Genomic DNA, 72,089 nt, shown 5'->3' on the forward strand with positions numbered 1-72,089 from the left:
AGTTTAGATGGAGTACTAGTGTGAATGAAGCCTAAAGTAGTGTAAATTGTGGTAAAATGCCATGTATAGTACAGGTAAGATGCAATAAGATTTTAGAAGCATATAGCTATGCCTTCAGTCTTTCTAATCTATCTCATTTCAATACATTGAAAAAAAATCACTCCTACCCACTTTTTATAGTACTGTAAACAAACTACTATACAGAGTTTTTGACTGTATGCACATCAAACTTTGAAATGACCAAATATCTGAAGATGTATAAAAAAATAGTACCTACCGATTTTTTCCACTGAGCAGAGCTTTTATTTCTTTCAGGTCAGAACTGACACATTTTGTAGCACCGGTGCTTTTTACTGTGACACTGGGGAAGAACAAAATTAAGAAAGCCATTAATATATTTGGACGCTTCCTAAAATAGAAGTATATGTTCAAGGAAAAAAAATATATACTTACCTGTCCCCTGCTGCTTCTAAGACTGAGAACTGAGCAATCAAAAACTGCTGATCGCTCAGTTCTCAGCCTTCACTGAGCAGACCGTCAGTCAACGGTTCTCTGCTTTGCTTTCCTACGCTCACTGGAGTGGGAGCGGCTAGCTCAGTCTCTCAGTGGCTTGCCGAGAGGCTAAGCCAGCTGCCAGTCCAGGCATCTGGGTTGATCCCGATCACATGGGACCGGACCGGCTTTATGATGTCAGCCAACAGCGGGCTTTAGTCGCTATCACCTGAAAACGGGTCACAACAGTGCCGAAGAGAGTGCACTCCTGTGATTCAGAGAAGTAAAGCCAAAAAAGCTTTGGCTATACTTCTCCTTAATCAATGAAACAATGAAACTATTTCATACGATGTCTCTTTTGAGATTTTCTATATCCTGCCTTGTCTACACTATCTTGTCTATTTTATCAGCAGGCCACCATTCTCTAAGAGCTAAACATTGAGCAAGTGCAAGGTGTATGCTTAGTAAAGAGTTCAAAATATCCCCATTTTTATTTTCCTTCAAATCCATTTAGGACCCTCAAGTAAATTTAGAATATGCAACATGATTGTATAGGGTTATTAAAATGGCACAAAATTAAAATAGTGAAAATTTCGATGTTCCTGTTTTTTTATATTGAGATATCCAAAATTGTGAAAAATGAATTTCTAACAAGATTTTAGGTTTGACTCATTCATTTTAGCTTTTTACAAACTGAAATGGCTGCTTATTCCTAATACATACTGCAAAGAATATTAGGTGGGCAGCCACTTTTGGCTACCAATCACTCTATGGGTATACAGGAGCTAATTCACTCTAATTTGAATATTACATGTGATGGTCATAAAAGGCTTTGGGTAAAGGGCAATAACAAGTGCTTTGGACCCATGTAAATGATTGCATTGCACAAAGATTTTTCTAATACTTTTAATGTAGAATGAAAAAAGTTTTAATTGCAAGCATGCTTCTTTAACATATCAACCAAGATGAACATGGGTCCAAACAGATTTAAAGAAAGACAGATGTCTTACCATTTGCAACATCTGCCCACCTTTTTTTCTGTGTATGACCACCCTAAGCTTTTGAAAATGTAGCGGTATGTGCTATGCCTACAATTGGGTGAGTACATATACAATAGATACAGCAATTACATTATATAATTCATAATGTACATTCTACTTACATATATTCTGTGTTTTCACACAGAGAGCTTCTTGGATAAACATCCATTTGAGCCAGGGCCATGACATTCACCTGATTGGATAGCTTGTTACACAGGCAACGCTTCCCACGAGGAACGGCAAACCCTGAATACAAAAATAAAAATAGATCAATTAATGCTTATACAGACAATGGCAAAGACAGTAGAATAGGCAGTCTGTGCTTATAACTAGATTCTAAATACTAGAATTTGTCATTGACTGTACCTTGTATAAAAGGAGTAGAGAGCAGGAGAACGCACGTGATGACAGCACACTTCTTGTTCATAATGATGGTGTTGGATTCTCTCAGACCAATCTAGATTAGATAGCTGTGTGAAGTAGAGCAGCATTGGTCTGTTTATATACATTTGTACTGGATTGCATAATCCCATGATGTCATCAGCGGCTGACACTGAAATTCTCTATTTTCCAATTATATTTCTGTTTTGTAGGAAGGCTTTTAGGAAGTGAAAGTACCGTTGAAGAGCTTTTTCCTGCAAACAAAAAAAACACTCAGTGTCCATTTCTGTTATTGCCAGGCTTTCCCAGAAACCTGTGGCCGATAAAGAAAAGAAAAAAAAAGAGTATTATAGAGTTTCCACTTTTATAAGGCTGCATATTACTGTGGTGTAAAATGACTGAATAAGTCTTCAGTGCACTCTGTGTATTCTGATTCTTTCCTTTGCTCAGGATGATCATTAGGGTATTGTAAAATTCAAAGTATAATGAATATATTTGACCATTACACGCGCTTGTTGTTACCTCTTTGGTGGTCATCAAAATGGCTCACAAATCTCAATAATTGCAAGTAATGTTGAAAATAGGGCCAAATCTGCTTTAGGTTGCCTTACTGTATGTCTGCCAGCTAGAAGAATTAATATAGATTGCTGGTCATAGATGGGCAAATTTTCTCAATGACTACTAAATTTGCTGGTCTTCTAGTTAACTACAAGATCTCCCGAGATGATAGAAGCTCAGTGATGACCCAGGTTTAAATATGTTAACTAGTCAACATTTTTTTAAGAATAGTTCAGCTGTGGCAGTCAAGAAAGAGTCAATCCACCCAAACATATTTCATTTAAATTAAGTCTGGTAGGGTGAGTAACCAATTGGTTTCTCATTGCTTTTGGGAATGGCAGGATAATATTGCAATGCCACAGTTCCTCCCCCTGCTCCTACTCACCTTGGCGTTTTAGGTATTCCTGCATTTATTAGCTCCCAGTTTCCTGTTACACTTTGCAAAATATAAACATGAAAGCAAGAGTTAGACCTGGTAATGCATGCACAGAGATCTGACTACACGAGTCCTGAAAAATGTTTAAAAACATCATTAGTGAATTTAAGTGTTGAAATGTAGGCTTTTGACATCGTGCCTTTATTAGGAGGCAGGTACTGTACATTTGAAACATTATTAGTTAAACTGGTAATAAACCCAAAAGCAAACATTTATATATGGCTGCATTTGGTTTCTTTCTTATACTTTCTTTCTTTTATTTTCCCCTGGTGATCTGGCCAGTAAGTTTGTTGTTTTTCAATAGATCAGCTTTTATTTGTACAAGAAAAACCTTTCGCCCAAAAGAAAAAAAAAAAACTGTTGCTGTAACTGCTTGTGTAACTACAGTGTGGGCTGGAGTTTGGCTTCCATTTGTTATTGTATCTAAATTTGCTTGTCCATCCAACACCAACCAACCACCAACACATCCCAACTCCAAAAGGTGCAATAATATGTTGGTTTTCGGACTTGGTCATATGAAAATATGGATGCATTTAGAAATCTGGCCTGGAGGAAGGGTCTGCTGTCATAAACGCTTCAGCACTCCTACCTCCCACCCCTCAGACCCCTTGATTAGTTGCTTGGTGTAATTTGTGTGACCTCAGGGTCCAAAAAAATAGCTGAAGCTCTTGATTTTCCATCAAAACTATGCACAAATGCAGAGTCGTGTTGGCTAGGACGGCATTGAATTGGACTCTCCTGGAACCAGGAAAACCTTGTTAAGTACTCCCTACTTTTATTCCCATTCAGGTTACCGTTGTTATTGTCTATTTTGTAATATAATTTCTGCAAATATTTTTTATGCACTGTTGTCCTTCCTTTTTTAAACTGATATTTAAAAATCATTAAGCTTCATCTCTAAATCCTCTAAAAAAAAGGACTGAAAAGAGAATTTTTTTTTCAGTTTCATGCTTAGCTAGGTGAATGCAGCATCGGTCCGATGCTGCATATGTCCCCCGGCGCCTCTAAACTGAGAACCGAGGGATTGAACACCGCCGATGGCTCGGTTTTCACAGCTCCCCGAGCAGAGAGCTTCTGACTGTCAATCAGCAGATCTCCGCTCTGCTCCTTCTTGCTCACTGGAGTGCTGAGCTGTGGAGGGATGGGGTTTTGGCCGGCTCAGTCTCTCAGTGGCTTGCTGAGAGTCTGAGATGGGTGTCAGTCCAGGCACCTGGCGGATCCAGTCTCCCATTGTCAGGATGACACGGTGTCTGGACTGATTTCTGTGATATCAGCAGAGAGCAGACCTCAGTCCACTCTCTGCTGAAAACAGGTCACAGGAGTGCAGAACGAATTGTCCTCCTGTGATCCATAGGAGAAGTACAGCCAAACGAGCTCAGGCTGGACTTCTCCTTTAAAGTATCCGTTACCATATGTTAAACTCCAGTATCTCCATGTCTGTGTTGCAATGAGTGTGATAGGCATTTCCTAGATGTCAGAATTGCTATAGTGGATACTGAGAACAATACATTTTTTTCAGTTAAAATGTGTGGTGGCAGCTATTGTGTGTGTGTGTATACACCAGGAACGATCACTTTTATTTGTTGGCACATAGACTGAGAGCTGGAAAATCTCTGTACAGGGTGAGACTGAGAATGCCTTTGTCACAAATTGGTAGTAGTGACAGGATCATCGTCACAGTTTCTAGTATTTACAAATAAATTAGAGCTTCAATCATCTTCCTCAGTTACCAGATCATCAATTATATACAAATATATTCATCTGCTTAGCAGATCCATACAAATGTGATGCTCGCGCTGAAGCTGGAATTTTTAAATGATCATTTTGGGCCTTAAAGCGTATCTATGGTCAAAATGTAAAATCATATTAATTTTCACACTGTATTTCCATTATTTCTAGCCTACTTCTATTATACTGAAGGATCTTGGAATTAGTTTGTAAAGATCCCAACACATTTACTTCCTTGAATTCTGTGATATGTAGTCACTATGCCCTATGAGTATGTGAGTAGGCACTGCTGTGTCACACATTTTACAGAGCTTGCCTTCTGAGCTACAGAGGTATTGAGAGGATGAGTTTCAGGAGGTGGATGGGCATATTTTCTCTTGATTGAATGAGTTGCCTATGTGCTGGGAGATGCTGGGATCTCCATGTGGAAAGAGCAGAGCACATGGAATCCTCTGAACATTTTCTCTGCTGCAGGGAGATTGTTATTGTATTTGAAAATCTTCCTTCGCTATGAGCACATTCGACTGTGAAAGGCATTTAGCACTTTTCTGGTGGTCAAAATGGTTCAATAATTAAAAGCAATACTGAAATTGGGGACATCATTGTCAATAATGACTTTTGGCAATCGTATGTTTTTCACCTTGGTTTAAAATGATTCTTCATTATAGCAGATGGTTATTGACCAGACCTGGTTTCAGAGTTGATTACAGCTCATTCCAACAATCAACCCAATTATCAATATGACCAGTCAGAAATTTCGGAAAACAATCAGCAGTTGTAGTCAGAAAAGAGCCAGTCAAACCAAAATTAGACTCAGTCACCAACTTTATTTTTATTGCTTTTGGGATTGACAGATGAAAAACGGAGAGCAATGCACCTCTATAGACTAAAGGATGTAAACAGATGAGCAGCCGTTTACATTCGCATCACGTCTGTTCACGTCTGTTTTTTCAATGGAACAAGTCTCCATCCTGTTCCATTTAAACAGACCTGAATGGAAGTAAATGGATGTAAATGAACATTGTCAGTTTTTGCATCTGTTTTTGCATCCGCTCTGACTCATCCCTGGTATCAGACATGAGTCATTGATTATTAAGGAGAGAGCACCTGCCGGCATCCTAACAACCATGATTCATCCCGACGGATGACGGCAAACGATGGAGAGGAAGGGTGTCAGCAGGCAGTGGGCTTTTTTCTGTGCTGGTCGGCGGCCACCATTTATTGTGATTGACGTGGACCTATATCGCTGGACAACATGATTAATGATGGATGTACATCGGGGGGGGGGAGGCATTATTATTTTTTAAAAAAAGGACTTGTCTTTGTGTTATTTAATTTACCGTTGACAATTGTTTTGGTGAATGAGTAGGTTGGTACCATGTAGGAGGGGGCTTCCAGCTTTCAATCAGTCACCCCCCACAACCATTGGTTCAAGGCTGTGGGGAAGAGGCCCTTGTTCTCATGAACATGAGACTCCCCCCCCCCCCCCCCCGGCAAAGTACCCTCCATGTTGGGGGCATGTGGTCTGTTATGCTTTGGGGAGAGTGAATTGCATGCTCGTCCTCTCTCTTTGCCTGCCAGGCTTCATGCTCGGATAGGGGTCTGGTATGGATTTTGGCAGGGTTCAATACCATTTTTTCTGTTTTTTGTTGTGAAGTCCCCCCTAATCCAGTTGGGGAGGGGGGCTGCATGTCAATATATGTCAGTTCTTTTGTTTAAATTTTGCTGTCAATGTGAATGTAAGGAATGTAAACATGGATGTAGACTGAATCAGTTTTTCTATGCATAAACATGACTGAATGGATGACGCCCATGAGAAAGTGTTCAAAAAATGTCCCAACAATATACTAAGAATAAAATCTGTACACAATGAATAATCGTCTGTGCTTAAAAAAAAAAAAAAAAAAAAAAAAAAAAGCAAATGTAGAAAGCCTTTTGGAAGTGTCACACCCTGTGTAATTATTTAGAAGAAACAGAAAGTGTATTGTTTTCAAATAGCCAAACCTTGCCTTGCTGCAGTATTAGAGGATAGGCAAACTGAAAAAAATATGGTGCATTAAAAACATTTTCTTGATCTTCTTAGACGTGAGTCCTGAAATTACTTGGAATGGATGGTGCCATTTGTAAGCAGAAGTTTACTGAGGTATTTCTGTGTTGGTTGTGCTCATTATTTTCTGGGTTAAACTTATTTTCTACTGTGTGAGCTGCACTATTTAGTTAATGTTGCCCCACAGAAGTGGTGCTGTTTGGCGGGTAAGGGTTAACTCTGCTAGTCAATTTTTCCCAGGTTTTCTGAAGAATGCTGCTGGACAAAGCATATAAAAAGGGGAACTCTATCTAGGTCAGGGCTTGTTGTTTGTTCTCACATGGAAAAAGGAGAGTGCTGCTTAGAAAGTAGGAGCCACTTTGCTAATTTGCCACCCCTTTTAGAACCCTAGTCGGGGTTCCAGGGGGTATGGACACTTAGAGGATTTTGTACAGGAATGTGTATGGAAGATGTTGCTGAGAACTGTTCATCTGTTATATTTTATCGTTTCTGTAAAGAACTTTATTGTTAAGCCAATTTGTCTGGTTTAAAGTCATTAAAGGGGTGCATGCATGGTGTATTAAAGAACGGGGCTTGGAAGGGGGATAAAGCGAAGTCAGTGTGAACACACTGCAAAAGTATAACCTGCAGTGGAAGGAAAAGAAACTATATGGTAGTTGGTTTGGGCAACCAGAGTAATGTCAGGTGCTTAAAAGAGAAGTAAAGGAATTTTATTTTCCCTATTTATACTTACCTAGGTGGATGCAGCATGGGTCCGATGCTGCATCTATCCACCCGGTGCCTCTGCACTGAGAACCGAGCGATCAAACACCGCCAAACGATCGGCTTTCACAGCTCTGTGAGCAGAGAGCTGTAGACTCTCAGTCACAGCTCTCTGCTCTTCTCCCTCCTTGCTCACTGGAGCGCCGAGCTCTGGAGGGGGCGGAGTGGCTGTCAGTCCAGAACTGGACTGACATTGGTGTCGTCAGCAGAGAGTGGACTTCAGTGACTGAAGGCTCTGGCAGTGAAGCCTTTTGTGAGCTTGGCCTTCCCCCTAGCAACTAGTGCTCCACATACATATAGCATGGCACAGGGTATCCCAGGTACCTAGCCTGAGATATCACAGGAGAGAATAAGTGAGTTAGAGAATAAAGAAGCTTGGGAACAGATGATCCCTTGTGTGAGGGAGGAGTCTCTCGTGATGTCACTGGGAGTGAGGTGACACATAAAGAGGAGCTCCAGCCCCCCCACCAAAAAATTAAAGGTCAGCAGCTACAAATACTGTAGCTGATGACTTTTAATATAAGGACACTTACCTGTCCAGGGATCCAGCGATTTTCAGTCGTCTCTTGGGTGCTGCCGCCGCCATTTCTTGTAACGGTAACCAGCAGTGAAGCCTAGTGGCTTCATAGCCAGTTTCCTACTGGGCATGTGCAAAGCACGCTATGCTTTGTGAATGGCCCAGCGGCGATGGAAAGAGGAGGGGACCACAACAAGGTCTCCCGGAAGTGGGGACGGGTATCTGTCAAAAACAGGTATCAGATTCCCCCCAAAAGGTGCCAAATGTGGCAGCGGAGGGGGGGAGGAAGCAAACAAGTGGAGCTTCCCCTTTTGGGTGGAGATTTGCTATAAGGTGGTGCTGGTGAGAGGGGTACAGGCTCCGCTGTACCCACTCAAAACTGCTTCACCATTGGGAGGTGCTACGAGAAGTGAAACACACACAAAGTGTTAACTGTGCAAAAGGAACCCGCTTGCTTCTAAGTTAGAATGCTGCCATAACACTGATTTCACATGAACGCAGCCTCAGCCTGTAGTGCAGGCATTAGTGAGAGTTGTACTGTGACTGTACTGGGGTCCATATGGTTAACCAAACATGTGGAGCCGAGTTTGCTTGCTTCTAAATTGAAGCACTGCCTTAACAATGATTTCACTTGTGGGCAGCCTCTGCCTGTAGATGCGGGCATTAGCCAGCACTATTTGCGTGTCCACTATTGGGCCCCGTCCACACATTTTACCTATGTCCAAGAATTATGCAAATTACCAGAACATCATATGATCATGTTGGTCCTTTCCATGATTTTTATAGGATAATCAATTAAAAAAATGCATTTGAAAATGCTAATTTGCAGCAATACGAAGCTGGAAGTTGAGCCATCATTTGCAAAGCACAAATATGGCATCTCCTGTGTAAGTAGAAAAGCACCGCCTTTTCACAGAAACAAAGTTTTTAACTCTAACACACATTTATACTATACAGTGATACAGTAAAGAAGTCTTACACAAAAGATTTGGATTCCTCTTTAAGTTTAATATAGTACAGTATATGTGTATTGCCAAGAAAAGAGAGCTGCATAGATTTCTACCATTAGGTCTGTGGTCACCCTGCAGCTGATCTTTTCCATATTTAACTTGAACACTGTCTTGCTTTGCATTTTCTATCTCTGTGTGGACATGGCCATCTTGGTAGAGACAGGACTTTGCTTCCTTATGTAAGAGCTGCCCAATTGACTGTTGGTGATATGATGAGTGATGGGGTAATGACCAAAAAGCAGCAGGAGGTGCAGGAAGCAAAGATACACAAAATTAATCAGAAGCAGGGAGAGCCTTGCATGCAGGTCCTCAGGTATAGCTTCCTCCACAGTGTGAAGAACAGTGAGCAGCTTGGTAGTGCCATCACCAAATCTCACTTAAAATTGCATAATACTAGCAGTCAGACACAGCAGTGACTTAGATAACCTCGCACCAAAGACAGACGGGAGTGTCACATGTCAGGAAATGCACTGCTTTTTTTCAGGAGGAATTTAAGACAAAAGGTAAATTTTCAGAGTAAATTAACATTTCTAGATGTTCACTTTAAGGTAGCAAATATTTACTCTTTCGGTTCAGGTCCACTTTAAGTTAATATAATAGTGTAGCCGTACCTCTAAGGATTATGTATGTGTGCTGTTATTTACTTGTATTTTCTCACTGTTAGAGCAGAAATGTCAGCCCAGTGTGAGGTTCAAGTCCACTTTAAGTTGATATAGTGTAGCCTTACCTCTAAGGATTGTGTGTGCTGTTCACTTGTCAGCCCAGTGTAAGGTGGGCTGACAAATGAAAGGTAATAATGTGGCATTACCTTGGTGTGTGTAGGTGTGTGTGTGTGTGGGGGGGGGGGGTGTTGAGCCTTTCCTCTGAGATTAAAAAGATGATATTGAAATTTGATATGGTACATCCACAAGATTAAGCGCCGTCAAGTACTTCACATCGCCCATGTGCCTTACAAAATTACACTAATGTGTAAAAAAAAACGTTTTTTCCTAAAAATTTGAAAGATCTTGCAGTGATGAATGAGTTTACTCTGAGGGCACTGTTGGCATGGCCTTCCACAGGGCATCTGTGTGGTCGGGGGCCATCACCATTGCCTTCACAGAAACCAGGGAGTGGACACAAAAAAGGTAAGTCAAACCAAAAAAAATTACCTTTTAAAAAATGTTGATTTTGTTGTAAGGGGAGAAAAGTCAACTCTAAACATGCATTACAGTGTCGTAGATGTTTAGTTTTCACAGAAGTTAATGAAATGATGTTGTTTCCTGCAAAATTAAAGGCTGGTTTCATTTTCTTATAACAACTGGGAAATAAAACAAAACCTGTCCATTTCAAGGAAACAGGTTTTTCCGTTTCACTGCTAAGGCAGAAATAGATATCACAGAGCAACTAATGTTGGACACATCTGCTCATACATATATTTAGACACTTCCTATCTTGTGAAACATGTAAATTTTCCCCTTTCTACAGATGTACCAGGAGAGTGGAGACTAGGGATGAGCTTTGTGTTCGAGTCGAACCCGTGTTCGACTCGAACATCGTCTGTTCGCCCGTTCGCCGAATTGCGAACGATATGGGCCGTTCGCGCCAAATTCGTGTGGCGCGTCACGGCCCATAATTCACTGCGGCATCGCAGTGCATTGCTGGCTGATGGTTGACCAAGCATGCACTATGACCCGCATGCTTGGCCAATCACAGCGCCGCCTGAACAGAGAGCCGTAATTGGCCAAAGCCAAGGAGGCTTTGGCCAATTATGGCTCAGGGGATTTAGTACACGCCCCACAATATATAAGGCCGCCTGCACAGCGGCCCTGTGTAGTGTGTGTTCCGGCGTTCATTGAGAGAGAGAGAGAGACAGACAGTGACATTTGATTTGAGTTAGATAGATTAGGCAGAACAGTCAGTCAGTTAGCTGCACTTACAGTGTATTGTGTATATATATGCATCCCAGGTGTTGCATATATATATATATACACTGTATTCAGTTTAGCTAGATCCGTTCTTGTTATCTTCCTACTGACAGGCAGGCTTGTCTTGTTACAGTATTTACAGCTACCTGAAGAAAATTACTGGTGTTCTTTTGATCCTATTAGTACCACAGTCAGGCAGCTAGACTATTTACAGTTAATGCAGTGCGTCCTGCTCACAGTGTTCAGCTAGATCCGTTCCTGTTATCTTCTTACTGACAGGCAGGCTTGTCTTGTTACAGTATATATAGCAACCTGAAGAAAATTGCTGGTGTTCTTTTGATCCTATTAGTACCACAGTCAGGCAGCTAGACTATTTACAGTTAGTGCAGTGCGTCTTGCTCACAGTGTTCAGCTAAAACTACAAGTTAGTGGGGTGCGTCCTGCTCACAGTGTTCAGCTAAACCTACAAGTTAGTGGGGTGCGTCCTGCTCACAGTGTTCAGCTAAACCTACAAGTTAGTGCGGTGCGTCCTGCTCACAGTGTTCAGCTAAACCTACAAGTTAGTGTGGTGCGTCCACCTCACAGTGTTCAGCTAAACCTACAAGTTAGTGGGGTGCATCCTGCTCAGAGTGTTCAGCTAAACCTATAAGTTAGTGCAGTGCGTCCTGCTCACAGTGTTCAGCTAGATCCATTCCTGTTATCTTCTTACTGACAGGCAGGCTTGTCTTGTTACAGTATATACAGCTACCTGAAGAAAATTGCTGGTGTTCTTTTGATCCTATTAGTACCACAGTCAGGCAGCTAGACTATTTACAGTTAGTGCAGTGCGTCCTGCTCACAGTGTTCAGCTAAACCTACAAGTTAGTGGGGTGCATCCTGCTCACAGTGTTCAGCTAAACTTACAAGTTAGTGGGGTGCGTCCTGCTCACAGTGTTCAGCTAGATCCGTTCCTGTTATCTTCTTACTGACAGGCAGGCATGTCTTGTTACAGTATATACAGCTACCCGAAGAAAATTACTGGTGTTTTTTTGATCCTATTAGTACCATAGTCAGGCAGCTAGACTATTTACAGTTAGTGCAGTGCGTCCTGCTCACCATGTTCAGCTAAACCTACAAGTTAGTGGGGTGCGTCCTGCTCACAGTGTTTAGCTAAACCTACAAGTTAGTGTGGTGCGTCCACCTTACAGTGTTCAGCTAAACCTACAAGTTAGTGGGGTGCGTCCTGCTAACAGTGTTCAGCTAAACCTACAAGTTAGTGGGGTGCGTCCTGTTCACAGTGTTCAGCTAAACCTGCAAGTTAGTGGGGTGCGTCCTGTTCACAGTGTTCAGCTAAACCTACAAGTTAGTGGGGTGCGTCCACCTCACAGTGTTTAGCTAAAGCTACCTGTAGAAGGTTGGTGGTGTTCTCATACTACAGGCAGGCAGTTGATTTTGCTAGCTGCAGTATCAGTACATATATATATATATATATATATATATCCCAGCTTAGTGCAGCTACAGGCCATTAGTATGTCTGGAAGGCCAAGAAGGAGAGGTAGACAGTCACAAGCCAAAAAGAGAGGGCAAGCAGGCTCTGTGTCTAGTGCTGGTCGTGGAGATGGTGCATCCTCATCAGCACGTGGCCGTGGGACACGCTTGGCCTTTTTTTCGGCAGCTGGCCGTGTTGAGCCGCAACATGCAGAAGACATGGTCGAGTGGATGACCAAGCCGTCCTCATCCTCCTCATCCTCTCTCACCCATGCCCAGGGTACTTTGTCTGGCAAAGCAGCGGCCTCTTCCCTCGGCTCAGTGTCATCAGTGACTCCTTCCCTAGCCCCACCATGTCCTCCTGAGGAGTCCCTCGAACTGTTTGACCACAGTGTTGGGTACATGCTCCAGGAGGATGCCCAGCGTTTGGAAGGCTCTGATGATGATACTGAGCTCGATGAAGGCAGTAACATGAGCACGGACAGAGGGGGTGCCCAAGAAGGACAGCAATCTGGCAGTCATGCTCCCGCTGCTGCAGCATACTGCCAGGTTTGCTCCAGTGATGAGGAGGGAGGGGATGATGAGGTCACTGACTCAACGTGGGTGCCTGATAGGAGAGAGGAGGAGGAGGTGGCACATCATAAGGGCAGCACATTGACTGCATCACACCCCAAAGCTCCACATGTGCAGGGCGCTGCAGTCTCTGCGCGTTATTCAAAAAGTTCTTTGGTGTGGGCCTTTTTTGAGACGAGTGCATCAGATCGCACCGCTGCTATTTGCAACATATGTCTCAAGCGTATCTCGCGTGGCCAAAACATCTCCCGCTTGGGTACCACATGCTTGACCAGACATATGTTGACCTGCCATGCAGTTCGTTGGCAAGCGTATCTAAAAGACCCACACCAAAGAACAAAGAGGACCTCTCCTTGCTCCTCATCAGCTGAGATTTCCAACCCCACTATACCTTCAGTCCTCTCTGAGACCTGCACTGAGAGGAATGAAGGTGTAGAATTAGGTGTGTCACAGCCAAGTACTTGTGGGCAATCTGCTTTTGGTACACCAACGTCAGATTGTACCAGGCAAATTTCCCTGCCCCAGCTGCTACACCGCCGAAAGAAGTTTGCTCCCAGCCATCCACATGCCCAGCGGTTGAATGCTAGCTTGGCAAAATTGCTAGCACTTCAACTGCTGCCTTTTCAGTTGGTAGACTCTGCCCCCTTCCGTGAGTTTGTGGAATGTGCGGTTCCTCAGTGGCAGGTACCCAAAAGCCACTTTTTCTCACGGAAGGCGACTCCGGCTCTCTACCGGCATGTGGAAGGCAATGTCCATGCCTCGCTGGACAGGGCGGTCAGCGGTAAGGTGCATATTACCGCTGACTCATGGTCCAGCAGGCATGGACAGGGACGTTACCTAAGTTTCACGGCGCATTGGGTGACTCTGCTGGCAGCTGGGAAGGATGCAGGACAAGGTGCAGTAGTTTTGGAGGTTGTTCCGCCACCACGCCTCCAAAATGCTAATGATTGTGACACACCTCTCTCCTCCACCCCCTCCTCTTCTTCTTCCTCCATGGCCTCTTCCTGTGCTTTGTCCTCGGAACCAGCGGTGCTCCGTAGCTGTTCAAGGGGCTACGCAAGTACGCAGGCCAAAAGATGCCATGCGGTGCTTGAGCTGGTGTGCTTGGGGGACAGGAGCCACACTGGGGCAGAGGTTCTGTCAGCTCTGCAGGGGCAGGTTCAGAGGTGGTTGACGCCACGCCAACTTAAGGCAGGAATGGTGGTTTGCGACAATGGCACCAACCTCCTCTCTGCCCTCCGGCAGGGACAAATGACCCATGTGCCCTGTTTGGCTCACGTCCTTAACGTGATGGTGCAGCGGTTCTTGGGCAGGTACCCGGGCTTACAGGATGTCCTGAGGCAGGCCAGGAAAGTCTGTGTGCATTTCCGCCTGTCATATAATGCCAGTGCTCGGCTGACGGACCTCCAAAAGGAGTTTAACCTGCCCAAGAACCGCCTAATCTGTGACATGCCCACCAGGTGGAACTCAACGTTGGCCATGCTGCAGCGGCTGCACACGCAGCAGAGGGCCATCAATGAGTAACTGTGCGACTATGGCACCAGGACAGGGTCAGGGGAGCTTGTTTTTTTTTCCCCACGCCAGTGGGCCATGATCAGGGAGGCATGCACTGTCCTGTCACCATTTGAGGAGGCCACGAGGATGGTGAGCAGTGACAGTGCATGCATCAGTGACACTGTCCCCCTTGTCCACCTGTTGGAGCACACGCTGCATGGAATAATTGACAGGGCACTTGAGGCAGAACAGAGGCAGGAAGAGGAGGACTTCCTTAGCTCTCCAGGCCCCCTTTATCCAGACAGTGTTCCTGCGTGCCCGCCGATCACACAGGAAGAGGAGGAGGAGGAGGAGGAAGATTGTGTCAGTATGGAGGTGGAGCCTGGCACTCAGCATCAGCAGCAGTCTTTAAGGGATCAGTCCCAAGAAACACATGGACTTGTACATGGCTGGGAGGAGGTGGCTGCGGACCATGTCGTCCTTAGTGACCCAGAGGACTCCGGACCGAATGCTTCAGCAAACCTACGCTGCATGGCCTCCCTGATCCTGCAAAGCCTGCGTAAGGATCCTCGTATTCGTGGTATCAAGGAGAAGGACCAATACTGGCTGGCAACCCTCCTTGATCCATGTTACAAGGGTAAGGTTGCGGGCCTTATCTTGCCATCGCAGAGGGAGCAGAGGATGAAACATCTTCGGGAGGCCTTGCAGAAAGGTCTGTGCAACGCGTTCCCAGAGACTGGGAGGTTACAAACTCCTGTTTCTGGACAACGTGTTGCTGAGGGTTCAGTCAGTCAAAGAAGGAGCGGTGGAGAAGGTGGCCGTCTGACCGATGCGTTCAGACAATTTTTTGGTCCGCAGCCCCAAGGTATGATCGGTATGAGGATGGATCACTGGCCAGAGCTTGCACAGTATGCAATTGAGCTACTGGCCTGTCCTGCATCCAGCATTCTTTTGGAACGCACATTCAGTGCTGCTGGAGGCGTGGTAACCGATCACAGGGTGCGTCTGTCCACCGACTCGGTCGATCGACTGACCTTCATAAAAATGAATCAGTCTTGGATCACCACCAGCTACCAAGCACCTGATGCTGATGTAACCGAATAATTTTTTTTGAAATCTCAGATCCCTTCAAAGACTGCCTATGCTGATTCTAAGTGACTATCCCTGAGTAATTATCCTCTTCCTCCTCAATCATCACGCTGATAGCTTGTAAGAACATTTTTGGTTCTGGGCGCCACCACCAGTGCCTAAGGCCGAATCTTTCTGCCCCTGTTTAACAGGGGCGTGTAATTACAATTTTTGATGCAATACTTTGCAGCAGGGCTCGTTCCTGCGTTCCAATTAGAGTGTCTGTGAGGGGTTGCAGTGTTGTGGCACCAGCACCAGTGCCTAAGGCCCAGTTTTTCTACCCCTGTTTAACAGGGGCGTGTAATTACAATTTTTGATGCAATACTTTGCAGCAGGGCTCGTTCCTGCGTTCCAACTAAAGTGTCTGTGAGGGGTTGCAGTGTTGTGGCACCAGCACCACCACCACCACCACAGGCCCAATTTTTCTGCCCCTGTTCAACAGGGGCATGTAATTACAATTCTTGATCTAATATTTCACAGCAGGGCCCATTTCTGCACCCACCAAGAGCGAGTGAGGACTTACAGTGTTGTGGCACCAGCACCACCACCACCACCACCAAAGGCCCAGTTTTTCTGCCCCTGTTCAACAGGGGCATGTAATTACAATTCTTGATCTAATATTTCACAGCAGGGCCCTGTGAGGGCTTACGTTGTTGTGGCCACAACAACACCTAAGGCCCATATTTCTGCTGAGTATATAGGGCAGGCCCCTACTTTCAAACATCTAACTTACAAACGACTCCTACTTGCAAACGGAAGGAGACAACAGGAAGTGAGATGAAATCTACCCCTAGGAAGGGAAATTCTCTCCTGTAAGAGTTAATATGGGAAAAACATTTCTCCTTTCCACTGATGCTTTCCAATCCTTGTTCCACAAAAAACCCCAAATTCTCAAAAAACATTTGTCATTGGGACAAAAAGTGAGGTGAAATCTTCTAAAGAGGAGGAAAGACAGCAAAACAAATGTCACAGGGGTGATAACCCTTCCCTATGTTTTCCAAAAAGCTTAAAAAAGATATTTTGGCTGGAGCTAAACACGTTAAAAATGTACCGTTCAAAATGACAAACAGATTCTACTTAACAACAAACCTACAGTCCCTGTCTTGTTTGTACCGCCTGTATACTGCTGTTCAGAGTATATAGGGCCTGGTGGCCCTACACCTTTCCTTATTTTAATTTGGGTGCGGTGTTCCCCTTAACATCCATACAAGACCCAAAGGGCCTGGTAATGGACTGGGGGGTACCGTTTGTCTGACTGATTTTCATCCATATTGCCAGGACCCGACATTACATTAAACCCGCAAACAGTTTTAAATGAGATTTTTTCCTTTAAAAATGACATTTGGTGCAGGGACTGTTCTAAACACGGGAAATACGCGCCACTTTACAGGCATACTATAGACACCTCCCAGGTACGATATTTAAAGGAATATTTCACTTTTTTTTTTTTTACTTTAAGCATCATTAAAATCACTGCTCCCGAAAAAACGGCCGTTTTTAAAAGTTTTTTTTGCATTGATACATGTCCCCTGGGGTAGGACCCGGGTCCCCAAACCCTTTTTTAGGACAATACCATGAAAATTAGCCTTTAAAATGAGCACTTTTGATTTCGAACGTTCAAGTCCCATAGACGTCAATGGGGTTCTAACGTTCGTGCGAACTTTCGGTCCGTTTGCAGGTTCTGGTGCGAACCGAACTGGGGGGTGTTCAGCTCATCCCTAGTGGAGACATTGTAGTTTCAAAATACAGTAGGTAACTAACAAAATGTTAATTGTCATACATGGATGGCCTGTCATTGCGTAAAGACATATATATTGCCTATTTCAGCAGTAAAAGGGTCCCTGATCAAGTATTAGGCAGGTGGGTGTTGCCCAATCGGACCAGGCTAACCCCTAAGAGAAAATGTATTGAACGTGCTCCCAGAGGGTAAAGCTGGGTCTAGATGGTTAGTTACAAATTGATTCCTCCATCTACACAAGAGAGGTGGATAGAGGAATTCCCAGCGTGTTCGTTTGTTGATCCAACAATCGACTTATGTTGAACAGGGAGGGACACACACAGATCAAAATTTGGCTGGTCCCTTCTGAACCCGATTAATTTCAGTCCAACTATACCCAGCCTAGGAATTTCTAAACCATAACATTAACTGTGGCAAACTTGCTAAACAGTGGGGAGTGAGAAGGAAAGGGGGGGGGCTGTTATAGAGCCCCTCTTCCCTCATGGGATTGTGGCAATGGCAGGTTTCTAGGTTCCTCTACACCTGGGTCTCAAAAGGGAAAAAATGTGAGAGAAAGGTCAGGTGAAATTTAAGTAAGTCTGGTGACCCTATACAGTGCCTTGATAGAGTATTCATACCCCTTGAAATTTTCTGCATTTTTTTTCATGTTACAACCAAAAACTTAAACATTTTTTTCAGGATTTTATGAGATAGACCAACACAAAGTGGCATATAATTGTGAAGTGGAAGGAAAATGATAAATGGTTTTCAATTTTTTTTTACAAATAAATATGTGAAAGTGTGGCATGCATTTGTATTCAGCTCCCCTGAGTCAATACTTTGTAGAACCACCTTTCTCTGCAATTACATCTGCAAGTCTTTTTGGGGATGTCTCTAACAGCTTTGCACATCTAGAAAGTGACATTTTTGCCCATTCTTCTTTGCAAAATACCTCAGGCTCTGTCAGATTGGATGGAGAGAGTCTGTGAACAGCAATTTTCAAGTCTTGCCACTGATTCTCAATTGGATTTAGGTCTGGACTTTGACTGGGCCATTCTAACACATGAATATGCTTTGATTGAAACCATTCCATTGTAGCTCTGGCTGTATGTTTAGAGCCATTGTCCTGCTGAAAGGTGAACCTCCGCCCCAGTCTCAAGTCTTTTGCAGACTCTAACAGGATTTCTTCCAAGATTGCCCTGTATTTGGCTCCATCCGTCTTCCCATCAACTATAACCAGCTTCCCTGTCCCTGCTGAAAAAAGCATCCCCACAACATGATGCTGCCACCACCATGTTTCACAGTGGGGATGGTGTGTTCAGGGTGATGTGCAGTGTAAGTTTTCTGCCACACATAGCATTTTGCTTTTAGGCCAAAAAGTTCAAATTTAGGCTCATCTGACCAAGCGACCATGTCTTGGTAGGTTTGCAGTTGTGCAATGCTCTTTCCATTGTCGGATGATGGATTGAACAGTGCTCCATGAGATGTTCAAAGCTTGGGATATTTTTCTATAACCTAACCCTGCTTTAAACTTCTCCACAACTTTATCCCTGACCTGTCTGGTGTGTTACTTGGTCTTCGTGATGCTTTTGGTTCATTAAGCTTCTCTAACAAACCTCTGAGGGCTTCACAGAACAGCTGTATTTATACTGAGATTAAATTACACACATGTGGACTCTATTTACTAATTAGGTGACTTCTGAAGGCAATTGGCTCCACTTGATTTTAGTTAAGGGTATCAGAAAAAAAGGGGCTGAATACAAATGCATGCCACACTTTTCAGATATTTATTTGTAAAAAATGTTGGAAACCACTTATCATTTTCCTTCCACTTCACAATTATGTGCCACTTTGTGGGGGTCTATCACATAAAATCCCAATAAAATCCATTTACGTTTTTAGCTGTAACATGACAAAATGTAGAAAATGTCAAGGGGTATGAATACTTTTTCAAGGCACTGTATACTGGTGAGGTGAGCTGTCACTAGTGCCAGCCATCAGAAAAATACCACCTGTGAACTCCTGAGTTATAATACACTGAACTGTAATACTAGGCTCAAAGGTGTGTTTTTTTCTGGTGGCATGAAGATCTTGTTAAGGCAGATCCTGGAGTGTGCCTATACCTACCCCAGTTTATTAAGGTAAACATTCAAACGCACTGCTGCCGTCAAGGTAGCAAATAAGCATCAGGGAAGGGAGCTTTTTCCTAAGGGCATTAACCCTGGTGAGACTGCTAAAAATTTTGCCATGGCTTCAGGAGAATGGAAGCAAGCATACACTCAGCTTTTAAATAATGATTTAAATGAAGGATCTCTATTACCAAACTTTGTGGGTATTGGTTACACAATGGTTAGTTGCTTCAAATCTGTGAATAATTTAGCCATTATAGTTCGAGAAAAACACTAAAATTAATTAGCTGAAGGTAGAATGTCAGGTCTTTTGATTCACCCCTTTTGTTCATTTTAGAATATCCTGTAAGTTGTGGTTCCCAAAAGTGTTAGGAGCCGCTTGGTAGATTGGGTTCTCTGTTCTTCTGACTCTGAGGACAACCTCAGCCTTACTGACACACCAGGTTAAGCAAATGAATACTACACTGCTACTGGGAGCACATACAGTATCTCACAAAAGTGAGTACATCTCTGACATTTTTGTAAATATTTTATTATATCTTTTCATGTGACAACACTGAAGAAATGACACTTTGCTACCATGTAAAGTAGTGAGTGTACAGCTTGTATAAGAGTGTAAATTTGCTGTCCCCTCAAAATAATTCAACACACAGCCATTAATGTCTAAACCGCTGACAACAAAAGTGAGTACACCCCTAAGTGAAAATTTATAAATTGGGCCCAAAGTGTCAATATTTTGTGTGGTCACCATTATTTTCTAGCACGACCTTAACCCTCTTTGGGCATGGAGTTCACCAGCGCTTCACAGGTTGCCACTGGACTCCTCTTCCACTCCTCCATAACGACATCACGGAGCTGGTGGATGTTAGAGACCTTGCTCTCCTCCACTTACCATTTGAGGATGCCCCACAGATGCTCAATAGGGTTTAGGTCTGGAGACATGCTTGGCCAGTCCATCACCTTTACCCTCAGCTTCTTTAGCAAGGCAGTGGTCGTATTGGAGGTGAGTTTGGGGTTGTTATCATGTTGGAATACTGCACTGCGACCCAGTCTCCAAAGGGAGGGGGATCATACTTTGCTTCAGTATGTCACAGTATGTGTTCATATTAATAGTTCCCTCAATGAACTGTAGCTTCCCAGCGCTGGCAGCACTCATGCAGCTCCAGACCATGACACTCGCACCACCGCGCTTGACTACGCAAAACACACTTGTCTTTGTACTCCTCACCCGGTTGCCGCCACACACGCTTGACACTATCTGAACCAAAACAGTTTATCTTGGTCTCATCAGACCACAGGACATGGTTCCAGTAATCCATGTTCTTAGTCTGCTTGTCTTCAGCAAACTGTTTATGGGCTTTCTTGTGCATCATCTTTAGAAGATGCTTTCTTCCTGGACGACAGCCATGCAGACCAATTTGATGCAGTGTGCGGCGTATGGTCTGAGCACTGACAGGCTGACCCCCTGGCAACACTCATACATCTATTTCCAAAAGACAACCTCTGGATATGACGCTGAGCACGTGCACTCAACTTTTTTGGTCGATCATGGCGAGGCCTGTTCTGAGTGGAACCTGTCCTGTTAATCCACTGTATGATCTTGGCCACTGTGCTGCAGCTCAGTTTTAGGGTCTTGGTCTTCTTATAGCCTAGGCCATCTTTATGTAGAGCATCAATTCTTTTTTTTCAGATCCTCAAAGAGTTCTTTGACATGGGGTGCCATGTTGAACTTCCATGTGACCAGTATGAGAGAGTGAGAGCGATAACACAAAATTTAACAAACCTGATCCCCCTTCACACCTAAGACCTTGTAACACTAACGAATTACATGACACCAGGTAGGGAAAATGGCTAATTGGGCCCAATTTGGACATTTTCACTTAGGGGTGTACTCACTTTTGTTGCCAGCGGTTTAGACATTAATGGTGTGTTGAGTTATTTTGAGGGGACAGAAATTTTACACTGTTATACAAGCTGTACTCTTACTACTTTACATTGTAGCAAAGTGTAATTTCTTCAGTGTTGTCACATGAAAAGATATAGTAAAATATTTACAAAAATGTGAGGGGGTGTACTCACTTTTGTGAGATCCTGTATATAGATACCCTGCACACAACTAAGGTTAGTGGTAAATGAACCCAATATATTGTCTCAGGTTGCAACAAATAGTATGCACATACATGAGTAAGTAAAGGATGAGGTCAATCACAGTTCACTAGACAATAGGTTTGCTACGCTTTAGCAGTATAGAATGGAGTGTTATGTAACTAAATTATAGTAGACCCGGCAATCCACAATATCAGCAATAAGTAATGGCGTTAGAAAACTGTAACTGCAATGATAATGATAATAACTCCTCTGTACACAGTAGACTATAGCCACTTTAGAGTGCACTCTGTATGAATGGCAGCAATTCAATTTAAAACTTCCTAAAGAGGTACCTCTTACTATGGACAATAGGCAAAGTTTTTGTGAAGCAGCTATCTGAGTGAGCAGCTCTAGTTTTTCGGCCGGCTAGCGTCGGGGCCCAGTCTGTATAGTGGTGCACAAAAGTGCAGTCCCAGTAAAGTCTGCATGCAATAAGTAATACTGCTAGTTAGATGACCAGAACCATTTTCTCAGTGTCTTCTAGCAGAAACATGTTAATGGTAGCAGTGTCCTCTCACCAGTCCCAGCAATACAGCAATAACCATCTCAATGTTCAGATGTCAGCTCACTTCAGTATCTTCCTGGTGCGATTCCAGTCCTCAGCACATGGCTGCAGGCTTGTGGCAGGTTGATATACACACAGGAACAGCAATATGCAAAGCACAGAGAATGTTCCTCAGTATTCAGTCTGAGAAAATACAATACTCTCTCCTCTTCTACCCACCTTGCATTGTAGTCCAATGGTCCATAGACTACTATAGTAAACTTACTTTCCTGAACTTCATCTCCCATGATTCAATGCTGCCAACCCTCAAGTCTCTTTAGCGCCTTCTGCTTTTCAGCTCCACTTGGTGGATGTCAACAGTTGAAGCCCATTGGGAGCACAAAGAGCACTGCAGCACAATTGTCTAAACAGTTGCGGCCGGTGTTTTTTTTGGGAGGGTGGGTGGCAAACGTTCAATAGGATCGCTTGTCCTTATAGCCAATCGGGTGACGGGTCTCAGGACCTGCTTCCTGTTTGGCCAGGAGAAGGATTAGTGTGAGAATAGCAAATGTTCATTTGCTATTGTCAGACAACTGGGTGGACTCGGAGCGCAGTGCTCTGCGCCCTGAGCCCACCCTTTTTTGAAGCCTATTAGAGCCTCTGGCTCTAATCACCCCTAATGAACAGGCCGCCACTGGTCCTAAATCACTCTCTGTCTGTCAGGTACTTGGCAGCATTCCTATAGAATCATTCATCATCTGTCCTTTCCCAAAGGTGATTCATGAAATGATAAAATAGATGATGAATTGTTGTCTGTTTCATACACATCTTTTGAAGAACCTTTGTCTAAAATTAGGCTTCTAGGGAAGAAAATTATATTAGACAAAATGGACATAAAGTCAGCATTTAGATTGCTCCCAATTAACCCATTGTATTTTACTCTTTAGGTTTTGTATTGATACATTTTTCTTTGAAAAATGCCCTTCTATGGGTTGCTCTTTGACTTTATATTTTGAAGTCTTTACAACTTTTATAAAATGGGTAGTCTTGTTTACGTCGGGTTCCACTTTTTTGGTTCATTATTTTGATTTTTATGGGCCCAGCTGATTCCAGTGACTGTTTATCTTTAATGAATATATTTTTTGAAGTTCATAATCTTTTTGGTATTCCTCTTGCCCAATATAAAACAGCCTACTCTACTACTTGTATAGAATTTTTAGGTATCATAATTAATACTAATAATATGAAGTTCAGGCTTCTAAAGGAAAAGATTTTTAGGCTAAAAGTTGTACTTTCTTTTATCAGAGGAAAACAAAATAGCTTTAACCACCCCAATACAGGGCACTTACACCCCCTTCCTGCCCAGACCAGTTTTCAGTTTTAAGTTTTACAATTTGAATGACAATTACTCAGTCATGCAACACTGTACCCATATGAAATTTGCGTCCTTTTTTTCACATAAATAGAGCTTTCTTTTGGTGGTATTTAATCACTAGTGGGTTTTTTATTTGTTGTGCTGGAAATAAAAAAAGACCATAAATTTTGTGAAAAAAATGCCTTTTTCTTTGTTTCTGTCATAACATTTTGCAATTAGTAATTTTTCTTCAGAAATTTTGGCCAAAATTTATACTGCTACATATCTTTGGTAAAAATAACCCAAATTAGTGTATATTTTTTGGTCTTTGTGAAAGTTACAGTCTACAAACTATGGTGCCAATCACTGAAAATTGATCACATCTGATCACACTGATGTACTGAAGGCCTATCTCATTTCTTGAGACACTAACAAGTCAGGAAAGTACAAATACCCCCCCAAATGACCCCTTTTTAGAAAGTAGACATTCCAAGGTATTAAGTAAGTAGCATGGTGAGTTTTTTAAGTTGTAATTTTTTCCCACAATTCTTTGCAAAATGAAGATTTTTTTTTTTTTTGTACAAAATTGTCATATTAACAGGTTATTTCTCTCACAGAGCATATGCATACAACAAATTACACCCCAAAATACATTCTGCTACTCTTCCCAAGTATGACGATACCACATGTGTGAGACTTTTACACAGCCTGGCCACATACAAAGGCCCAACATTGAAGTAGAACCTTCAGGCGTTCTATGAGCATAAATGACACATCTCATTTTCTCAAACACCTATTACACTTTTGAAGGCCCTAGAGCAGCAGGACAATGGATTTGCCCAAAAAATAACCCCATTTTGGAAAGCAAACACACTAATGTATAATCTATGAGGAATAATGAGTCTTTTGAACGGTTCATTTTTTTTCCAGAAGTTTTTGGAAAATGTGGAAAAAAATGAAAACACATTTTTTTTACACAAAGTTGACAATTTATAAGATATTTCTAACACATATCATGTATATAGCAAAAATTACACCCCAAAACACATTCTGCTACTCATCCTGAGTATGGTGATACCACATGTGTGAGACTTTTACACAGCCTGGCCACATACAGAAGCCCAACATTGAAGTAATACCTTCAGGCATTCTAGGAGCATAAATTACACATCTCATTTTATTCCTACCTTTCACACTTTTGAAGGTCCTTGAGCACCAGAACAGTGGAATTACCCACAAAATGACCCCATTTTGGAAAGCAAACACCCCAACGTATATTCTATGAGGCATGGGCTGCAGATAGGTACTCTAGTACTCTGATGGGCTGGTGACAGGTACTCGGTTGCTCTGATGGGCTGGTGACAGGTTCTCTGGTACTCTGATGGGCTGGTGACAGGTACTCAGTTACTCTGATGGGCTGGTGACAGGTACTCGGGTACTCTGATGGGCTGGGGACAGGTACTCGGGTACTCTGATGGGCTGGTGACAGGTACTCGGGTACTCTGATGGCCTGGTGACAGGTACTCGGGTACTCTGATGGGCTACAGATAGGTACTTGGGTACTCTGATGGGCTGGTGACTGGTACTCAGGTATTCTGATGGGTGGTGACAGGTACTCCGAAAGGCCGTGACAGGTACTCAGATGGACTGTGACAGGTACTCAGGTACTCGGTATTTAGATGAACTGTGACAGGTACTCAGGTACTCAGATGAACTGTGACAGGTACTCGGGTACTCAGATGAACTGTGACAGGTACTCGGGTACTCAGATGAACTGTGACAGGTACTCAGATGAACTATGACAGGTACTCAGATACTCGGGTACTCATATGGACTGTGGCAGGTACTTTGATGGGCTTTGACAGGTACTTTGATGGGTGCTGACAGGTACTTTGATGGGTGGTGACAGGTCCTCTTTATTGGGGGGGGTGATTGGTGTACACTGTAAACGGTAACAAAATGTTACTGCAATCTCCTTCTCACACACGATAGGTGTGTGAGGAGGAGAACCCGGTAACATCTCATTACCGATCTATGTTTACATTTAGTGAAAGGATCACAGCCGATCACCTGGTAAACAGCCACCGGCCAATGGCTGTTTACCAGCGTTGGTGATGAGCAGTGATCCCGGGAACACACTGTCGCCGACGTGCACGCGCAGCGTGCTTGCGCCATGCAAAGTGGGGAGGTACCATCTGTGATCGGCTGTGACTTCATCACGACCGATCACGTGGTAAACAGCCATGCCCAATGGCTGTTCACCCCCCTTGGTGACGAGCGGTGTCTCCATGACATGCCACCACCGACAGTACAGGGCTGCGCGCACACGAATGCGCGCATGCCCTGTTTAAATGGACATCATATGACGCTTGCCCAGAACGAGAGCCACGCCGCCCAGCCGTCATACGGCGGTGGGCGGGCGGCAAGCGGTTAAAAGAGATGCAGTTACTTTTAGGCCTAATGGCTTTTGTTACTAGGTTTTTACCTGTTGGTAGAATTTTTTTCTAGGTGCCTATATATGATTGTATGGTCAAAAATTTTGAACATTTCAGTGGTAGGTCAGTCTGGCAATATGAGTTTATTTTAGATAAGGACTTTGGTCTTTTCACAGATGTACAGTAGCAGGATCACTTGGATTTACTGTGATCTGGGAAAAGCATTGGTGCACAGATCATTGCCATCTTAACTGGCAAAAGAAAGCTTATCTAAAAAATATAGTTTTATTTAGTTATTCTAGATTTTAGATGCTATTGAAATATGGGGAGATGATTTCAGGAACAGTAGAATATTGTTTCACACAGATAGTAGTCTTCTTTGCAATAAACTGCCTAGCTTCAAAATCTCAACCAGTAATTTTCCCTTCTTAAAAGTTGAGTATAAAACCTTTAATAAAAATATTGAAACAGAAAAGTTGAGTATACAAATGCCTTACTTTAAAGAGTAACTTTCCCCTCTGGGTGACTTATCTACATTGCAAGGATTTTAACAAACTTTTTTGGAGATTCTTACCTTTGGTTTTTCTGAAGAAATAGCTGTTTGTCTGTGTCCATGTGCAAAGTAAATGTGAATGGAACTGTGTACAGAATGCCTCCAGGTTGTCATATTGCATTGCATTTTACAGAAAATGACAGCACTGCAGATTGAAAAGGAAAGGTAATTTTGAATAACATTCAATTACAATATGACTCATGTAGCAATTTTATATGTTATATAAAAAAAAATTATTTTGTAATTTTTTTTCCCCACGAAAGTGGAGTTACCCTATAAATATCTGGATAAAAGCTAGGCATGTCCAAGGTACAGAGAATAGGTTGGCAGCAATTTCAGGTGCAGCACTTCCGAACATTGATGTCAGATGCAGACCTGCATGGGGCAGTATGTCCTTAGCACTTATGGGACCTAATTTAGATGTTAAAGAGTATTAAAAAATCCTCATGATACTTATATGCCTGTTTTTTGTGGATATCATTTTTAAATTTAAGTAATAAGGATCCATTTTCCTTTTCTAAAAACTTGCTTTTCAATAATGGGTTCAATAAGTTCAATAATGGGTAAGGCTCGGTTCACACTACCGTGACTTGGGATCTGACTTGTCAGACCTCAAGTCGCCCCAAGTCGCTTGACATCAGAAATTCCATTGAAGTGAATGAGAGCCGTCTTAAAGAGGGATTCCGGCCAGCGAATGTTTTTTTTAAGTCAGCAGCTACAAACACTGTAGCTTCTGACTTTAAATAAGTAGACTTACCTGTCCAGGGTGCCTGTGATGTCGGCCGCCCGAGGCTGACCCGTCCCTCTGCTCTCGGGTCCCGGCACCGCCATCCTAAGTAAGGGAAACAGGCAGTGGAGCCTTGCGGCTTCACTGCCAGTTTCCTACTGCGCACGAGCGAGCAGAGCGGCGCTTTGTGAATGGGACGCGATGTGTTGTGGGACACACACAGTTCCCATAACACACCGCACCCAATTCCCCAGAAGGCAACGTGGGGAGCAGAAGACTGAAGATCACCGCGGTGTAGGAAGAGGCAGATTAGGAAGACTGCCTAGCAACAGCCATTTCACTTAAGTAAAACATTTTTTTTTCCTCCATTTTTTTAGGTATTTTTTTGTGCAATTTTTTTTTTCAGGGCGGACCTCCACTGTAATGTATGATACTGAAGTCGCTCCGACTTCAGAAAAGGTTCCTGTACTACTTCAAGGCGACTTCTAGGCGACTTGTACCCATAGATTTCAATGGAAGTCGCCTACAAGTCGGATCATGGTCTATAGGGAAGCGACTTTACAGGAAAAGAAATTAGTTTAGGCAAACCCCTCCCTTTCAGAGAGCTGATTATTCTGTGATTGGCCACAGCCAAAGTCACCTGTCCTGGAGGTGACTTGAAGTCGCGTTGTAAGTTGCTTAAAGTCGCGCTAAAGTCACCTCCAAGTTGCCTTACAAAGTCGCGCTGTAAGTCGTGTTGCCCCAGTGTGAACCAAGCCTAGGGGTTATTCTTGGTCACACATTAATACATTTCTTGCAAGGGTTTCTTTTAGTTACACAACCTTCCAGCTTGTAGCAGTTTTTCACTCTCAAAGGTTACAAAAAAGTTATTTTTAAAGTGGAATTTGAAACCAATTACAGCAGACAATCTTTGCAAGTTACGTCAGGTTATACATTTGGTTTCTTGTTCTTCTTTTGAACCTGTGTCATTCAAAGCAGTTTTCTCATTAGCATTCTTTGCAGCATTTTGAATTTCAGAGCAGGTTCCATCCAATAAGAATGGTAATTCCGGTTTTAGGCTTCACAAGATCGTTGTTGAGGATAAGAGGATTAGGATTTATTACACAGTCAAAAAATGATTAGTTAGGTAAAGGTTTCTTTGGCACTAATATTTGTCCTGTTTTGATATCAAAGGAAGTTTTAAAAATCAGACCAAGTGTTGGTAATTGTCTCTTTATTAATTAAAATGAATTTCAATTAACAAAATTTCAGTTTAATAAAGTGCTAACCACTTGCGAATTGCCCCATGCACATATACAGTGACAGGGCGGCTGTTCTGTGCTGGATCATGTACATGTACGTGATCCGGCACTTCCAGGTAGAGGGCATACATATGTGTACATGTACATGATCCAGCACAGAACAGTTGCCCTGTCACTGTATATGTGCTGTAATTCGATAAAGCACAAGTCGGTCAGCAGGTCCCAACCAATGATTTATGGCAGGTACCTGCTGATTGGCTTAGCGAATCACAGTACAGAGCCCTGTGTTCACTAACAACACTGGTTTCTGTACACAGAGCAGCAGTGTGGCTGCAGGGAGAAAAATCACCCACATTGATTAGTAAAATCAGCACACATTACACATTGTTAGCTACACAGTTAACCCCTTGATTTGCCCTAGATATTAACCCCTTCCCAGTCAGTATGATTAGTACAGTGACAGCGTACAGTATGTGATGGAGATATTGAATTTCATATTTATATCAATGAGGTTCAAGTGGACCATTGCAAGGACTCCAATTAAACTGCCTTGCCCCATAGGATGTATGTATGTGTATATGTGTATATATATATATATATATATATATATATATATATATATATATATATATATTTATATATATATCATGATAGAACATAACTCACCTTAGGAATGTAGTTACACGAGAAGGCCCCCCCCCCCCAGGTGTTAATTGGATCAAAGGGTATTGGCAGACCTTAAGGCATCCATTCTTCAGGGGGCCATTAACATGCTTTCAATACACTGGTGGGAACCAGGAAAGGTCCCCAGGTGGTAATCAACTCACCAGGGGCCCATTAACATACTACTGTCGGGACTGTTTGGGCTGGGAGATCAAAGGAGATTGTTCATTAATTCATAGACTGTTAGGCACCGAGGGGGTCGCAATGTTCCAGCAATGTCCGAGCATGAACTTTTAGACAGCTTCAGATATGACCAATCAGAATTTAAGGCAGCTGTAAGCCAATTAGCAAAGGGGCTTCAAATGTAGCCAACCAGACTTTGAGACATCTCTGACCCAATCAATATGTTGCATCTGTTGATTGGTGGAGAATGCATATAAAAGAGAGAGAGGGCTAAATGGTTTTGCACTGTCCAGCCCAAGACCATCTAGGGGATATGCTGTCTGAGTAATGTATACCGGAATCTCTGTTCTTCTTTCTTTCTAACCTTTTTGTATCCTAGGATTTGTCTTATGATATTGTATATCCTGTGTATGACCATTGTAACCATTTCTGAGTTCGGCCTAAATTAATGCAGCCTAGAGTAACAATGTACTTATGAAATCACTGGAGATATATGATAAATTCTAATTATTCTAACTTTCTTTTCTGTGTAAATAAATGTAATTGTTTATATTTTTTCCCTGTTATCGTTCGTTTTTATTCTTATATAGACAAAGGTTTAATCACTTATATTTGTAATGTTAATCGTTTAAGTGAGATATAAACATTTCCGAAACAAGTATTAGCACTGATCACTGTATTAGTATCACTAGTCATGTCAGTGTCATTTAGTCAGTTCCCACTGTGTCAGTTAGTGTCAGATTTCTCACTGCACTGTCCCACAGTCCCAGTATAAGTCACTGATCACCACCATTACTAGTATAAAAATAAATTTAAAAAAATTCTAGTATACAGTTGCAATAAAAAAGTATGTGAACCCTTTTGGAATGATATGGATTTCTGCACAAATTGGTCATAAAATGTGATCTGATCTTCATCTAAGTCACAACAATAGACAATCACAGTCTGCTTAAACTAATAACACACAAAGAATTAAATGTTACCATGTTTTTATTGAACACACCATGTAAACATTCACAGTGCAAGTGGAAAAAGTATGTGAACCCATAGACTAATGAGATCTCCAAGAGCTAATTGGAGTGAGGTGTCAGCCAACTGGAGTCCAATCAATGAGATGAGATTGGAGGTGTTGGTTACAGCTGCCCTGCCCTATAAAAAAACACACACCAGTTGTCAGACTTCCACCTACCAGACCGGTGAGTCCACTTGGGCAGAGGGTAGACTCCCTTACATATCCGACTTGTGGCCCCTGGTAGAGAGAACAGGAGGCGCAGGAGTGCAGAGTGGTATGAGAGCCTGGTGAAGGGATCCAGGTGCTGGAAGAGGGATGATCTTCAAGTAGCAGGTCAGTAGTCTGGAACACAGGCAAACAGATGCTGAGCAGGAGCAGAGCAGGCAGGCCAAGGCACAGGCAGGGTTTGGCAACAGGCGGGCAGCAAAAGGTACAGCAGGAGCAGGCAGGAGTGGAGTCAAACAGGCCGAAGTCAGGAGAGTCCAATAGGCAAGCCGGGTCGTCAGGAGATCAGGAACACAGGAGCACAGGAACACAGGATAAGCACAGGAACTATGGCACAGGAAGCTGTTGATCAGCCAGCACCGAACAGAGTGCATGGCAGACCTAAATAGGCCGACTGGCGCCAAACGGCGCGCACGTGTGCACGCTGATGCTCACAGGCGCCCGCACACCAGTGCACAGACCAGCAGCCGCAGGAACACGCACAGCAGTGAGCACAGGAACGCACGTCAACGCACACCGGCGCGCACCGGCATGCACCAGGACGGCCACTACCGCGACCAGCAAGGTAAGCTCCCTTAAGGGCAGCCTCCGGATGCCCAGTTGGGCTAGTCTGGGGGCATGAGCGTTCTTGAATGCCTGTAAAAGTTCCGGGGCATGCAAATTGCTCTCATGCTCCCAGGAGTTGCCTTCAGGACCATACCCCTTTCACTTGATAAGGTACTGGATTCCGTTTCTCCTTTTTCTACAATCCAGGATTGCCTCCACTTCGAATTCTTCTTCATTGTCAACTATGATTTTTGGGTTTTTTGTGGACTAGTAGTGCGGCCAGCAAAAGGATTAGGAGTAGCAGGCTTCAGTAGGGTCACATGGAAGACCGGGTGCACTTTTAGAGAATCAGGTAGATCAAGTTCATAGGTGACATCATTTATTTTCCTCTTTACCGGGAAGGGACCCATAAATTTAGGGCCCAATTTCCTAGAGGGACAGGCCATTTTTAAGTTCATTGTGGACAACCACACTTGGTTGCCGGGTTCCAAGATAAGTTCTCCACGCCTCTTTTTATCAAACATCTTTTTGTGGTACTCCTGAGACTTGGCCATAGTTTCTTGTAGAAGTTTGTTGTTGGTGAAGAAAAAACCCATGGTTTCAGAGACTGCAGGAACGGTACATTCAGGTATTGAAGTGGGCAGAAAAGATGAATGGAACCCGTAGTTAGCAAAAAATGGTGTCTGATTGATGGCAGAATGCAAGGAGTTGTTGTAGGAGAATTCTGCAACAGGTAATAAAGAGACCTAGTCATCCTGAGAGAAGGCAGAGAAACAGTGGAGGTATTGCTCCAGGGTTTGATTGGTTCTCTCTGCCCGTTCGTCTGAGAGTGATAGGCTGATGAGAATGCCAACTCTATTTCAAGGGAACCACAGAGGGCCTTCCAGAACCTTGAAGTAAATTGAACACCCCGATTGGACACAATGCTTGATGGAACCCCATGCAGCCTTACCACTTCTTTGACAAAAATCTTTGCTGTATCCATGGCCGAGGGTGTGCCCTTCATGGGAAGAAAGTGTGCCATTTTGGACAGCCTGTCCACCACGACAAAGATGGTGGAAAATCCCTCAGACGGAGGAAGTTCCACGATGAAGTCCATCGATATCATTTTCCACGGCCTCTCTGGAACGGGTAAAGGTTTTAATAACCCTCACTTATAGCTGGCTATCGCAGTAAGAGGCATTGGAAGGCCACAAACAGATAACAACAAAACCTGGGGAATGCCCAGGAAAAAACTTCAAGCCTACTTACCACCAGCTCACAGACAACCAATTGACCTGTCTAACAGTATGCGTTAAAAACAGGGGTTCAGTCTGCACGCATTTGCAAACGCATGCGTAAGCCACAGAGCCACGTCACGGCACCCTGTAATCTGTGGTCCTAACACTAAAATTTGGGTGTCCCCACAGTGGAGGCACATGCATTCTAATGGATAAGTGAGGGTAGGTGGACTGACGGGAGCCCCCCGAATGAACCCTTTTTCCAGATTTTCATCTATGTATACCTTTAGTGTGTCTAACTCCTGCTCAGTTAGTGGGAAGATTCTCCCAAAAGGAACCTCAGTAGCAGGTAACAGTTCCATTGGGCAGTCATAAGGCCTGTGCGGGGGCAGGGTTTCTGCTCTTTTTTTATTGAATACGTCCAGAAAGTCCTGATGGGGTTCGGGATTGGACTGAGGTAGCTCCGGATCTGAGTCTAAGCAAAGGAGTTGGGAGGTCTCTTCAGAAGATCTGAGTAGACAGTGCTGCTGGCAATACTCCGAGAGGAATTTAACTTCTCCTGTAGTCCATTTAATGCTGGGGTTATGAGCTTGCAGCCAGGGCATCCCCAGGATGATAAGAAAGAGAGGAGAGGAGATGGCATCCAGACGAAGAAGTTCCTGATGATGGGTGCCCATGGTGGCCAGCAAAGGGACGGTCTCCTGTGTGACTGGACCGGAACTAAGGGTGAAGCCATCCGCCAGGGGAACAGCAAGCCCCTGGGCCTTGGGTTGAAGTGGGATGCAGTGGTTGGCAGCGAAGGTCAAGTCGACGAAGCAGCTGCATGCACCGGAATCAATGATGACTGACACTGGAATATTCCCTCCTGGAAGCTGCAGAGTGATGGAAAGAGCAAGATGAGAACCAGATTTAGGCAAAACAGATGCACACATTGAAGAGGCAGGAAGGCACTTACGCATCTTGTTGGGGCAGGCCCTCACATAATGCCCAGGTCCACCGCAGTATACACAGGTTGTGGGCTCGTCTGCACAGCTTTTCCTAAGGAGTGAGCATGGGTCGGAGTAAACCTAGCTGCATGAGTTCGGGAGCTTCTGCAGCTGGAGCAGAAGAAGTGGGAGGAAACTGACCGACAGGACTGGGAACCTTAGGTTACATTCAGGTGGGGCGGAAGGGACTGGTAGACCTCTCAGACCGACACTCCCTTAGGCGCGGGTCAATCTGGATGGAGAGGTTGATGAGCTCTTCCAAGGACTGAGGTATTCCAACTCATCCTTGAGTGGGTCAGATAGCCCCATTCTGAACTGGTGATGCAGGGCGGCGTCATTCCAGTCCATGTCAGAGCTCCAGTGTCTGAATTCTATCGCATAGTCTTCAGCCGCTCTGCGACCTTGTTGAAGAGAGTACAGCGCAGCCTCAGCAGTTGCTGTCAGTTGAGGGTCCTCATATAGTTGGGACACGGCCATGAAGAAGGTGTCAAAGCTATCCAGGGACCCAGACTTTTGCTCCAGAAGGCAGTGGGCCCAGGTTTGTGGCTCGCCAGTCAATAAGGAAATTACAAAGCCCACTTTAGTTGCTTCCAAGGAAAAGGTACGAGGTTGCAGGGCAAAGTAGAGCTCGCAGGAATTGCGGACGGCCCGGTACTTGCTGCGTTCTCCGGCAAACCTTTCAGGTGTGGGTACTCTGGGCTCTGGAGGAAGCATCACTATGGAGGGTGCAGATGAGAGTCCAGCAGAGGATGCTCCTTGAGGATTGGAAGGAGAAGATAAGGCCTGAACTTGTTCCTCCAATCTTGAATAGCCTTCCTGAAGGCTCTTTACAGCTTGAGTGAGCCCCGCCAGATGTCTACACAGTTCATCCATGGGGGAGGCCCCCTGCCCGGACTCGGTCATGGCTGCCTGATACTGTCAGACTTCCACTTACCAGACCGGTTAGTCTGCTTGGGCAGAGGGTAGACTCCCTTACGTATCCGACTTGCGGCCCCTGGTTGAGAGAACAGGAGGCACAGGAGTGCAGAGTGGTATGAGAGTCTGGTGAAGGGATCCAGGTGCTGGAAGAGGGATGATCTTCAAGCAGCAGGTCAGTAGTCTGGAACATAGGCAAACAGATGCTGAGCAGGAGCAGAGCAGGCAGGTCAAGGCACAGGCAGGGTTCGGCAACAGGCAGGCAGCAAAGGTACAGCAGGAGCAGGCAGGAGCGGAGTCAAACAGGCCGAGGTCAGATACAGGTAGAAGTCAGGAGAGTCCAATAGGCAAGCCGGGTCGTCAGGAGATCAGGAACACAGGAGCACAGGAACACAGGATAAGCACAGGAACTATGGCACAGGAAGCTGTTGATCAGCCAGCACCGAGCAGAGTGCATGGCAGACCTAAATAGGCCGACTGGCACCAAACGGCGCGCACGTGTGCATGCTGATGCTCACAGGCGCGCACGCACACCCGCACACGCCCGCACGCCAGTGCACAGACCAGCGCCCACAGGAACACACACAGCAGCGCGCACAGGAATGGTCACACCAACACGCATCGGCACGCACCAAGGCGGCCAGTACCACGACCAGCAAGGTAAGCTCTCTGACACCAGTTCTGGGTTTGCTTTTCATAAGAACCATTGCCTGATGTGAATGATGCCTCGCACAAAAGAGCTCTCAGAAGACCTACGATTAAGAATTGTTGACTTGCATAAAGCTGGAAAAGGTTATAAAAGTATCTCCAAAAGCCTTGCTGTTCATCAGTCCACGGTAAGACAAATTGTCTATAAATGGAGAAAGTTCAGCACTGCTGCTACTCTCCCTAGGAGTGGGCGTCCTGTAAAGATGACTGCAAGAGCACAGCGCAGACTGCTCATTGAAGTGAAGAAGAATCCTAGAGTGTCAGCTAAAGACGAATAAAAGTCTCTGGCATATGCTAACATCCCTGTTAGCGAATCTACGATACGCAAAACACTAAACAAGAATGGATTTCATGGGAGGATACCACAGAGAAAGCCACTGCTGCCCAAAAAAACATTGCTGCACGTTTACAGTTTGCACAAGAGCACCTGGATGTTCCACAGCAGTACTGGCAAAATATTCTGTGGACAGATGAAACCAAAGTTGAGTTGTTTGGAAGAAACACACAACACTATGTGTGGAGAAAAAGAGGCACAGCACACCAACATCAAAACCTCATCCCAACTGTGAAGTATGGTGGTGGGGGCATCATGGTTTGGGTCTGCTTTGCTGCGTCAGGGCCTGGACAGATTGCTATCATCGAAGGAAAAATGAATTCCCAAGATTATCAAGACATTTTGCAGGAGAACTTAAGGCCATCTGTCCACCAGCTGAAGCTCAACAGAAGATGGGTGTTGCTACAGGACAACAACCCAAAGCATAGAAGTAAATCAACAACAGAATGGCTTAAACAGAAGAAAATACACCTTCTGGAGTGGCCCAGTCAGAGTCCTGACCTCAACCTGATTGAGATGCTGTGGCAAGAAAGCGATTCACACCAGACATCCCAAGAATATTGCTGAACTCAAACAGTTCTGTAAAGAGGAATGGTCAAGAATTACTCCTGACCGTTGTGCACGTCTGATTTGCAACTACAGGAAACGTTTGGTTGAAGTTATTGCTGCCAAAGGAGGTTCAACCAGTTATTAAATCCAAGGGTTCACATACTTTTTCCACCTGCACTGTAAATGCTTGCATGGTGTGTTCAATAAAAAACATGGTAACATTTAATTCTTTGTGTGTTATTAGTTTAAGCAGACTGTGATTGTCTATTGTTGTGACTTAGATGAAGATCAGATCACATTTTATGACCAATTTGTGCAGAAATCCATATTATTTCAAAAGGGTTCACATACTTTTTTATTGCAACTGTACATACCATCTTTTGTAGATGCTATAACTTACATGCAAACCAATCAATATACACTTATTGTGATTTTTTTTTACCAAAGACATGTAGCAGAATACATTTTGGCCTAAATGTATGAAGATTTTTTTTTTTATTTGGATATGTTTTATAGCAGAAAGTAAAAAATATTGTTTTGTTTTTTTTACATATTCATTTTTTTTCTTAAAAATAAAAAACCAAGTGGTGATCTTATACCACCAAAACAAAGCACAATTTGTGTGAAAAAAAATGATATATATTTTATTTGCGTACAGTGTTGCATGACTGCACAATTGCCACAATTGTTCGGCGCAGTGCCGAACAGCAAAAAATGGTCCCTGGTCATGAAAGGTCTAAAACCTTTTGGAGCTTAAGCTCCAAAAGGTCAAAACAAAGTCAAACAAGTGCTTGAAAGTTCTCCAATTAAATCATCTACGTTTGTCTTCTCATTCATTTTGAATAGGTGCAGTCAAAGAAGCATCTAAACTTGGTTTAGAAACCGGTACCATTAAGAAACTAGGCAGATAGAAATATAACAGCTGCAAGTTATATATTTGCCCTACTCTTTTGTTTGAGTTATTATTTCAGGTCCAGCCCAAATTATTTGGAATTTTGGATATTTCTGCATCTTTTGGACCCAGAGAAGAGCAGGAAGAAGGCTGTATTCAGAAAATGTAGCTTTGAATACAGGTTTATTTAAGGTTTTCTGAAGCGGTAAAAGGGGTATGGTGTGGGGAAATTTTAATTTTCTGAGTTGGGCAGGTTAAATTAAATATTACCACCCCCTGTTTTCTTAATTTAGCATCTGGGGGATAATGACATAGGCCAACAAAGAACACAGGATCAAATTTTTATTATTATAAATTATATACTTTGTATTAAAATTACATCCCCTGGTACAGTTATTGTTTTTTTTTTTTTTTCAGAGATTATCCCCAGGTTTCATTGGCTTGATTCACCTATGTTGAAGCCTTTTGAGAAAGTCAGGAAAGAATAAACAGAGCCATAGAAAAGTTGATGCCGCTAGTTAACGTTTTTTTCTTTCAGACATTCAGAGTTGTAGGGCAGCGTTCTGGAAAATAGATGAACAAGAAAACCTGCTCCAGGTGTCTGTTCCAAGATATCACCTCCCCCACCAATTGAAGGTGCTGGCTCAGTATGCGAGACACATGTAGGCAGAATAAGGATCCGAATGACCGCACTCCAAAGAAATTCCTTAATTGATATCATAAAGGTATGATTAAGAACCAGTGAGATTGGTGAGAAAAGCATCAGTTGTTTGCATATGTACTCTGATTTTGTATGGACTAATTCTTCAATAAAGGAATTTCTGAAGTGCAGCCATCCGCATCCTTATTTTGCCTACATATAGGGCAGCATTTACAGGTGTGACGGTATCCATTTGTCAGATACAGGTCTTGACAATTAAAATTCTCACTTACAAACAAACATGTATTAAAATGGCCGTGGACAGGGCCGACTTTAATATTGATTGGACCCTGGGCAAAACTTTTCTTGGCCCCCCCCAATGCAGTTTCGCTCTCCACCTGCTCTGTGACATACAATAAATAACAGCTGGACTTAAAACGTAAAAAATCAGTTTACTGAATCAGATCAGGCAGCAGTTGCGATTGGCTGCCAGAGGTTACAGTGTATCATTACCGCTCAGTGACTGGTTGCTAGAGGTTACAGCACAATTTACGGCTTACTGATTAGTTGCTAGAGGTTATAGCACATGATTTCTGCTTGTTGATTGGCTGCTAGAGATTACTGTGGACATGACCTCAGGAGGGCATGATATACATATTAATGCCGCCGGCCGCCGCTATTTACATATGAATGCCGCCGCTATTTACATATGAATGCCGGTAATTTACTTGCAAACACAGGGTCTGCAGGTGAGTCATCGGTACACAACAATAGGGCAGAGATGGCCAGCTTTAGTAGCCGCACTTCACACTGAGATATTGGCACACAGCATGGGACTAAAACCTAAGGGACGAGGGAATTTGAACCAGGATAGTTGGCAAATATGAGGCAGCTGCTTTGGGCCCCACAACAATGACAGGGCCCTGGGCAGCTGCCCCTTTTGCCCTGCCTTAAAAACAGACCCTGGCCCTGGACCAGGAAGTGGAGAGCGGGGGGTTGATGCCAGCTGGGTTTTGTGACCCATCTGGCTTTTGGGGGACAGTAATCATTGCAATGTGTACTACCATTTTTTTACTTTTCTTTTGCTTCCATCAAAACAAAGTAGATACACTATAATTTTTTTAATACATTTATTTATGAAAATATAAAACTCACATATTTTAGGGTAGAAAATTATCCCAGGAGATATGTATTTACAGCAACATTGTTTAAATAGATGGTATTTACAAATATAAAAATATGCATGGCATATATCATTCCAGTAATCTGTAGTCACAAAACAGTGGAAAGGTAGAATTAATCTATTAGCAGGCTCTCTGTCATATTCCTCAGCTTGTATAATCACTCAGGGGTGTCTGATCACTGGGATGTGTTTCAGAAACCTGCAGGAATAAAAATATATATCATAAGACATACGTGCCAATATGATATTGCATGTTGTACATTTAGTATTATATAATAAGTACTACGCAATTAAAAATAATATAAACACTAACTCATATGATAATAAATAATTTAACTCTGCAAGTGGTATCTATTTACTGGGCTGCATTCACCCCCAAAAAACATAAAGGTCTCATTGACACTGGCAGTGATATACAGTACATGCATTTATATATGTTTAGAGATCATTTCTAAATGCATGTAATGATTTTAAATTCACACTGTCCATTTACCTGCTTTTAGGTGCAGTCAATTTAGCAGCATCCAGTGTCCAATTAGAAAGTCTAGACATGGCTTAAAGCTCATAAACACATGTAAATGTGTGTTAACCTGTATAAACACAAAGAATCATGGCTGTACACGTGTAAAGGCAGATACATCTAAACGCAGGAAAAATTGATCTGGGAAGCATAACATCTGTTTATGCTTCTTAGATAATCTTTCCTGCATTTAGATAAACAAAACACTGGAGTGCTAGTGTAAATGAGGCCTAAAGTAGTGAAAATTGTAGTAAAAAGCAATGTAATGTACAGGTGAGTTGGGGTAGGATTTTAGAACAACAAAGAAAAATTCCCAGCTCAACTTACCAGCCAGCCTACAAAGAACTGAATTGTCCTGTCTAAGGCCCCTTTCACACGGGCTTTCCGATCAGGTCCGCCTTATCTGTTTTTCAGGCGGACCTGATCGGATCCTCCATGCACCCCTATGGGGCAGCGGATGTCAGCAGTGACATGTCCGTTGACACCCACTGCTATCTGATCCGATCCTGTCTGTGAAATCCAGATGGATGGAGATCCTATTTCCTACTTGGGGATCGGATGTTATCAGATGAACGGACATGTGGTCTGTTTTCATCTAATGTCACCAGCGGGACTCTGACAGCTCCGTCTCAGCACAGTGAGCGGAGATGGACATGTCCTCTGCCTGCTCACCGGGGATCAGCGGATCAATCCCCCGCTGAGCAAAGCGGAGTCCGCGGGGCACTTTGCCCATGTGAAAGAGCCCTAACAGTTCACGTTAAAAACAGGGTTTTAGTTTGCACATATTTGCAAATACACGCGTAAGCTGCAGAGGCCATTTCATGGCACCCCAGTATTAGCTGCAGTCCTAACTCTATAAATTCTATAAACTCTATAGCCTCCATAGTAGGAGCACATATATAATAATGGATAGATTGAGGATAGGTAAGCCTGGAGGGAGGCCACCCCTTCTTAAAGGCACAGGGGCGCACTGGACACCCAACACACAATGGCAGTGAAGGTGTCCAGTGCACCCCCTTACCAAATAACGAATGGTACAAACAAACAGCAATTGCCCCAACCTATAACTGACCTTAAAGAGGAGCTCCATCCAAAAGGGGTAGCTCCGCTTGTTTGCACCATTCCCCCTGTACTGCAGTTTTTGGGGGGATGCGGGTACCTGGTTTTGACAGGTACCCGCTCCCACTTCCTGGACAACACGGCGATCTATGTCCGGCCCCTCCTTCTCGTAGCTAACTTAGCTAGAAGTTCAGCCCCCCTCCTCCTTCCACCGTAGCCGGCCCATTCACAGAGTGCAGCGTTATTCACGCATGCGCAGTAGGGAAGCAGCTGTGAAGCCAGTGGAGATGGCGGCGGCAGCACCCAATAGCAAATTGAAAAATGGCTCGGATGAGGACACCGCTGGATTCCTGGACAGGTAAGTGTCCTAATATTAAAAGTCAGCAGCTACAGTTTTTGTAATTTTTCTGCAGGAGCCTGGAGCTCCACTTTAACAGCAAGGAGCACATGGAAAAAAAAAACATGATTTTGTGTAGTTTTTGGCTGTGTGCACATTGCACTTTGCAATAACAAAATATCTAGAGAGGTATAAAAAAAATAGCACCTACCGGTTTCTTCCACTGAGCAGAGCTTTTATTTCTTTTAGGTCAGAACTGACACATTTTGTAGCACCGGAGCTTTTCAATGTGACACTGAGGAAGAATAATATTAAGGACGTCATTAGTATATTAGGACACTTCCTAATTATTAAAACTATTCAATATAATGTCACTTTTCTTCTAAATTGTGCCTTCCACTATCTACAGAGAACATCATTGGTATATTGGGACACTTCCTAATGAGTAAAACTATTTAAAATAATGTCACTTTTCTTCAAAATTGCACCCTTCCACTATCTATTCCATCAGCAGGCCATCATTCTTTAGGAGCTGCATATTGTGGAAGTGCAAATTACATGCTTAGTATAATATTAAAAATATCCCCAGTTTTGTTTTCCTTCAAGTATATTTAAAACATGTGACATAATTATACTGGACTATCAAAAATAACACAAAAGTAAAATAGTGAAAATGTGAATGGATGTTTCTATTTTTTTGTTTTCATCCAAAATTGTGAAAAATAACATTTATAGTGAGATTTTCGGTTTGCTCTACACATTGCAGCTCTTTAAAAGGTATTTAAAGGAAATGCTGTTATGTGCAAACTGCAATGACTGCTTATAATTGATATATAGTACAAGGAATATTAAGTGGGCAGCAATACTTGGCATCCAATCAGCTATCTTTAGGCAGCTCATTCTATTGGCATACATGGGCCAATTCAGTCTAAATTAAGTATTGCATGTGATGACCAGGAAAAACTTGAGCTAAAGGACAATAACAACTGCTTACAGCTATTGTAAATTTTTTTCCTTGCACAAAGATTTTTTTCTAATAGTTTTAATATAGAATGAAAAAAAAAGTGTTAATTGTAAGCATGCTGCAACCAAGTTAAACATGAGTCCAGGGAGATTTTTACATAGACAGATGTCTTACTGTTTTGCAACATTTGCCCACCTTATTGTAGTTGATCGCTACGTGATATGCCTACAATTAAGTAAGTACATGTCCAGTACAGCAATTACATTATGTAATCCATGTGCATCTTACTTACATATATTCAGTGTTTTCACATAGAGAGCTGCTTGGATAAACGTCCAGTTGAGCCAGGGCCCTGATATTCACCTGATTGGATAGCTTCTTACACAGGCAACGTTTCCCACGAGGAACAGCAAACCCTGAATTCAAATGGAAAAATAGATTGATTAGTGCTTATACAGACAATGGCAAAGACAGTGGGAAAGACTGTCTGTACTTATACATAGATTCTAAAACCTAGAATATGTTATTGACTGTACCTTGTATAAGAGGAGTAGAGAGCAGGAGAACGCACATGATGACAGCACACTTGTTGTCCATATTGATGGTGTTGGATTCTCTCTGACCAAGATCGGGAGTAGACAGCTGTGTGAAGTACAGCAGCATCTGTCTGTTTATATACATTTGTACTGGATTGCATAATCCCATGATGTCATCAGTGGGGGGAAATGGACGTTTTCTATTTTCCAAAGCTTTTGAGAAGTGAAAGTACAGTTGAAGACCTTTTTCTGTCAACTTAAAACCACTCAGTGACCTTTCGTGTTATTTCCAGTCTTGATGGGGTTCTCCCAGAAATATGTGTGTCTGATAAAGTGTCAATGAAAATGTTATAGTAACTTTCTATATACTTACAGTAGTGCAAAATGATTGTATAAGTCTACAGTGCATTCTGTGTATTGTGATCCCTTACCTTTGCTAAGGGTGATTATTAAAGTACAGTAAAACCTTGGTTTGAGAGTAACTTGGTTTGAGAGTGTTTTGCAAGACGAGCTAACTTTTTAAATAAATTTTGACTTGATATACAAGCGATGTCTTGATATACAAGTAGCATCATGTCACAACTGAGTATAAATGAGAAGAGAGGCGCCTCTAAGTGTAGCAATACAGTTACATTTAATGAAGGTACAACATTTAGAAACGCACATGGTTGATGATTAAAACAGGCACATCCAAGTATGCAGGCATCCGGGGTAAAGCTGTCCACATAGGACATCCTCCTCAATGCCATTGACGTCATCCCTTTCACGCTGTACTCCATGAGCGATTCAAGCCTCGATTAAGATCGATCTACTGCAGGGTAGTCTTCCCGGTTATGATTGCAGACTGACAGTGGTGGGAGCCCGCAGGTGTGGGGGATTGTTCTATGTGGACAGCTTTACCTGCATACTTAGATGTGCCTGTTTTAATCATCAACCATGTGAGTTGCTAAATGTTGTACCTTCATTACCTTCATTAAATGTAACCATATTGCTACACTTAGAAGTGCCTCTTTTCTCTTTTATATTTTGTAGCCCCTGCTAGATTTTGCTTCTAATCCCCTTGAGGCTTCCATTTGTGGATAGACATTTTATGGTTACACAACATAACATGGCTATAATCTTTTTATATATACTATAAACTGAAGGACTTATGATTAAATGGATGTGGATCAGCTGAGTTTCCATTATTTCTTATGGGGAAATTCGCTTTGATATACAAGTGCTTTGGATTACAAGCATGCTTTCGGAGCTAATTATGCTCGCAGTCCAAGGTTTTACTGTATTTGAAAATCTCCCAGAGGGATAATAAGCATATTTTACTATTGGCTGCACTTGCAAAAATGCAAAATGGCTCATAAATCACAGTAAAGTTGAAATTATTACCATCATTGTAAATATGTATCTGCTTTTGGCTGCCCTATGTCTGCCAGCTAGCAGAATTAATATAGACTGCTGGTCATAGCTGGACAGACTTTCTCGATGACTACATAATATGCTGGTCTTCAAGTTACCTACAACAGTGGTTCTCAACCCTGTCCTCAAGTACCCCCAACAGGCCATGTTTTGGGAATTTCTCTTAGATAAAATAGTCGTCCAAAATACGAAGCCATTGACTCTGATTTAAAGCACCTGTGCAAGAAGGAAAACCTACAAACATGACCTGTTGTGGGTACTTAAGGACAGGGTTGAAAACCACTGACCTACAAGATCTGCAGAGATGATTGCAGCTTATTCCAGTGATGACCCAGTTATAAACATGACCACCAGTCAACATTTTTTTAGAAATCAGCTATAGCGCCCAAGATAGTGTCAGTCCACCCAAATATAATACTTCATTTCAATGAAGTCTGGTAGACTAAGTAACCAATTGGTTTGCCATTGCATTTGGGGAGGCAGGATACTAGTTCCCTACACAAATTGCAGTTTTAGGCATTCTTGAATTTAATAGCCCCTAGTTTTTCTTGTTACACTTTGCATAATATAAACCTGAAAGCAAGAGCCGAGCCTGGTAAAACATGCACAGAAATCTCACTACAAGACCTGAAAAAAATATAAAAAATCATTAGTGGATTTACCAACAAGTGAAATGTAAGCTTTTTGAAATTGTGCCTTTTTACAGAGACAGGTACATTTGTTATTAGTTAAAGCAGAACTTCAGGTACTTAACAATTTGGCCACTAGTCTTACATTGTATTTGATGACATCAGTGAGGAGCATAGTGACAGATTGGATCAGAAGCTTTGCAGAACCAGTTGTCAATACCAGAACTGGCATGTGGACAATGGAATAAGGTTAACTGCTACTCTCCAAATCTATTCATGTTCCATAAATCCTGATGGATAACATTACAGTTATCACAAGTCGTATAATAAAAGCATAGTTTGTTCAATACCATACATGACTATGTCATCATTTACAGAAGATGACTTAGGCACATCTCACCTCCTAAGGGTATTACTGACATGAACTGTAGTATATATATATATGTGCACTACCCTCTTGAAAGAGAACACAATTGTGCCGCTACTTAAAGGGGTAATAGGTCCTGTGAGACTATAAAATATATCCAGCAACTACGGGGTTAACCAAACAGTTGGATGTTATTATCCATAGATTCCTTGTTTGTTTTCTATCAGTATTGGATTGACCTATTAGCAGTTCGGCATACTGGTGTGATACGGTTAAACCCTTTATCTAACACTTGCTGTTGAGCTTGTGTACTATTCCTCAATTGGCATAATTAGTGTTAACTGAATGGTTGAACAACTTTGGTTGAGGCTTCTGTGTACGATGTTTGCTGCAAGTGAACATGAAGAGTTAAGTTGGGAAGGAGGACGATATTTAAGCTTTCTTGCTGTGCTCTGTCGCCACCCCCTGTGACGAAGTCGGAAGTGATGAAACGCATTGGTCACGGTGACACAGTAACTAGACTTTGACACCGTGACAGTGACCCTGGGCGTGCAAACGAAGAATTGGGGAGATTGCAGCACTGTGGCACCTGGCATGATTGAGATTGATTTACTCAAAGGTGATTTTGATGGTTTTATGATATAAGTGCATTACGTTTAAATAAACGGTTACCTTAAGGTGTTTTGCACTATTGGAGGCTCTGTCTCGGCTTTTATCTTCACATGAGGAGATTGATGTTACCCTTCCGGATGAAGTTTGGTGATCTATAGAGGTACTTCAATATAACACAAAAAGCTTTGCGGCCAGACATGAGAGTGAATGGCAACTACATCTGGTGAGCTTTATTCCTAAGGGAGTGGAATTGGCACTTATCACTTTGGTGGGGGATATTTGGTGTTTCAGTGGGTATTTTTCACACCTACTTTATCACATTTAATTGGACTTTATTTATGCACTGAGTTGCAATATTGCCGAATTGTTTGTGGACATTTGTGTGTTTATATCTTTTATGGCCCCTTATTTTTTACTTTCACCTTTTTATTAGTGCGCTACTGTGAAGCTTATATTTGTTATTACATGTCATATGTTTCACCCATTGTATAGGAACTGTAGTATATTACGCCCACTTCCCGCCCAGCAGACATTTTGCCTAATCACTTGTGTAGTGAAGAAGCATCAGAAGAACTTGGAAGCATAAGTCTGTAAGTAGGCCGTCATTAGTTTTCAATTAATTAGTACTGTATATGTTCTACTATTTCAACTACATGGGAGTTCTTTTAGCTATGCCTCATTTTCTGTTAGCTAGTGCCTTAACAGTAATGTAGCATGCCTGCCACTATGTGCATTTTGTAATGTAATGTCAAATGCTAATGCATATTTTTATAATTTCTGTTTTGCATTTTTACAAAACTACTTCTTGGTAAAAATTACAACTGTTAGCCCTTCCTCCTGAGTCTTGAGAAGTTGTTAGCTGTCTGCCAAGCAGTGGCGTATCATCCATGTGTGCAGGGTGTGCGGTGCACATGGGCCACCAAGTTCAGGGGGCCCACTGTGCCCTGTCACACTCTACACATATGGAGTAACACAAATTCAATGTGCACTCACGCTGCACCGATGCCAAGTCTATAGATCCAGCCGCCGGCCCTGCCAACAACCACTACGGTGCCAGTGGCGGAGTGATCTGCAGCCTTGTGTGCTGCGCTGGGGTCTGGGAGCTGGGACGTGTCTTCAGACAAGGGGAAATCCCGCCCACTGCCCCACCATGCAGCGCGACATGCCGCCGAGACTCTGGAGAGGGGGCGGCCAGGAGGACACCATTATAAGGGGAGAGTAGGGAGAAGTGTATGGCAGACAAGGAGAGAGTGTCGGGGGGTGGAAGGCTGTGGTATCTCCTCATGCTGTGTTTGGAGGACTGGTGGCAGCCCACTCTGCTGGGACTTGTAGTGCCCTCTGTGGGGGGCTGAGATATGGCAGCCTCCTATGCTGGGATTTGAAGTGCCCTAGACTGTGGGGGGACTGAGTAATCCTCAGTCCCCTAAAAAGGGCACTACAAGTCCCAGCAGAGTGGGCTGCCATTCTTCAGTCCCCTGTAGTCTAGGGCACTACAAGTCCCAGCATATTAGGCTGCTCTTACAGAACAGGAGAAGGAGCTGGGGGAGGGGGAATTTGTATTGGGAGGGGAGAAAAGGAGGCACAGGTTTGAGATGGGGATTTATGTTGGGAGGGGGAGATGGGAGGGGATTTGTGCTGAGAGGGGGGATTTATGCTGGAGGGGGAGATGGGAGAGGATTTGTGATGAGAGGGGGGATTTATACTGGGATGGGACGATGGCAGAGTATTTGTGCTGAGAGGGGGGATTTTAGCTGGGAGGGGGAAATGGTCAGGATTTGTGCTGAAAGGGGGAATTTATGCTGGGAGGGGAGATGGGGAGGATTTTTGCTAAGAGGCGGAATTTATGCTGGGGGGGAGATGGGGAGGATTTTATGCTAAGAGGGGGAATTAATGCTGGGAGGGGGAGATGGGGGAGGATTTTTGCTAAGAGGGGGGATTTATGCTGGGAAGGGGAGATGGGAGAGGATTTATGCTGGGAGAGGGAGATGGGGGAGGATTTGTGCTAAGAGGGGGATTTGTCCTGGGAGAGGGGAGGTGAAGGCAAGGGTTTGTGATGAAAAGGGGGGTTTGTACTGGAAGGGGTTATATGAGGGTGAGGATTTGTGCTGAAAAGGGGGATTTTTGCTGCTAGGCGGAGATGGAGGGGGCGTGGGTCTGTGATGAGAGGGGGGGATTGGGGCTAAGATCATTTGTGAATGGGGGGGTTTAGGGGGATTTATGTTGTAAGGGGGATATGGGGAGTGAGAATTTGTGCTAGAAGGGGGCATATGGGGGTGAGGAGTTTGCCATGTTTGCCCTGGGCACTGGATAATCTTGTCCCAGCATTGGCGCACTCTACAAATTGCAAAAGCTGTGAAGAGAGAGAGCCGGGTGCCAACCTGAGGACTGGATTGGAAGCTGCTTCAGCCTGTACTGATGCTGTGGCGACTGTGGCGGCCAGGAACAGCAGACTTGTGAGTATCTGGTGGCCCTGCTGAGTGGAGCGGCACACACAGCATAACACAATGTAACTCACATCTAATTTAATGTGATGGTTGCATTTAGTTTCTTTGTGTCAGGCTAAGTAGATTTTCTATAAGTACTGACACAAGTGTAGTGCCATTGAACTAAAATCACAAATAATGTGATATTGTATTGTTACCCTGCTGAATCCAATGTTTAAGAATGCGTGCTAGGAGTGTTAAATCTAAACTCAAAAACAAAAAGTTTACCTATTTCAGCTTACTGTATTTTATTTTTATTTTTTTATTCAGGTCTTCTTTTCTCCACTTTATTTTCACTCAGTTTTCCTATGAATAATACACTTCCTTCCTAAGGTAGCTACACTATGGTTACCATTTTCTTTGTTTCCCAGGAACAGTACCCATTGTAAAATGTCCCTGTCAGTGTCCGGGTGGCAGTGAATTCAGGTCAATCAAATAAGGAAAGCTACTTCTCAGTTATGGTGCATGGAATCAGCACTGTCCAAACAGAGGGGCAGGGGTCATGCAGCATCATAGGACAGTCAGAAGAGAATGAAAACTCCTACGATCTTTAAGTAGTGCTCGGCCAGACACTAATAGAAGTCACAAGACTGCTGCAGTTTATATTTACTAAAATAACTGAATTTCCATGTTCTGTGGGAGACCAGATATAGTGAATGCAGGGTCCTGGGTTTAGTAACACTTTAAGCAATTGGTTAATTTCCTCCTGTTTAGGAATCTTTCCTGGTTCATCCTTATGATCATTACGTGTCATTTTTGCTTTTTTTAGCTTGTACTTTCTTCCTCTTTCTTAGTTACCACAAGTTCTTCCATTTCTGTCTCCCAATTCTCCGCTTCCCTTTTAGAAGAGACTTTCTCTTCCGGGAACATTTTTCCATCCCACCTGTTCCCCCACCCCCTCAGATTATTCTCGCTTTGCTGTTTTTTTTCCTTTCCTTTGGAAATACTGCACATACAAAAGCCATGATCTTTGGCATATTTTTTTTTTTTCCTTTTTCTTGCATTCTCTGTAAACACGGCCTTCTTTGCTTCAGTTAGCATACCACACATCCTGGCATTACTCCTTTTGTGTTCATACTTCTTGCAATTCCTGCAGAAAATACCCATGCCATGAACCTAGCTGGAAAATGGGATCCTTCCTTAAAGTTCACAATGAACTGATTCTTACAAGTCCATATGCCAAACTCATTCTGAATTTTTCCCACATATCTATCATTCAAACAAAACCCTTTAAGAAAAAAGGACAATGTCCTCATTGTCCTCATTAGGAACATAGGGTGAGTAAAGTATGGAATAGTCTTCACTCCTTCCAAACACTTGTCCTAATAGCAGTTCTTAGCCAAGAAAAGCAAGTCTTTATAACTTCCTTCTGTAATGAAAACACTCTGCCTCAGATAATCCAGCAAAGCAAAATCTGCTTGTTCTGGATACCAAAAATTCCTTGCATAACTTCTCTCCCATACAAAATCAAATCCTACTCACCTACATAAGTGTAGCACTAACTCACGGTGGAGCTGCTGATTTTTTGCGGGCTGCCACCATTACCTTTTTTCCTGTAATATCACCAGTACCGGGTCTAGGGTCCCTTTGAGCTTATTGTCAGACAATGTAGGCACCAGTCACTTGAGTACTTTTCCAATGCTTTAATGGGGAGTAATTGGAAGAAGTAGCAGTAAAGAGGTAGAAGGAGAGTTGCAGGGAAGTTCAAATACCTTTTCTTGGTGTAGCATCAAGGAATTTAAATCTTTAGGATGGATGTATCCTCAGTTTAGGATTAAATCTTTGCCTGCCCGGATAGGTCTCTCTCACTAACCTAGCAGCCGGTACGCAGCACGAACAAAAGTCTCTGCCACAGACTTGGGTGAAACAAAACTGTACAATCCTCTGCCACAGGATGTAGGTAGTTTTCGATGAACAGCAAACACAGTACCAGAACCTTTAAGCCGACCCGGCAGTACTTGTGCGGTAATGTAGCTTAGGATATGTCCTCCAACCGAGTCACCATGCCCTTCTTAAGACCTGCATGGTCTCTTCCAAGATGGGCCCTCCCCTGGATCTTCCCGATTGTCCGGCTTCTTCCCACAGGACAGACAGCACAGGACCATCCCAGCAAGAGCAGGCCCCAGGCAGACTTCTGGGCCTACCTGCACGGCTGCAGCAACGCAACCCTCCAAGCCGGAGGGCTACAAGGTAGAACTCACTGACACATACCTCTAGGCCAGGAGGGCCACTAGGCAAGAAGAACTCGCAAAACATGGCATCTGTCCCATAAATACTCTCTCCCAGAATGCATCTCGGAGGACCACCTCCGCTGAGTTATCTCCAGGACAGAAGAGCACTCATACACTTCAGCTTATTGCTTTTCCAGCACCGACCTATGGTGACAACGACACCCACAGGCACAATGTGGAACTGCACGCAACAAAGCCAAGCTGGAACAGAGGCTAATTTAACACTAGATTGAATCTGAACTATGTACAGAACAGATGACCCACTAAATTTACCTATAAGCGGTAGATTGAAAAATCTACCAGCGCTACATAAGAGAACAAATAAAAAACAAAAGTGTAGCGCAGGACACATCCACATCCATAAGCACAAAAAGTTACTATTGGTAAAATAAGTAATGGACTGCACTCATGAAAGTAACTTTAAGAGCAGTGGTAAGCAATAAGTCAGAAGACTTGATAGGACCTTCCAGTCGATACCCTTGCCATTGTCAGGGCAGGCACACCTCAAACATCATCTGGAAATTGGAAACAAATCATGCATACAGCACCAACACTGGAGAAGATAAGTATCAGCATGTCGAAGAATCTGGTTCCATCCCTAGTGGAAATATCACAGAATTGCAGGAACGTGGTTAAGACTTCCTCTTCATCAACTTACCTAACGAACTACCTCTTGTGATTAAAGAGGAACTGCAGTCTGCTCACATAGTTTGTAATTAAAATATCTTTGCAATTCTGAAACTTTCCTCCAACCACTTTGCATATTATTTTATATATACTGCGATTCTATACTTGCCAAATATGCTGCAGAAATCTCCCTCCACTAAGTCTGGCTGCAACCATTTTAACTGTGGGCAGCTGAAGCTGCTGCCTGTTCACTTCCTGTATTTACGCAGACACACAGATTCACACCTCCAGCTCTGCAGCTCTTATTAGCCCTCTTATGACTCATCCCCCTCCCTTCCTGGCAAACTCTCAGGAGAGTGAGAGAGAGAGTTTTGCATGATATCATAAACCTAGGCTTTTTACCAGGCAAGAAACAGGAAGTGGGCTGTATAAGGTATTTACTGGCAGAAAAAAAAATGTTTTACTACCCAAAGTTAAAACAACAAGGGCAGAAGATTTAATAGATGGAAAGATGAAAAAATGACTGAAAGTCCGCTTTAAGGACATTTATAAACCAATCAGAAGTGGATATAAAAATAGTTATAGAAACAAACATATTACTTTAATCAAGTCAGCCAGGAAAAGGGAATCTCCTTTTCTATTTTACGCTGCAGCCTGGAGTATTTAATGCATGGATTAATTCATTAAAAGATTGTGAGAGGAAGGAGAGGGCTCTCTACTGTAAACAGTAATGCTGTGTACATTTGTGATTGCAGTGATTGCCCAGCACAGTGATGACATAGCACAGAGTCATCCCAGTTGGCTCTGTGCCTTTAGTATATGCTCTCCGCTGTCCAATGGCAGTCAGAGCACAAGCACTGAGCGTGTGCTGGGCGTGCATGCAAGCATAAATAAACAGGACATTTAACCACTTGAGCTCCGGAAGATTTACCCCTTTCATGACCAGAGCATTTTTTGATATTCAGCACTGTACTGAAATCTGTCTGAAATCTGTTGCCAACTAGTGCTGTGTCGAATCACAGCACAGGTCGTGTGGGGGTGGAACCCAGAACCCAGAAGAAAGTCTCAATGTACAGCTACGTAATTGCGCCTGTACTTGCCAACCATTCACAGTATATTTACTGTGAGTGATCGGCAGGTGGTTAACCCCTTCCCCCCGAGCATATGCATATTTGCGGCTTCACGGATGTGGGTCTTTATTTATGAGGCAACATAATGTATATTCACCGCTGTGCTTGTGCTGAGAGCGCTTTGAACAACATGCTCCCAGCACAGTGACTGAGCTTTCATCGAGAGCTCCAGGTCTCCTAGCACTCCTACTCCTACTAATGATTGGGATCACCTGATCGCTGTGAAAATGTCTAATTGGCTATCACAGTGATCAGTCACTCTATATCCCTCCCCTGCATTGTTTTCTCCTCTGGAATGGAGAAAAAAATACATTGTATTTTTCCACCTTGCTAGTGGAGAAAAATGAAAGCAAAGAAGTGTGTGTAAAAAAATATAATAAATAATAATAATTAAAAAAAAATTGCTAAATCAGGGTTTGGTCTGGGTCAGTGTCAGGGTTAGAGTTAAGGTCAATAGTCAGAGTCAGTGTATTTTAGGGAGAATTAAACTTAACAACAATTTTTAATTTAGTACCAGTGTCAGTTAGTGTCAGTGTCAAAATGTTTTAGGTAGGTTAAACAAAAAGCAAAATGTGCACTATTGTTTCTGGACTAGACATGTGTGCACGCCGGAAAATGTTTTAGTTTAGGATGCATTTGTTAGGTTGATATTTTGTTTCCCTATATTTGCTGTGTCAGTCTGTTTTCAGCATATGTTTAGTTTCTTCAGGATTCCTTTTTTGTATTCATTGTACTGGGTAGAGTAAAAAAGATTTCCAAATTCTTCATTCTATTTTTTGAACGGTGAATAATAACTGGTTGTTAAGGAGCGGGCGGCTGCAATGTCCTTAACAATCATGACTCATCGCAATTTTGTTTTTTTTACATTTTGTGCGGGTCAGCGTTCATCGTGATTGACACTGGAGTTTGATGGGAACCCCACGCTATAATAAAAAATGTTATGAGGGTCCCCTCAAAGTCCATACCAGATGTAAATCCAGCATCAAAATCCACACTGGACCCGCTGAAAGTAGGTGAGTCATGGTTGATTAGGATGTGGCGGTCGTGCGCTCCTTAACAACCAGCTATTCACAATGAATTTGGATTATTCACTATGTGTACAAATTCAAAAATGTGACGTCATCTGAATGACATAAATGAACTAATGAATTTATTATTCTTAGTTATAACTTTCTTTGGATTCATTGCCATTCGTTTCTATGTCCATTTGGAAATTTGGATATATCCAAGTCTCCAAAACTAATCTAAATTAAACAATGTCTATTCTGGGCCCTACTAAGGGTACAAACAATAATTAACATATGTGGTATCGCTGCAATCGTCAGGAGCAGGGAAATTAATTTTGGGTTGTTCCATGATGGAAAGTTATGATAATAGCAGGAAAGATACAGTTATTTTTTTTTTAATTATATTTTTTTCATTTAATGAATAATTCATCATTTTATGATAACATTATATTATATTCACAATGTAAGATGGATGCTGGTACATAATTTCTAATTTGCTTAAATAATTACATGATCCCTGTCTTTTCCTGATTTTTTTTCTCTTTCTTATTGCTTCATCATCAAGTTTACAATATTATATTTACATGTTTTTTTAAATTTCATAAAAAATCTGCTCCATGACTTACACAGTATGTTCTTCAACTTCGGGCTGGAAGAAAAAAAAAACTTGCACTGGAGCGCACAACACGACATGGGTTAAATGATCATTACATCTAGGGGGAGATGAGAACGATTCATTATTTATCTTCTGGCTGGCTCTGGTGGTATCCTTTTGTGGTAGTCCTTCAGCGTTGTCATGTGTAATGCTTTTAACCCTGCATTGTACGGGGAGGAGGCAGAAACCATGGTCAAGAGCACCTTACAGAAGGGACCCTGGTAAGTACTGTGCCTTATTCATCTACTCCTCGGCATAAATAAGCATTTAAACCTTACAGTGTGGGGGAGGGGGGCCACTGCAAGTGTTTTTCTTCAAAATACTTGCGCTATGCATACAGTTTACCTGTACCAAAAAAATGACATATCCCGATAACTGAAACAGGTTGCTGCTGTGTGAAATACCCCTGTGATACTCAAAATGAACCCCTAAACTACCCTATGGGTTTTGACTCCAAGCAAGAAAGTCAAAACCAGCATGTGTCTTTGAGTCCTGGGTATTGTAGCCTCTGTGTACTCCACAGCTCTTTCCGCTGTCCTCCTGGTCTTAATAGATATCTCAGCTTAAATTAGAAAAAATTAGGAAAAGTGCTCCATATTCAAACAGTAGGGAAGAAGGAAAGGGACCCCACATAGTGAAAAGTAACTTACATAATAACAGGCAGGGTTTTCCTTAGAAAACCATTGATTTCCCACATTAAAGATTGCCGCCATGTATTACTGGTGCCGGAAGTGACTTCAGACCAGAAATGACCACCCAATGTGTTTCTAGTTCCTGATGACGCCATTTCCTATGACAAAATGCGTTGGATGGTAACTTCTGGGCTTTTATTCATTTTTAAAGGTAAAAATAAGAACCACGCTGCAAACAAGTGTGATACAATATAAATAGATCTCAAAGGGATCCACATAAATATCAGAAAGAAAAAGAAAAAACATTAAACACAACTCATGTGAAAGTAAAGTCCATGTGAAAATAAAATAATGAGAGAAATCACATCAGTGGATTAAAATCCAAATATAAATGCAAATAATGTCCAATAAAGTGCAAAGAAGCCAATAAATCCTTCCAGTGTCACCACGTGAAAAAATCCGCCACCAGGTAACTTAAATGCTTACCAACGGCAAGCTGTGATACAGCTTGTGAATGAACCGGCACACAATCTTGTTGAAATCCTAATATGGTGGACAATATAGGGGGAGGATGACCAGGATAGCCAGGCAGACCAGGCAGACCAGGGTGGCTCCGTCCACAGGATCAATGTATGAGCGGCAAGGAATAACCAAAAAGAATAAAAAGACGGCTCTCCATAGCACAAATCAGTTGGTATAAACAATTTATGAAATAAGTAATTGCACTTACATAAGCAGAAGAGTTAAAAGCAGGGATAAAAAATCAGCAGCCGGCCGGCCAGTGAACACCCGTTCAAGAAAAGAAACACAGCAATGACGTCCTTCATTTTTATCAGTCGCCACTTTTTATGCTTATTACACTACAAATGTGTTCTGTGCCACTCTCTATTGTTTTTTTATAGGTTCACTAGTTGCTGATGGAGCACTCAATCCTCTCCTTAAAACTTGGCTGTATGATTCATTTTTAGTTTTGTAGTTTATCCAATAGTTGTTTGTTTTTTACATAACCAAACTACCTCTGCCTAAATGCCTTATTTTATATATTTGGAAATTAACCTATTTTTGTTCAAAATTATTTTAACATCATACTTTGTCACAAGTCACAGAGAGGGGGTACCGAGGGAGTATGGGAAGTAGGAGGCTGGTAGATGTGTGATGTATTGCTGTTTATTGCTCATACTTGGAAATCTAACACCGTGCTAGTTGATTATCATGACGATTATCACGACAACCCCCAGCGTCCTGGTAGGGGGCATAAAACCCACAACATGCACACACTTATGTCTAAGTTGTCACAACTCAAAATTACAGGCTTGTGGGAAATGTTGCTTCTGATACATATAGCGCTACTCAGTAGGGGGCGCTGGTAACATGAATTTCCAAATTCACAGAGTCAACAAGAAGTCCTTGCACTTTGTTTTTTCTTTGTTTTTATTAGGGGAGTTAACCGCTTGCCGACCAGCTGCCGCAGTTTTACTGCAGCAGAATGGCACAGCTGAGGGAAACGATGTTACCTTAAGTGACTTCGCTTTTTGCCCACTAGGCGTGTGCCACTAGGTGTGTGCCCGTGGCGTGTGCCTGGAGCTGATGCGAGTGCCCGGCAGGCACGATGACCGCCGGGCTCCCGCGATCGCCCGTGACAGAGCGAGAACTAGGATCTGTGTGTGTAAACACACAGATCCCGGTTCTTTCAGGGGAGAGGAGACAAATCATGTATTCATACTATGTACGAACACTGATCTCTCTCTCCTCCTAGACAGTCCCATCCCCCCACAGTTAGAAACACACATAGGGAACACAGTTAACCCCTTGATCGCCCCCTAGTGTTAACCCCTTCCCTGCCAGTGACATTTACACAGTAATCAGTGCATTTATATAGCACTGATCGCTGTATAATTGTCAATGGTTAAAAAAATGTGTCAGAAGCGTTCGATGTGTCCGCCATAATGTTGCAGTCCCAGATCACTGCCATTACTAGTAAAAAAAAAAAAAAAAATATATAAAAATTAAAAATTAATAAAAATGCTATAAATCTATCCCCTATTTTGTAGACGCTATAACTTTTGTGCAGACCAATCAATATACGCTTATTGCAATTTTTTTTTTACCAAAAATATGTAGAAGAATACACATTGGCATAAACTGAGGAAAAAATGTGTTTTTTTTATAAAAAATGACTTCCTGATAGCCATCCTCGGCTTTCTCTCTCCAGCAGCCCTACCTTACTCCCTCCACAGACCTCTGAGCCTGGCTGGTCAGCACACCGCCGAGGCCGCCGTTGCATCGCTACTGCAGCTGCCTGAGGGACAGACCATGGCTCTGGCCCTGCTCCCGGAGCGGCGGGCATCTTGGTGCACCCAGCTATGGCCCTGGTACTCACTCCTGGCCTCCCTGATCACCTTGGGCCCGGTTTCCTCCTCATACAGTGACCCAACTCCACTGCTGGCCAACCACTGCCTGCAGCCCACACTGTGGCACTCCTGAACAGTATTCTGGAGGAAAATTCACGGATCCGGCCTGGTGAGTAGCGGCCATCTTGCTACACCCAGACGATCACCTGGTCCTCCTACCTCCTCTGTACCAGCTCCAAGCCCCTGCTAACAACGCTTTGACCTGTCAGATCTGGAATCCACAGTGCAGGGTGACCATCTTTATCTGAACAAGGTATAAGAAATGCTGCGCTAACCCAATCAAACAAATGAAAAAACAAACAGAAAAAAAAAGCAGCTAGCACACAAACAAACCAAGTCAACTCAACATACAAATAATTAAGTGCAGCGCTGAGATCAACCAGCATGAACTTGAAACATGGGTGAGAGATTATATACACCAGTGAAAATGTGAAATATAATAGCAAAACAAATGTGAGAAACGACAGTATAACCTGTTAGGTATAATCAAAAAAATGTCTATGGTGAAATATGGGGTAGCAAGGTACCAAGGTCCATAGAATATAAGATCAGTGGAAATCTTCTCAAAGGGGGAGGTACTATAAACCCTATTAGGTAAATTGACACTCAAATGAAAAGGCGACTACAGATACCAAGGCACACAAATCTTCAATGGAAAAAGTTGGATACCCTTACCAGATCTGTAGGACGTACCTGCCGTATAGCAGTACGTCTATTAGGCATAAGGGGGTAATCTCCTGTGATGTCCAACTGAGTGATGTCCTGTAGGTCACAGTCACCGGTGAAAAGTAGTTGTCCTGGGTGGAAGTTGAACCACTATCACCCACGCTCTCCAATTCCGGAACAGAAGGGTCAGGAGGAACCAGTGGAAGTGGAACCATGGAGAAAAAGAAAAAGGGGACTCCACGTGGAGTAGGTCAAAACAAGGGGTTTTAATAGATAAAAACCATACAGGATAAAAGTGATCACAAGCGAATAAAAACCAGGGGTAGTCATGCCCCTGTTGAAGATGAAACGTGTAGTCGAAACGCGTAGGGCTGGCGTTTTCATCTTCCCACATTGCCATTTTTTTATTCGCTTGTGATCACTTTTATCCTGGTTCAACTTCCACCCAGGACAACTACTTTTCACCGGTGACCGTGACCTACAGGACATCACTCGATTGGACATCACGGGAGATTACCCCCTTATGCCTAAAAGACGTACTGCTATACAGCAGGTACGTCCTACAGATCTGGTAAGGGTATTCAACCTTTTCCATTGAAGATTTGTGTGCCTTGGGATCCGTGGTCGCCTTTCCATTTGAGTGTCAATTTACCTCCTAGGGTTTATAGTACCTCCCCCTTTGAGAAGATTTCCACTGATCTTATACTCTATGGACCTTGGTCCCTTGCTACCCCATATTTCACCATAGACATTTTTTTGATTATACCTAACAGGTTATACTGTCATTTCTCACATTTGTTTTGCTATTATATTTCACATTTTCACTGTGTATATAATCTCTCACTCATGTTTCAAGTTCATCTTTATCTGAAAACAAGCTGCGGCCCTAACCCCTGGCTCCAGTGCCACGTGTTGTGGCCATCTTGCTCCACCCAGCTACAGTGTACATGCTTAATCTTGTTCCTCCTGACTTCTTTGAGCCTAGCTCACTGCCACTGGAGTTGCCCAGTCGGCCAAACTGCCACCTACAGCCTCCATAACAGCACTCCTCTATTTTCATAGCCACCTAAAGGACAGTCCACAACACCAGTATTGTACATAGCAGCCATCTTGCTACACCACAGCACTCACTCCTGGCCCCTTGTCTCCTTTGTCCCTTGCTTTACCCCAGCTTCAGAGTTTTCCTGCCTGACAAAGAGCCGTCTGATGCCTTTAAAAAAGCAACCCAAAGCTAAGCAACAGTCCAGGGCACAGGCTGCAACCCTATCTACACGTGGGGATTCCACCTTACTCCAGAAACAACAGGCCTTATTGGTAGACATAGAGGACAGTTCCCCTGCTGACATCCCTGGCCTCCTTCCCCCACAGGAGACACTAACATGATCTTAACAGCGATTGAAAGCAGCAGGACATCTCTATTGGTTCGGATCGATCATCTGGCAGAGGAATGCAATCTTATCCGCAATGATCTGGATAAAATGTGGGGGCGCCTCTCGGAATCCGAAAAACTGGATCTCAGAGGTGGTGATTCGAACGGGACAACATGCCGACCAGCTCACTGACCTGCAAAACACAATAAAAGCTCTGGTGGCGAAGTCTGAGGATGCCGAAAATTGAATGAGACGTAACAATGTTAGGGTACTAGGCCTTCCGGAGGGCTCGGAGGGAGATCACCCGGCAGACTTTACAGAAGCCTTCTTCAAAGATTTACTGGGACTGGCTGATGTCTCCCCTACATATGTGGCAGAACACGCTCGTCGTGTTCCGATGGGTCGATCTATCCCAGGTGCACCACCACGTCCCTTCCTGGTACATTTCCTAAACTACCGAGATCGGGATCATATACTCTCAGAGGCCAGCAAGCTGCCAAATCTGCAATATGGTAATAGACATATCATGCTGTTCCTTGATTTCTCTCCGGAACTTCAAAAAAGGGAAGACCTTCACTGATGTTCGTCGCAGACTATGAGACCGCAACATTAAATATGGAATGCTCTATCCTAGTCGCCTGCAAGTTCAACATGAGGGCGCTATCAAATTTTTTTGACACACAGGCTAAGGCGGATGCCTGGCTTACTGGGCTGCGTTGAAGACACATGTACTACTCTACCATGTGAGTCTCGGGGGCAGCTGCAAGGTGTATTTCTCCTGAGCTAAGAAGAGATATTATACCCTACATGGGTCTTCTATTTTGCCCAGGGCTGTGCTGCCCTACTCCTCAGACTTTTATCTTCATCCTTAATGGGTCTGAGGCTGGCCCTTGATCTTTGAACAGGCCGGATAATGGCTTACTCTCCAACGACCAGTACCTTAAAAATATGCGAGGGACTCATGGGATTTCTGTCAACTGGGGTTTCTATCTTTTAAACAAAAAAAAACTCCCATGTTATTCCATGCCTAAGTACTGGGCTATCATCCTTTCATGTCTAGGAGATCCTACGTTAAGCGAGCTATTTACACGAGACTCTACAAGATAAGTTTGTTGCTCCCTCCCATTGGCTTATCTCGGTTACGATTGAAGTTTGTGCCTGGGATGTAACTCTTCATCCCGGCTGGAATACAGCATTGTGTATATTTTTAGACCAAGTTTTTATTTGTTTTTGTTTCAAAGGAATCACTCAGAGGAACTCGGTATAGCACGGAGCGTTGTTACTAACTTGCACCTGCTTGCCCCCCGGAGAGCTTCCACAAGTTCTTACGCACAGCATTGAGCTGTTGCCGAGAAACGTTTAAGCGGTTAAATTGTTATTTTCTGGGTATAGGCCCAATCTGATCGCTCCCAAGTTCCCAGGGATGCCGGAGATAAAGGCAGGGTTGACACCTTGCTGTCAACAAGGGTACTTCTGTTTTTTGTTAATGTATGTGTTTTTTTGTTAGTATGGTTAATGCTTGGTCATGACTCTTCCTACAATGGGCTCTCTGGATCTATGCAGCTCTTGTTACACAATATTAACGTTAATATGAGTCTCCTTGAAATCATACTGGAACCATCTGATGGCCACACGTGACATGTCCACCTTTAATATCTTATCCTGGAATGTCCAGGGGCTCTATTCCAAATTTAAAAGAGCAGTACTATTTAAGTATCTCAAATTACACTCCCCCCCACATGATACTGCTTCAGGAGACGCACCTTATGGGCAGCAAACTATTGGCACTAAAGAAGCTGTGAATTCAGAGAGCCTTTCATGCCTCCTACTCCACCTATGCCAGGGGAGTCTTGGTGCTGCTCAACAAATCTTTTCCATGTGTAGTGGAGCAGATTCACACCGACCCTCAGGGCAAATACGTGATAGTGGTTTTCACAGTTTGGGGCAAGAGATATATTGTGGTAAATATATACATCCCTCCTCCCTTCTCAACATCCACCTTATACACTATTCTAGAATGGGTTACCCCATACTGCCCCGCCAGGTTGTTACTTATGGCGATTTTAACACCATCCTAACCCTGGACTTAGACAGGCCAGTCCCCCCTAAACAATGATCCTTAGACTTATCCACTTGGGCACAAACAATGGGAGTGACCGAGGTCTGGAGGTGGAAACACCCCTCGACTAGGGCCTACTCCTGCTTTTCCGCCACCTACAAAATTTCCTCACGCATTGACTTAGCTTTTGCCAATCCGGCCATGATGTCGGACGTACTAGATGCCACATACCTACCTAGTGGGCATCTGCTCCCCCACCTCCTGAACCTCTGCCCTTTGGCACCTGGGAACCCATTGGCTCTCCCACGCCGACTTGACCAACACTATCCCACCTCGCCTTACTGAATACTGGGAACTTAATGCAGGGTCCTCCTCCCCAGAGGTCACTTGGGACGCCTTCAAGGCCTTCACTAGGGGTCAATACATCTCCTCAATAGCTGGGATCCGTAGAGAACAAGCCACTACCACAACTGAGCTACAGAACGAGGTAGATACCCAGACTGAGGTCTACGTGGGTGGACCCCACCGACTCTGGCTTTGATGTCCTTAACGCAGCGAAACGGGAACTACACCTCCATCTAACAGAACTTACCAGACTAGATCTCTACCGTAACAAGCAAAGATTTTTCGAACCAGGGGACCGAAACGGTCACCTCCTGGCAATGTTAGCACAACATGACGGCGATACCCAGCATAGTGTCTCCTTCAGGTGAATCTGTCTCTTCTCTTTCGGACATATTAGACATATTTCAGCAATACTATAACTCCCTTTACACCTCTGTGTTGCCCCGGATTTAAGGTCACAGGACCTGGCGCCTTGGCTGGACCCCCTGGCACTCGGCTGGCTTTCGGATGCAGAGAGAGAAACTTTGGTGAGACCTATTACCCTGGAGGAGGTTTTGAAGGCCATCAGATCCTTTCCCGCCGCAAAATCCCCAGGCCTAGATGGTCTCCCTTTAGAGTTCTACAGAACCCACGGGGACCTGCTTTCCCCCAAAACTGGCCCAGCTCTATTCTCACTGTCTGATTGGGGGGCTCTCTTCCCACCTTCATGCACTCCAAAGACATGCTTGTAGGTTAATTGGCTTCTGTCCAAAAAAATTGGCCCTAGTATATGAATGTTAGGGACCTTGGATTGTGGGCTCCTTGAGGGTAGGGATCGATGTGAGTGTGCGATATATGTGTGGAGCGCTGCGTAAAAAAAAAAAAAAAAATGACACAGCGCTATATGGGTACCTTAAATAAATAAAAAAATAGGGATAATTGTAGACATGCACCCACACTCACTCAGGTTGAACTCGATGGACTGGTGTCTTTATTCAACCTTACTAACTATGTAACTATGTAACTATGTAACTATGTAACATATAATATTAATCCACAAAGCCCCTAAGGACCCCACATCCCACGCCTCATATAGGCCTATCGCATTACTTAACACAGACTTCAAAATTCTTATCAAATTGCTCACTATGAGACTACAACCCCTACTGCCGTCTGTGATAGAGACTGACGAAACTGGTTTTATGGCTAACAGAGCCACTGATGCCAACCTACGATGCTTATTTACCAATATTCATGCACAACACCTCAATGAGGGTTCCCGGGTGGTGGCCTCATAGACATAGAGAAGGCCTTTGACACTGTGGAATGGCCTTTTCTGTGGGAGGTCCTCCGTAAAATGGGGTTCCCCTTGTTATTTATTACGTGATTACAGACACTCTACAAGCACCCCACGTCAGCTATCAAGTTGGGGGGGTCTGTCACAGCCCTTCACTCTGTCCAGGGCTGCCCTCTCTCTCCGGCCCTTTTCGCCATCGCAGTGGAAACGCTGGCGGAGGCCCTGCACACCTCCATACACATCAAGGGCCTGCGCATTGGCTGGCTGGAGGAGAGGGTCGCCCTGTATGCGGATGACCTCCTTCTTTTCCTCAACGATGCAGACTCCTCGCTCAAAGAGGCACTGCAGATTCTGAACTCATTCTCCACTGTCACCGGCCTCAAGGTTAACTGGCAAAGTCTCTTTTGTTCCCTATAGACCCTGCAGCTAGTACCACCGCCCCCTCCGATATAACCCTACAATGGGTTGAGAGCTTCAAGTACCTTGGGGTGGTAGTCTCAAGGCAGGCTTCAGATTTCTTGCCCCTGAATCTATCCCCAGTGGTTCATGAGACACGGCTGAGACTGAAGGCATGGGAGTCACTACCCTTATCATTGCTAGGTCAGATAAATCTGATAAAAATGAAAATCCTACCCAAATTTACCTACCTACTTCGCCAATCTCCGGAATGGATTCCCACATTCTTTTTCACCCAGCTACATAGCCTCTTCACCTTCTTTATCTGGGGAACCCAGTCCCCCAGGTACAGATGGTCAACACTTGTACGCCTGTCCTCCCAGGGAGGACTGGCGTGCCCTGACCTATATAAATATTTCCTGGTCACCCAGCTAGTTACAACGGCTTGGTGGCTCACTCCCGATACGACAAACCCTGCCACCTTGGTTGAGGCAGTGAAATCATTGGAAGCGCTGAAATTCTTACTTTTCCGTGGCCCAAAGGCCCCATACCCACTGACCCCCTCCATGCATACCATGCTGCGTGCATGGGGGATGGGACTTAAAATTGAAAGATACCCTAAAAATGCATTTTCTCCAGCTGCCTTCTTGTGGTTGAACCCCACCCTGGAGCATATTTACAAATTGCCCGAACCCCACGCTTGGACTACATTAAACATTAAACCAGTGGACCAAGTAATCTCCAATCAATCTCTGGCCCCACTCCTCAAATTGATCTCTGATTTCAACATCCCGCAGAGCTATTTTTTTAGATACCGTATTTATCGGCGTATAACACGCACTTTTTCCCCCTTAAAATCAGGGGAAAATCGCGGGTGCGTGGTATACGCCGATCCCCTGCGATCCTGACCTGTCAGAACTAAAAAATCGCGCCGAATGATGGCCACAGCGCGGCCATCATATGACGACCTCCTCTGTGCACACGCTCTGCGTGCGCCCTGCCGAGCGCGCTGTGATCACCGAGTCACTGAGACTCGGGTGATCACCAATCTAAGGAAGGCGCCGGTCCCGGCCCCTTACCATGTGATCAGCTGTCAGCCAATGACAGCTGATCACATGATGTAAACAAAAGATCGGTAATCGTTTTTTTTTTCTACTCACGCTGACAGCGTGAGTAGAAAAAAAAGCTGATCACCGGCTCAGATGTGAGGGACAAAGGTCCCGAAGTGGAAGAGGCACATCTGCCTCATCAGTGCCACCTAATAGTGCCACCTAACACTGCCCACAGTGCCACCTAACAGTGCCACCTAACAGTGCCCACAGTGCCACCTAACAGTGCCCACAAGTGCCACCTATCAATGCCCACAAGTGCCACCTATCAATGCCCACCAGTAGTGCCAATCAGTGCCACCTAGCAGTGCTGCCTATCAGTGTAACTGATCAGTGCCCATCACTGCCGCCTATCAGTGCCCATCACTGCCGCCTCATCTGCGTACATCAATGAAGGAGAAAAATTACCTGTTTCAAATTTTTTATAACAAAATATAAAAAAATTAAATTAAAAAAAAAAAAATTCAGATTTTTAAATTTTTTTAACAAAAAGTAAAAACTGCAGAGGTGATCAAATACCACCAAAAGAAAGCTCTATTTGTGGTGAAAAAATTATAAAAATTTCATATGGGTACAGTGTTGTATGACCGCGCAATTGTCATTCAAAGTGCGTCAGCACTGAAAGCTGAAAATTGGTCTGGATAGGAGGGGGATTTAAGTGCCCAGTAAGCAAGTGGTTAATGGCAGGTCCAACATCCAATTCCACATCAATCACGGTGAAACTTCTCTCTTATTTAGTAGGTCAGTCATCATGAAAGTTAAAAAAAATTCCCCACATAGTGTAAAACCATTCAAAAAGTGTTTATTTAAAAAGAATATTGCATTTACATCAAGCAGGAATTAAGCAAGCATATCATCATAAAATCTAGTAGAATTCTGTATTGGAATAAAATGGTTAGATAAGCATCAACCTGACGTGTTTTGTCTCAATAGACATGATCTGGTGTCTGAACGCCCCATCTCACTCTGCGTTTATATAGATGTAGCCTTCTGAAATCATTGTAAAACCTGTAATTCAAATCTGGTAATTCTCCGTATCCCGGAAGTCACTTCTAAGATGGTGTTCAGGTGTGCATGTCAAGCCTCAATTTGGTTTGAACTGCGCATGCACGATACCAAGCCTTGGTCTCATGAACAGACAGGATTGGTTAAAACTGTGCACATAACCATAAATCAAAAGCGTGTACACCGGTATATTTTAAGAGCTGATGTGTCTCTCAATGCTGAAAATAGATACCTTCTATTGCAGGGACACCTGCTTATCAAGTAGAAATTAAGTATAATTAATTTGTTAAAATGTATTTATTTATAGAGATATCTTTGTGGAGATATTTTTATTGACCTTCTCATAATAAAAGGTGGATGGACTCATATCAATTCCATTAACATGTTACTAACTGCTATTTTACTATAGAGTACAAGGCAGTATTTAATACAAGAAAAACATACACTGTAATCTAGACATGTGCACACTGAAATATTTTGTTTCGGAATTTCGCTTTCGTCCGAAAAATACATTTATTTAGTTACTCCCGAAATTTGTTTTTATTTATTTTGTTTAGTTAAAAAATGCATTCGTCCGAAAATCTGAAATAATCAAGGTCGAATGTTCTAAGAAGATTCGACAGAGCTGCTAAACTGTACGACGCCGCAATCGTACATTTCTGGTCGAATGTTCTGCCTACAAGCTATAGTAGAATTCTAATGTTGTATGACACTAGTAATAATTATATTTATTAATTATTATTACTAGTCAACCAACATTAGAATTTCCTCTATAGCCTATGGGCTATAAATGTCCGCTCGCGGTGACTGCTTTGTCGAATCTTTATGTCGAATCTTTTCTCTCTATGTCGAATAATCTTGGACTAATAGAGTTAGGTTAGGCACATTCAACCTTTTTTGCTATTGTCTCTATAATGTCGAAACTTTTCTCTCTATGTTGAATCTTTTCTCTTTATGTAAAATAATCTTGGACTAATAGAGCTAAGGTTAGGCACATTCGACCACAGGTTCGATGGACACAGATCGCTATTGTCAGCATCATGTCCTCTCTATATCGAACTGTTGTCGCAATGAAAACAAAAATAAAGCATTTGTTTTTGTCAGATCTTTCGGTTTTCGGATTCTGCACATTCGTTATTGTTGTTAAAACGATAATGAAAATACCCGAAATTTGGACGAAAATGCATTCGGACGCAAACGAATGCACATGTCTACTGTAATCTGCCTTTACAGGACAAAAGTAAAATGAACAGAATAACTATTAATATTCGCCCATTCCCCTCCTCATTAGACTAACTGGCATTCTTAAATTGAACAGTAACTAACTAGAAAATTAAGGAAAAACTGAGTTGTAATGATTCCAATCTAAGAGGTATTTATAAACGAGTTGATGTCCCACTCCACATTCATTCCATGTGGGGAGTAGGACCTCAACTCGTAAATCCAGAAAGTTTCTAATTTAGAAACACCCCACACAAGAGAACTGTTGTAGCGCATCAGGCGCACTCGCGCACGCACGCGCGCATACAGAACTGGGCTGATTGCAGGTGCGCCTATGTGCATGCGCAAAAGAATGTGCGTGCTCACGGGAAGGTGTCCACAGTTCTCTTTGATGCGAGATGGCCTATTTAAAGGACGCTCTGACCCTTGCTCAATGCTGACTGGTCTACAGCTGTTTCCCTGTGACCTGCCTGTATTTTTAAATCATCCGTTGCTGACCTGGCTTACCACTGACATACCCTTTGGATTCCGATTATACTGCTGATTATTGGTTGCTGATTCTGGCTTATCCTTGACGTTGCTTCTGTCTGATGCCTTTGTACTTCGCTGCTCGCTCGGCTGCTCATTTGGATGTTATAACCTTGCCTATGTTTCCTATCATCCTTGGCCTACCATGGTTGAAGGCCCATAATCCTCATATTGACTGGCTTACTGGAGATATCTCCTTTTCATCTAATTACTGTCAGGCACATTGTTTCCTGACAAGGACTAATAACTCTGCTTCTCACCTCAGCATTCATCCTGATCCTGAAACCATTGCATTCTTGGATGTGTTCAACAAGAAAAATGCAGATACTCTTCCTCCCCATAGGACTTACGATTGTCCCATCGAACTTTTGCCAGGGGCTGAGATCCCATTCGATCGAATCTACCCTCTATCTGAGCCTGAACTGGAGGCTTTGCGCAAATATATAGACAAAAGCCTGGAGAAAGGGTTTATCCGGCCCTCTACCTCTCCAGCGGGTGCCGGTATCTTCTTTGTGGAGAAAAAGGATCACACTTTGAGACCCTGTATAGACTACCGAGATCTTAATAAGATAACTGTCAAAAACCTGTACCCACTTCCATTGATCCCTGAACTGTTCCAGAGGTTGCGGGGAGCACGAGTATTCTCCAAATTAGATCTATGAGGTGCTTATAATCTAGTCAGGATCAGGGAGGGAGATGAATGGAAGACAGCTTTCAGGACACACTTTGGGCATTTCGAATACTTAGTCATGCCATTCTGGCTCCAGCTACTTTCAAGCACCTTGTAAATTATATTTTTCGGGACTACCTTGATCTGTTTATCATTGTCTATCTTGATGATATTCTTATCTTCTCTGACACTGTGGAAATACATCATACCCATATGATGAAGGTCTTGGGCAAACTTTATGAACATCACCTCTATGCAAAGGCCGAGAAGTGCGACTTTGAAAAACAGACTATTCCGTTTTTTGGACTTGTCATTTCTGTTGATGGTATTTCCATGGATCCCCAGAAAGTCGCTGCTGTCCTGGAATGGCCCCTACAGACAGAAAAGCTGTACAAAGGTTTGTGAGGTTTGCCAAATTTTATAGGAAATGTATTAAGAACTTTTCTGGCATTTTCACCGCCATTACGCAACTGACAAAACAGCATGTTCCCTTCCAATGGGTCGCAGAAGCACAAGCATCTTTTGAACAGTTAAAAGCCTTGTTCACCTCGGCCCCCATCCTGAAGCATCCCAACCCATCCTTGGCCTATGTCTTAGAGGTAGATGCCTCTGAAAGTGCAGTAGGTGCTATATTATCACAACGTCAGGGCTCTAAATCGTTACTTCATCCCATGGCCTTTTTCTCCAAGAAACTGAATCCATCTGAGAGGAACTACGACATTGGAGATTGAGAGTTGTTGGCCATTAAAGCTGCACTTGAAGAACGGTGTTATCTCTTAGAAGGTGCCTCTCACCCTATCCTTATCTTCACCGACCACAAGAATTTTGAGTACTTGAGAACAGCTAAACTACTAAGACCTCGGCAGGCAAGATGGGCACTTTTTTTCTCCCGCTTCATGTTCCATATTACCTATCAAAAAATGGTAAACCAGACGCGATGTCACACATGTTCCATGGCCCAGTCCTACCCTCGGAACCTGACACTATCTTACCGGCCAAGAATTTTCTTCTTCTTCAGTGAGACCTGATATCCCAAATAAAGGCAGATGTGATTGATTAGCCACCTCCTCAAGACTTATCTCTTCAGTTAAGGGACAGGCTCTATTTCCATAATGAACAAATCTTTGTCCCTGAACAATTGATTACTGGTTACTGATTCTGGCTTATCCCTGACGTTGCTTCTGTCTGATGCCCTGTTACTTCGCTGCCTGCTTGCTGCTGACGCTGGCTGATCCTTTGACTTTGCTCCTGTTTAATGTCTGGCTCCATGCCTCCTCCAAGCACCTGAGCTGGCTTCCTCTCTTCCAAGCTCCATTTAACACAGTGCACTCCTGGCTCCTGTCTGCTGGAAGCTCTGGCAAGCCCCATTTCCTGAAACTGCAAGCCTGGTGGAGTTCCCCTTTAATCTCGGTTGATCTACCCAGCATCATCACAATTGCAGACTTGATGTTCTGCCTGAATCTCAGAGTCTACGACTTCTGCCACAAGCTCTGCAACTCACACCTACAGGCACTCGTGTTCCTCCTGTCCCTTGGCACCCTATGTCTCACTCTTAGTGGGGCCTGGGCTGGAATACAAGGGAGGCTGACCTCGTCACTTCAGACTCCAACCAGGTACGTGACAGCTCCCCTCCATGGTGGCAAATATTTATCAATAATTTGAAATTGAGTGCCACTAGGATTCTTATTATGGTATCTTAAGTAGTGGTTAGGTACATTGTGATTAGTTTTCCCCTTTTTTATATTCGCGATATGTTCGTTCACCCACACAGAGAATAAAAGTATAGTTCTACCTACATATTGCTTGCCTGGTAAACAATATTTTGGTAGCACACGTAGTAAAATGTTTTATTTGATATCTATGTTTAGTTATTGTGGATTCAAAGGTTTTGGTCTTTTTCCTTCCACAGGAAATATAACAACATACATTACATTTGCGACAGGGGTAATAACCTGGCATTTTGTGAAAAAATATGGCTCTCTTAGGGGGATTAATTATGTTGGGAGCAATCTTGCCTCTTAATGAGGGGGGCTCCGCTGTAAATAACTTTAGCCCTTTCCGGTACAATGGAACCCAATATGCAGTCATTTTTGAGAATATCCCAATGTTTGTTAAAAATAGCTTTAATTTGTTTGTGTTGAACTGAAAAGGCTTTAAAAAAGGACCATTTAAAATTTTCATCTTTCTATTGTTGAAGTTTGTCCCCCAAAAGGGAATTCCTTTCAACATTGCCCAAGCTTTCAATTTCCCTGTCCAACTCTACTCTCTGGTAACCCTTTTCAAGAAACCTACATTTCAGGATCAGTGCCTGTTGATGGAAATCATGACTGCTGGTACAATTACATCGTAGGCAAAGAAACTGGCTACGTGGAACTGAACTGAGCCATGACCTATGGTGGCAACTATCAACAGGTATAAACTTGTTGCGGTCAGTTGGTTTAAAGTATGTTTTAAACTCAAACCTTTGATTAGTCCAAATCTAGAAAGCGTATTTTTTTCTTTACTAGCCTCATAACTAAGGGAAATACCCCTGTCATTGGCATTAAGGTCTGAAATGAAATGGTGTAAGGATTCCTGATCTCCATTCCATAGGAGGAGGATGTCGTCTATGTACCTTGCGAAAGGACCAGCTCTGGACTCCTCTGGGCAGAGACAACTTCCTCCTCTTATTTAGCTATAAATAAATTGGCTAGGCTGGGGGCGAACTTGGCCCCCATAGCCACACCCTCTTGTTGGAGATAAAACTTGTCATCAAACCAGAAGTAATGCTGTGGACATAAATTAATTACCATGGAGGTCAGTCCTCTCAATGAGTTTAATAGTCTCCTTAGTATCTTTCAGATACTTTCATGAGGGTATTTTTTTGACTAATGGCTGTAAATAAAAATCAATATAGGTTCCAATGCGGGAAGTTACTTAATCTTTGCTGCTTACGATGGAGTGTCTGGGAGGGTGTATGGGATTTTTATGTACCTTGGGGAGGTAATACATTACGGGAATCCTGGGGGCAAATGGAACTAAATAGGATCTCTCTTTTTTTGTCTAAAATACGATTATTCAAACCTTTGTCCAATAGTTTAACCAATTCCATTTTGTATGTCATTGTCGGATGTCTCTTTGTACGTTTGTCCATCTCCCAAAATTCCGTACATCTCACTCGGATAGTCAGCCTTATCTAGAATTACAATTCCACCCCCCCCCCCCATCGGCGGGGCAGATAACCAGATATTTTCTTTCACATAACCTCTTTAGGCCCATTTTTAGCTCTAGATGTCCCCGTGTCTTTTTGATGGGCAGTTTATCTAAATCCCTTAAAACTGTCCCTAAAGACACTAATTGAAGGGGCAGTAGGACCTGGAGGATTGAACAATGAGGTGTTATGGAGACCTGAGTGGATAGCTCCTGAAGAGTCAACTCCATATTTAGGTAATGTGGGATTTTTTTGGGGGGGGGCATATTTAAGCCCTTTATCTACTTTGGTGTTGTACATACAGATCGGACTGGTTGTTGCATCAGTATACGAATAACCAAGGAGGTGATTCATATTCGCTTGCTGCATCCCTTGAACAATATGGTTTCTTATTAGTATAATACCAATAGTAATCATAGGAGTATTCACCGCACTGTATATTACAATTTTGTTTAATATGTTTCTTTTTTTGCTGCCATCAAAACAGAGTCAGCACACGTTAAACATTTCAAATACATTTATTTATGAAAATATAAAACTCACATCTTTTAAGGTAGAAAATTATCTCAGGAGATATGTATTTACAGTAACAATGTTTAAATAGACAAATTTACAAATATAAAAATATGCATGGCATATATCATTCCAGTTATCCGTAGTCACAAGACAGTGGGGAAGGTATAATTAATCTATTTAAAGGCTTTCTGTCATATTACTCAGCTTGTATAATCACTCAGGGGTGTCTGATCACTGGGATGTTTTTCAGAAACCTGCAGGAATAAAAATATATATCATAAGACATACGTGCCAATATGATATTGCATGTTGTACATTTAGTATTATATAATAAATACAACTTAAATAAAAATAAGATAAACACTAACATATAATAATAAATTATTTATCTCTGCAAAGGGTATCTATATAGTGGGCTGCATTCACCCCAAGAGGATATTAATTTCTCATTCACACTGGCAGTGACATACATGCATTTATATACATTTATAGGACATTTCTAAATGCACATTCATGCATGTGATGAGTATAAATGATATAACTCACACTGTGCATTAACATGCTTTTAGGTGCCGTCAGTTTAGCTGTATCCAATTAGAAAGTCTAGCAATTCCTGAAAGCTCATAAATGCATGTAAATTTGCGTAAGCCCGTATAAGTACACATAATCATGGTTGAACCCGTGTAAAGACAGATACATCTAAGCACAGGAAAAATTGATCTGGGAAGCAAGCATATAATTTGTTTGTACTTTTCAGATAATGTATCCTGAGTTTAGATAACCTAAACACTGGAGTGCTAGTGTGAATGAAGCCTAAAGTAGTGTAAATTTTATAGTACAGGTGAGATATGATATGATTTTAGAAGCATATAGCTATGCCTTCAGTCTTTCTAAGCTATCTCACTTCAATACATTGAAAAAAAATCACTCCTACCCACTTTATATAATACGGAAAACAAACTACTATACATTGTTTTTGGCTGCATGCACATCAAACTTTGAAATAACCAAATATCTGGAGATGTATAAAAAAAAATAGTACTTACCGATTTTTTCCACTGAGCAGAGCTTTTATTTCTTTCAGGTCAGAACTAACACACTTTGTAGCACCCGTGCTTTTTACTGTGACTCTGAGGAAGAACAAAATTAAGAAAGCCATTAGTATATTTGGACAGTTCCTAAAAGAGAAGTATATGTTCAAGGAATAAAAAAAATTATACTTGGTGAATGCAGCATTGATCTGATGCTGCATCTGTCCCCTGCTGCTTCTAAGACTGAGAACTGAGCAATCAAAAACTGCTAATCACTCAGTTCTCAGCCTTCACTGAGCAGACTGTCAGCCAACAGTGCTCTGGTTGATCCAGACCATATGGGACCAGACCGCCTCTGTGATGTCAGCCGACATTGGGCTTTAGCCACTGTTGCCTGAAAATAAGTCACAAGGGTGCCGAATAGAGTGCACTCCTGAGATCCAGAGGAGAAGTAAAGCCAAAAAAGCTTTGGCTATACTTCTCCTTAATGAATGAAACAATGAAACTATTTCATATCATGTTGCTTTTGAGATTTTCTATATACTGCCTTTACACTATCTTGTCCATTTTATCAGCATGCCACCATTCTCTAAAAGTTAAAAATTGTGGAGGTGCAAGGTGTATGCTTAGTAGAGAGGCAAAAATATCCCCATTTTTGTTTTCCTTAAAATCCATTTAGGACCTTCAAGTAAATTTAGAACATGCAACAT

At 43.0% G+C, this 72,089-nt stretch overlaps 3 protein-coding genes across 3 annotated transcripts in view; all 3 read right to left on the reverse strand.

The window, feature by feature from the left end:
• Positions 1-2,054, reverse strand: part of LOC141109084 (C-X-C motif chemokine 10-like) — a 2,841-nt gene extending 787 nt beyond the window's left edge. Inside the window, exons 1-3 of the mRNA XM_073601004.1 lie at positions 1,899-2,054; positions 1,655-1,778; positions 278-361 (exon numbers count right to left, since the gene is read on the reverse strand). Of these exons, the coding sequence (XP_073457105.1) occupies positions 278-361; positions 1,655-1,778; positions 1,899-1,959 (269 nt within the window). The 5' untranslated portion in view covers positions 1,960-2,054. The remainder of the gene's footprint in view (positions 1-277; positions 362-1,654; positions 1,779-1,898) is intronic.
• A 36,269-nt stretch (positions 2,055-38,323) lies between these two features.
• On the reverse strand, positions 38,324-41,945 carry LOC141127411 (C-X-C motif chemokine 10-like). The gene is made up of 4 exons (XM_073613824.1): positions 41,801-41,945; positions 41,557-41,680; positions 40,512-40,595; positions 38,324-38,583 (listed from the first exon to the last, which is right to left on the reverse strand). Exons 1-4 carry the CDS (start codon positions 41,943-41,945, stop codon positions 38,547-38,549), a joined length of 390 nt encoding a protein of 129 aa, XP_073469925.1. The 3' UTR covers positions 38,324-38,546.
• A 28,386-nt stretch (positions 41,946-70,331) lies between these two features.
• LOC141127418 (C-X-C motif chemokine 10-like) overlaps positions 70,332-72,089 on the reverse strand; it is a 2,825-nt gene continuing 1,067 nt past the window's right edge. The window contains exons 3-4 of the mRNA XM_073613834.1: positions 71,395-71,478; positions 70,332-70,602 (exon numbers count right to left, since the gene is read on the reverse strand). Of these exons, the coding sequence (XP_073469935.1) occupies positions 70,566-70,602; positions 71,395-71,478 (121 nt within the window). The 3' untranslated portion in view covers positions 70,332-70,565. The remainder of the gene's footprint in view (positions 70,603-71,394; positions 71,479-72,089) is intronic.

The sequence above is a fragment of the Aquarana catesbeiana genome, linkage group LG01 (assembly GCF_042186555.1).
Source record: "Aquarana catesbeiana isolate 2022-GZ linkage group LG01, ASM4218655v1, whole genome shotgun sequence".
NCBI classification, from domain to species: Eukaryota; Metazoa; Chordata; class Amphibia; order Anura; family Ranidae; genus Aquarana; species Aquarana catesbeiana.

What these genes read in the sequence shown, in the direction of transcription:
- LOC141127411 (XM_073613824.1), bottom strand. Translation starts at nt 41,945, where the DNA reads ATGTATATAAACAGACAGATGCTGCTGTACTTCACACAGCTGTCTACT. An exon ending in CTCTACTCCTCTTATACAAG is followed by an intron (nt 41,681 to 41,800) that starts GTACAGTCAATA and finishes ATTTGAATTCAG; the next exon opens with GGTTTGCTGTTCCTCGTGGG. An exon ending in TGTGAAAACACTGAATATAT is followed by an intron (nt 40,596 to 41,556) that starts GTAAGTAAGATG and finishes ATTCTTCCTCAG; the next exon opens with TGTCACATTGAAAAGCTCCG.